Source organism: Herpailurus yagouaroundi, unplaced genomic scaffold (assembly GCF_014898765.1).
Source record: "Herpailurus yagouaroundi ecotype Mexico unplaced genomic scaffold, PumYag 197, whole genome shotgun sequence".
In the NCBI taxonomy this organism is placed as follows: Eukaryota; Metazoa; Chordata; class Mammalia; order Carnivora; family Felidae; genus Herpailurus; species Herpailurus yagouaroundi.
The window spans coordinates 24132326-24202812 of NW_024412428.1; the positions used below are offsets into that span (position 1 = coordinate 24132326).

The window sequence follows — 70487 nt, forward strand, 5'->3', positions numbered from 1 at the left end:
ACTGACTGATAAACACCGGAGAAATCTTGTGAAAGTAGTTTTCTGAGTAGAAATTCGAAGAAGACATTAATGATCTCATGTTCCCTCCACGTCCCCTCCCCCTTGAGCACTAAGCGTATAACCCCCAGGTTCACATAGCAAGTGCAGCCCTTTCTGCCCACAGGTCCTGTCCCCATGCTACTTGAATAAACTTACTAAGTTGCACCATGACACATCTCAAGGATTCCTTCTTGACTGTCGCTCTCAACGATCCCACCACACTAAGACGAGCAGTGAGCAGAAGGTCTCTCAGAAACCCATCCCCGAGAGCCAGGCAGAGCTCACAGCTGGGGTGGCAGGGAATGACGGGTGGCATAAGCCAGGAGTGTGGCTGGCTCAGGACAAACCTGTGCAATGCAAGAAAAACATTTTTTGCTGGAAGAAAATCAGTTGACACCTGACCTTTGAAAATAAAACAAAAGAGCTGGGCACGTTTCGGATTTATGGGAGGAGTTTACATTTAAATTCGTTTGAATATCGCTTGCATGCAGCTGTAAATGCAGATCTCCTCTCCAATTAGAATTCATTTGTCTACAACTCAGCGCGGCCAAGGGGAGTGGTGATACTTTGTAGGAGTTTAGTGTATTGGGGGGACAAATCATTTATTCATAAGCAGGGTTTTTACTTCTTTAGGATCCTCCGGGGATAGGTGAGTGAACAAGTAAATACAGGAATCAAGGTAATGCACCAAGTGTTTGTCTCAGAAGTGGTGAGAAAAACAAAGATTTAAAGTCCTTATTTGCTGTCATTTCTTACAAATCTGCCATGCCAGATATTTAAACCACCAAGGTGTTCTTTGGTGTCTAGATAAATAGAGCTTGTCCCGCCTTTTGCACTAAAAAAGTAAATTGTAGAGGTGCCTGGCTGGCTCAGTTGGTGAAACCTCTGACTTCCACTGAGGTCATGACCTCAAAGTTAGTGAGTTTGAGCCCTGCATCAGGCTCTTGACTTTCAGCCCAGAGCCCACTTCAGATCCTCTGTCTCCCTCTCTCTCTGCCCCTCCTCTGCTCTGTCTCTTTCTCTTTCAAAAATGAATAAACATTTTTTTAAAACAAAGGAAATTGTGTCCCCAGGAAGATAATATATGTGAGGCAGTACCTGAGATGCATTTCTTTCCTTTCAATAAAAGGGAGCCCTGTGATGGAATAATAATTTTATCATCTGAAGCATTGAGTGTTGGTTAAATAAATTATGGATCAGCCATGCAATGGGCTATGACACAGTCACTCAAAATCAGGTTTTTTTGGAAAGACATTTCATGAATTGTGGAAATGCTGATGCTATCTTATTTTTAAAATCTGGACTATGCTAGAGTGCCTGGGTGGCTCAGTCAGTTGGGCGTCCGACTTCAGCTCAGGTCACGATCTCACAGTTTGTGAGTTCAAGCCCTGCGTCGGGCTCTGTGCTGACAGCTCAGAGCCTGGAGCCCACTTCGAATTCTGTGTCTCCCTCTCTCTCTGCCCCTCCCCCACTCGCGTTCTGCTTCTCTCTCTCTCTCTCTCTCTCTCTCTCAAAAATAAATAAACATTAAAAAACATTAGGGATGCCTGGGTCGCTCAGTTGGTTAAGCATCCAATTCTTGATTTCAGCTCAGGTCATGATCTTACGGCTCCATGGGTTCAAGCCCCACATTGGGCTCTGTCCTGGCAGCATGGAGGGATTTTCTCTCTCCCGCCCTAGCTGCCCTTCCCCGACTCGTGCTGTCTCTGTGTCTCTCTAAATAAATAAATAAATAAATAAATAAATAAACTTAAAAAGATTTTTTTTAGTTAAAAAATGTTTGGATTATGCTGTATATACAGGTGGTTTTCTATTTTGTAATATATGTGTATGTACATATACATATATACCATATATGTACATATACATGCAAAAAGACAAAGGAAATACACCAAAATATTAAGAATTGTTGTCTATAAGTTATAGGATTATGTCTGATTTAGAAATGGAGTAATTTTTCCATTCCAACTAGCCTACAATAAATATATTTTACTTAAAATCAGAAAAAAAAAAACCCGCATTTTTAACATTTTCAAGAATTGTGAGTCCCAAAGTGTCCAATCTGTTTTCTGGAACATTCACAAATACGATTAAAATACATGTAGATAAGGCCAGGAAGATGAAGGTGTTCATCTTGCGAACTATTTACTTTGTTTCCTTGGCCACACGCTTCCCCAAATCTGCAGAACTGTCTCTGATAACTGCTGGAGAGGCGGCTCGGGATCCTTTCCTTCAGCGGGTCATCATCGCCCAGAGGGAAGTGGTGCCCGAGAGGAACCTGAAGATGCTTGCTTGTTTACAACGCTGTTCAACACCCTCTCCGACAGGTGGAAGGCCATGTGCTGGGGTTGCGGGGACTCTGCCCAGGAGGTCTGGAGGCCTCAGTTCTGGCGCCGGCTCTGACTTGCACACACCGTGTGGGTTTAGACAGGAAAGGCACAGACCTGATGACCCTACATTCTACTCTAGCTCTCCCTGGACCCACATGAAGGGATGAAGAACACTGGAAATGGAGACTACATGGAGAAATACATGGCACTATACGGGCAAATAGGAGACTTCCTTTCTTATGATTCAGGTATCTTTAAAAGATAATCAGTTGTATAAAGCAAAGCGAGGACGGCGCTAAAGATTCATATTTGTCTATTTAATTTTCATAGTTGCTCTATTTGAAGTAGGTACTCTTATCATGTGCACTTTATAGATGAACAGACTAAGGCTGGGAGCTGAAATATCTTGCCCAAGGTCAAATAAACACATCACTTATATTCTATTGCCTTATGCCATTGACACAGTATACAGTTCTCTTGCTAGAAGTATGTGGAAGGGAGGAAATAAATATATTGAGTAATTACTATATTTAGCCGCTTAAACAAATGCCTCTTTGTTCAGACAAAAAGATATTTATTGGGGCATATTACCATGTTACTCATAAGTCTAAATATGAAAGTCTACAAAAAAGAATGTCTGATTCACTGAAAGGGAAATGATCCAAGATCTGATAGAGAAGGATCAGTTAAGTTTTATGAGAATTTAGATGACAAGCAACTGGCTTTTTAGGGCAGTAACTGGAGAGGAGAGAACAACACTGTAAGAGAATCTTTGTGTTTCTTATTATGTCATTTATAACTTCCATTTGGATTAGGCAAGAAACGGATACAGGATAACTAGCATCTGTTTCTCTCCCCCACCAAGTATAATGTTATTCAAGGAAAAGAATTTGAAAGAATACTCATTTTAAATCTATTCAGTAAGTTTGATGGTAGAAATTTCTATGACTGGACTTGAGCCTTTCAGAAGACCTCAAGCAGTACACAGGTTCATGAAACAATGTATAGATTTTTCTCCTGATTCAATAGGGTCACTGGGGAGCCAGGAAAACCATGCATGCATATGTGTGTGTGTGTGTGTGTGTGTGTGTGTGTGTGTGTGTGTGTTGTGTAGGGTTAGTGAAACAAGAAACTAACAGAAGTTTGTTTAAAAAAACTAACATTTTGGGGTGCCCGGGTGGCTTAGTCGGTTAAGCATCCGACTTGGGCTCAGGTCATGATCTCAGGGTTCGTGAGTTAGAGCCTCGCATTGGGCTCCGTGCTGATAGCTCGGAGCCTGGAGCCTACTTCAGGTTCTGTGTCTCCCTCTCTCTTGCCCATCCCCCACTTATACTCGCGCTCTCTCTCTCTCTCAAAAATAAATATCCATTAAACAAAACTTAAAAAAAACTAACATTTATTAAGTTCTTATAATCTATAAGAAATGTACCACACATATTTTTAAACATTATCTGTAATGTAATGGTTTCTAAGGAATACAACTTTTGGCCATTCAGATGGCCGAATATTTCTTAGATATATTTGGTCTTCATCCACACTTCCTAAAAATGCTTCAGAGCCATACAGGTGAAATGGGTGTCTTGTTATTAACGAATGTGACTTTTGGACCCACGCAAGGTGGGGGAGGCTCTGGTTGCCAGGAGGATGAACCATGCGATTAAAGGTTTGGAACTTTTAGTCCCCTGGACCTCAGAGAAGGGAGTGCTGGAGGTTGAATCAGCCAATAGCCCATGACCTAGTCAATCATGATTATGTAATGGAGCCTCCATTAAAAACCCAAAAGGATAGCTTTTTGGTCTTTTTCAGAGAGTTTCTACACTTGGGAAATCAGAATGCTTCCTCAGGCCACCTAACCAGTCCCCAGACTCCATGAGGACAGAGGTCCTTTGTTCAGGACATCACCCTGTGCACCTGTTCATCTGGCTATTCATTTGTATCCTTATCACATCCTTCCACAAACTGGTAAATATGAGGCAGTGTTTCCCTGAGTTCCGTGAGTAGCTCTAGTAAAGAAATGGAACCTAAGGAATAAGACATGGGAACCTCTCAGCTGTAGCCAGTTGGTCAGAAGCACAGGTAGTGGCCTGGGGCTTGAGACTGGCATCTGGAGTGGGGGTGGGTGCTGAGGGCAGTCTTGTGGGACTGAGCCCTTAGCCTGTGGAAGGTGATGTCATCTCCGGGTACAGAGTGTCAGAATTGAGTTGGATTCTTGGACACCCTGCTGGTGTCTGAGAATTTCTTGGTGGTGTATGTAGGGAAACCTGCCCCATGTTGCAGCTGGGCCTAGGAACTCTAAAATATCATCCCATTTATCTTCATAAAATCCTATATAATAGGTGTTAGTATCCTTTTTTACAGATAGGGATAGTAAGTTTTAATGAAGTGATCAGCACTATTAATAAATAATGTTCTAAGCATTTATTACAGAGGTTGTACTATGTGTCATATTTCTGTGTTAATCTTCATAATCACTGTTTTGAAGTAGATACTCTTATCATGTAGCACGCTTCACAAAGAAGCAAACTGAGACTTAGAGACCCTAAATATCTTGCCCAATGTCAAATAAACACTCTTCATTGATACTATTGCTTTGTGTCCTTGATAGAGTCCAAAAATTAGTCCCCATTCATCCCTAGCATATCTGTGAGGGGTATATACCAACACCAAAGGCAAATGTTGGCAAGTTACATTTTCATTTGCGATAATCTGTAAAAGGCTGGCAAAAAGAAGTTCCCATGTCTTCAAATCTGCCTCTCAGTCTATCAGGGAGGGGGACCTACTTTTCCTTAGTTTCCATGATATGCTTGGGGCACTTGGAAGCTTAGATGTTGGGAGTCAGGAAGAGTCTGATTGAACATGAAGTGTTTGGGGCATGGTCCTTAAGGAATATGAGTGTACGGCCAAACCAGACGGTAGCTTTGCTGCACGAGAGAGCTATGATTATCACACCAATAGGTGACTTCTCCATGCCAACACTGGGTCTGGCATGTCCAACCCTACGTGCTACACGTTATTGGCATCCCATCCATTTTACAAAGAAGGGAACTAGGGCTCAAGAAGTATCTTGCCCAAGGCGTGCAGCTGGTAAGTGGCAAAGAGATGGGAAGGTTCCCATCTGGCTGGGATGTCTGGCTGGGATATCTGGCTGGGAATTCCCGCGCTAAACTCAGATCCGCCTTATTATCCTCTTTCCTGATAGAATAATAATCCAGAGTAAAATTGCACAAATGGTGGTCTCGGGTCTTATTTAAAGACTTGCCTGGAACTACCAACCTTTCACGTCAGTAGGCTATTCTTAAGTCTGACTGCACATTGCCTGCTGCAAAAGGTTTGAGAAAGACAAAATCATTGCTCCTGTGGCTGGGAGGTCACGTGACCCCAAATGACGCTGACAACTTCATCAGGAGCACTCTGCACTGACAGCCAGTTTTCTTTCTAGGCTGCTGTCCTTTTAGGAGGATTCTAAAAGCACGGCTGAGGCCTCTTTTTTGTTCTCTCTTTATAAATCATTAGTTGGAAAAGGGTCTGGTATTTTGCAGTTGTAACGCATCCACAAAATGAACACAAAATTTAGGGCTCTGTATGTGTGTGTGTGTGTGTGTGTATGTGTGTGTGTGTGAGTATTTGGGCCCATCTGAAGAGTCTCTCACAATACTTTGTAAATCTCTAATAAATACAAACTGTAGCTAATATAAAAGACTAGATTGTAGGTGTTATTGAATATATTATTTCAAATACCAATCTTATCTTTTATGGTTAGTACTTCCCATGTCCCGATTAAGTAATTTTTACTCACCTCCAGGTCACCAAGGCATTCTATGTGCTTTTTAAAGGTTAAGTGTTTTTACTTTTCCACCTTTCACATTAAGGTCTGTAATCCCTCTCGAATTAATTTTTGTGTATTGTGTGAAGTAAAGGTCAAGGTTCAGTTATATTCCATATGGGGTCAAATTGCCCAAGCACCGTTTATATTGAAAGGATCATCTTTCCCCCACTGAATTGCACTCGTTTCTTTGTTGCCAATCAAGTGGCCACGTATCTGAGTCTATTCAAACTCTCTCTTCTATTCTAGTGATCTCTTAGTCAACAAAAGCCTTGAGCATTAACGAGTGAATTATACTGTCTTTCTGAGGTTAGAAGGAAGAGAAGACCTACATTCAGCGCAGTTTAATACAGAAAATTATAAAGCCATATATTGGATGCTTCCTGTGTACTAGATATTATGCTCAGTACTTTACATTTATCATGTCATTTATACTATATAACTAATTAATGGTGTGTGCTATATTGACAAAACAAAGGCTTGACAAATCCCGTGTTTCTCTCTGCAATATCAGTCTAAAGGCATCTAATTGATTTTTCTGCAACCTTCCTTCACATCTCTAAATCATCCAAACCAAGGCATGATCATCATTTTTGGAGAATCTGATGTTCTTGGCTTGATGTCAATTTCAAGAAACGAGAAGTCAGTCCTGCTTAAGACATTAGGAAAAAGAAATTTCAAAGCCTATTTGTAACTAAGCACATGGAGAGCAGGACAAGACAGCGAGTTCCGAGCAGAAAGCGCAGAGAGTCTGAGTAACGTCCAGAACAAAGGAAGGGCTCAGAAAGAATGACTACGGACTTTGCTACAATGTTCTCTGTCCAGGCTATTAGGTCACCCCAGGAAAATACACAGCTATTTGAAAATGGAAAAGAGCTTTGTGTCCGCCCTCCAGCTGCTCCCTTGCCTTCTTGCAGGCTCTGAAAACAAATCAATGATAGATGCTCACAAGGCATTCTGTTTAGGCTTTTGCTACTCAAAATGTGCTCTCTGGCTCAGCAGTCCCGGCATCACCTAAGACCTTGCTGTAGCATCAGGGGCTCCACCGGAGAACTACTGGGTCAGAATCTACATTTTTTTCCCAAGACTAAGGGGATTCCCTTGCACATGAAAACTTAAGACGTAATAGATCACCAAGGAAGGAAAATGCAAACATCAGCAGGTTCCCACTGTCCCACCATCATGTCCCATTGTCCAGGAGCCTTCAGTAACTCCCCCTGCCCTTGGGCTAAAGCTCCAACACCTTAAGGTGGCCTTAGACTCTCCCCTCCAGCCTCCTCTCCTCACCCTCCCCTTCTTGTATTTCACCCAAGCCCAACTTAGAGCAGCAACAGGAATCAGCCAGGCTTTCTTTTTCTGCTTTGTGTTGCACCTGTTTCTGCTACTTAAAACAGGACTGTCTTAAAGCCGCTAATTAGAAACAATAAACATTTAAATTTTTTTTTCAACGTTTATTTATTTTTGGGACAGAGAGAGACAGAGGATGAACGGGGGAGGGGCAGAGAGAGAGGGAGACACAGAATTGGAAACAGGCTCCAGGCTCTGAGCCATCAGCCCAGAGCCTGACGCGGGGCTTGAACTCCCGGACCGCGAGATCGTGACCTGGCTGAAGTCGGACGCTTAACCGACTGCGCCACCCAGGCGCCCCTAGAAACAATAAACATTTAAAAAGAGGCCCCCTGGCCCATTGGAGCCCAGTGAATGTGCATGTGGCTAGGTCAGTGCATCAGCTCTGTACACAGCTGAACTCAAGAAGCAGAGCTCTCCCCAGGAGGGTTCTTCAGTCAGTAGCTTTCAGCCAATGGCATTTCTCAAGAGACCTCTTTGTTTACACTTGGATGGACTCTGACAGCAGCTCCCACACCAAAGAATGACAATAGGACTCTTGGGAGCCCTTCTTAGTTGACCAACTGCTGTAATGATTCGTTGAAATGCTCTACTTGTCTTTCCTTCTTCCAAAAGACCTAGTGTTTCGTGTTGTACATGATATGGGTGTCAGCTATGTTGACAAGAATGTCACAAGCTCTTTCACCAGCCAACCTGAAGAGCTTCCTCTTGTCACGGAGTAGAACTGAAGCTCCCTCCTGTATGAGGGAAGTCACTGCTGTCTGCTAAGACTGGCATTGATTTTTTAATTTTTCTCGGTAAGTGGACGAGAGAGCTGGGTATTATCATCACAAATTCTGCTACGTGCAGTCCATACAAGTTAATTACCAATGCCTTCCTAGCAGAGGCACTCGTTCACAACTAGCTAGAGAGAGAGATATGGTTATTCCTCAAGTTCCAGAGTATCAAAGGTAGACCAATCGTGGCTTGCGGACTCTACATTTTGTCAAAATTTCTTTATTCGACAGATACTTTTAAGAGCCTAGATTATGTTCAAAGCACTTTGATGATTAGAGGGAAAAAACTGAGATATTTCCAATGGAATCCAGGAAACCACTTGGCAAGGATACTTCATTGTAGCTCCAAAAACTGCATTTTTGGAGTTTGGATTTTGCAGTGCAACCAAAATCAGTCTCTTGAGGTCTGTAACTTAAAACAATACAAAATTTATTATCATACAATTCTGGAGGTCCGAAATTCTGAAATGGGTCTCACTGACTTAAAATCAAGGAGTCAGCAGGGCTGTGTGTTCCTTCCAGAGGCTCTGCAGAAGAATCTATTTCCTGGTCTGTTCCAGCTTCTAGAGGGTGCCTTCATTCTTTGGCTCACGGTCTGCTTTCATCTTCAAAGCCAGCAATGGCTGGCCAGATATTTGTCACATTGCATCACTCTGACTCTCCTGCCTCCCTCTTTTACTTATGAGGACCCTTGTGATTACACTGGGACATGTGAATGGTCTAGGATAATCTTCTCCTGTCAGAGTCAGTTGCTTGGCAACCTTAATTCTATCTGCAAACTACATTCTCCTTTGCCGTGTAACATGACATAATTACAGGTTCTGGGGATTAGGATGTGGGCGTCTTTGGGGGACGATTCCTCTCCCTATTACAGGATCTGATTTAATTTGGCCAAACTCACTGGAGATTAATAGGCAAGAAGGAATGATAATTTGTGACTATTTACTATGAAAAATATAACTTCAGGGTAATGGAGTCGGTGAGAACGCCCATGGTGGCTGGTCAGCACCTTCTTTCCCTGTAGGCAAATTGACAGGCACATCTACTTTTAAATAGAAGTTCGTAAGGACAGCACGAAATTAGAGCATCAAGTCAAGCTGAATGACTTAATGGCTAGTGAAATGAATCAAAAAAGAGAGAGAGAAGGGGCCCCTGGGTGGTTCAGTCGGTTAAGCCTCTGACTTGGGCTCAGGTCAGGATCTCACAGTGTGTGGGCCGGAGCCCCACATCGTAGGCTCTGTGCTGACAGCCTGCTTCACATTCGTGTCTTCCTCTCTCTCTGCCCCTCCCCTGATCACGCTCTGTCTCTGTCTCAAAAATAAATACACATTAAAAATTAAAAAAAAATTTTTTTCAACGTTTATTTATTTTGGGGACAGAGAGAGACAGAGCATGAATGGGGCAGGGGCAGAGAGAGAGGGAGACACAGAATCGGAAGCAGGCTCCAGGCTCTGAGCCATCAGCCCAGAGCCTGACGCGGGGCTCGAACTCACGGACCGCGAGATCGTGACCTGGCTGAAGTCGGACGCTTAACCGACTGCGCCACCCAGGTGCCAACATTAAAAATTTTTTTAAAAAGAGAGAGAGAGAGAGAGAGAGAGAGAGAGGGAGAAGGTGTTGGTTGGATCCATCTCTGCGACAGAGAGCTAGTCTCCCTCGGTATTCATTTTACTGGCATATTAAAAGATTGTAACTTAATGTGGCAAAATAATTTATTGAGAAAAGTATTTGTATTTTATTGTTCATGATAACTTATTAAGAAATGCACTTGTTTTATTATTAGTGCTTTGCAGAAAAATCCAAAGGAATTGAGACCACTTTTGTGTTAATCTCCCTGCCCCTAAGAGGATCAGTAGGGCTTGGAGTACCCCAGGGCAGAGTTAAGGCATTGTGCATTTAATTTAGTTGGATTGTGTGGTATGGTAAGCAGAAAGGCAGGAGTTGCCTGAGTGGGAAGTGGCTTCTTCAAAGAGAAGATTTTTTTTTTTTTAGTTTATTTATTTTGAGAGAGAGAGAAAGAAAGTGAGAGCTCGCGCGCGCGTGTGTGTGTGTGTGTGTGTGTGTGTGTGTGTGTGTGTTCCTATGCGCATGAGGGAGGGCTAGAGAGAGGGGGAGAGAATCCCACAGCGGGAGCCCGTCAGCGCAGAGTCCTATGCAGGGCTCTATCTCGCAATCTGTGAGAACATGACCTGAGCTGAAATCAAGGGTCCAATGCTTAACCAACTGAGCCACCCAGGCACCCCTGCCTTTTTGTTTTTTAATGGGAAGGGCAGAAAGGGTCTGTGAGAGAGGGATAGACTCTCTGAAGGGGCAGCATTTGAATGCTGAGTGACTGAATCCCTAAGAGCCTGGTGAAGGACCCTTGTACCCACACTTGGTATAGAGTGATGGCACTGCTCAAATTAGTAAATTTCAAAAATGAGGATCTCTCTAGTGACCATGATGGAAGAGACCAGAAATGTTACATAGGCACTTGAGCTCTTGAGAAACTTTAGGGAGGGAGCAAGTCTCGCTAACACATGGCACCTTTTTCCTGCTACCTTTTCAAGTGGGGATACCAAGTCAACTTAATTTGATGTAGAAACAATTTTAGAAAAATAAGGTTTTTCTTTTCTTTTCTCTTTTTTCTTTCTTTCTTTCTTTCTTTCTTTCTTTCTTTCTTTCTTTCTTTCTTTCCTTCCCTCTTTCTCTTTTCTTTTCTTTTCTTTTCTTTTCTTTTCTTTTCTTTTCTTTTCTCTTTCTTTCGTATCCAAGTTCCAGAGAAAGATTCCTACCAGCCACACAGGATTGAATCTAGGCATTTTAGCCTTTCCTTATCAAACAGCCCATGTGGAAATGACATAAGGAATTACCTATACTGGGCCAGAAGGCTACCAGAAAGACTAACAAAATGTCAGGCAAGAAATACTGAGGTACCAGGTCGTCTCTGGGAAGACGACGTGAAAAACGTAAAATGTGGTTGACGGCTTGAGGCACAAAGGTAGGAAACAGTGAAGTATGTCCTCACAGCAATTGGTGGGCCATTGAGAGCCTTAGCATAATTGAGACACGAGTGAGAGAAGAGACTGGAAATTGGGCTGAGATCATAGTAAAGAACACTTTAAATGTTGACTAAGAAACTAAATGTTGGACACTTCAAGTGTTTCCAAACATGGGATAATCTTAGCCTCATGTCTTTCCCTTTCAAGGGATGGCATTCAAATCACACCCCGCAAGCCACATGAACAGTTAGCAAATACATGGAACACAAGAAACATGTGAAGTACAGGGCCAGGTCTGGGGGGAGGGAGTTGTGGGAGAAGTAACTCAGAACTGAGTAAGGTCCCCTGGGTCGACAATCCAGAGGGCAAGACAGAATACAAACAGCTTACTGTTTCAGTTCAAACAGCAGATTACTGGGTACCCTTGCACTCATGTGGGACCCCACATTTTTACGTATACCACATTTCTTGTGAAAAGAGACCACAGAACAGGTGCAGCTTCTGGTTCTACTAGTCCCGCTAACTAAGGGCATCTTCAAAGAGGATGGGGAGAGGAGGAGGGGGGGCTAAGGACAAGGTTTACTGGTTTTCCGTCAGACCCAAGGCACGTGTCCTTCCTCTTGCCATTTCCACCCAAACAGGCTGACCCTGGGGATCAAGGTTTGCTCGTGACAAAATACTTTTGCTCGTGACGAAAGGGGAAACAGGCTCGAAATGGAGTCCTTTGCCCCCACAAGAGTAAACCAAGAGTTCCTTACAGTTTCAGCTACGCCTTGAACGCGCCCTCCAATCAGTCTGGAATGAACTGATGGCACTAGTGAGCTTAGACTGGGTGAGAAGCCCCGCCCCCTGCCTGTCCCTCAGAGGAGAGTGACCTTGCTGGAAATCATCCTTTCTTTTGTTTATGGCTTCCTTGTCCCACCCCCTTTCTGCCGTTAAAAACCTTCCCTTTTTGTACAGAGCTCCCTTCTGTGAGCCTGATTCACGAATCATTGAATAAAGTCAATCAGATCTTTAAATGTACTCAGTTAAATGTTGTGTTTTTTAAAACATATTTTAGCTTCCTCTGTCTCTGAAAGGTAGAACCTCTTTCAGGGTATGGCATTTCTGAACATGCCCTCACAGACCCCCAGCTACCTATCACCGGCAGAAGCAAGTAGTAAAGTGGCAGGATTACTCTTCCTTTTGAATGAGGAGCACGACAAACCCAAAGCTAGGCTCTGGCACCCTAAAGGAAAGCAAAATAGGGCAAGACTTATGAAAATTCAAAGAGTTTCCGGGGCCAGAAGGCATCTCTTATCTTAGCATGTTGCTTTCCCTTGGGCTTTTACTCCAAAGAAGTATTACATCCCGATGATACATCTTAAATATATTTATATATGTTTATAATATTACATATATATAATGTATATATCATATATAACATATACTATGGATTTTCAATATATATTTATATACATGTATATACATACATACACATATACCTTATTATGGTAAAATATACAGAACATAAAATTTACTACTTTAACCATTTGTATGTATCCAATTCAGTGCCATTAAGTACATTTGCAATAATGTGCAACCATCACCACTATCCATCTCCAGAACTTTCTTATCATCCCAAGCAGAAACTGTACCCACAAAATGATAATTTCCCATTTCCACTCCTCCCGTCTCTGGTAGCCTCTATTCTCTTTTCTGTCTCAATGAGTTTGCCTATTCTAGGTTCCTCACGTAAGTAGCATCATCATACAAATCTGTCCTTTGTGGATAATGGAGGTTTCAGACACACAGGAAGGAGGAAAAGAAACTGAGACAAGCCTAGTGCAGCCTGGTTCTTTTACCCCTTGTCACATGCTGACTTCCCTCACATGTAGCATCATCCCTTCTTCCCTGAAAGTCATGATGTCAGCAGACTCCTTTTCGTAGCTTACGAGGCAGTTCATTTCATTTCGTTCCTGTTTTGCACGGAGACTGGTTTCTCCTTTGCTGACTTCGTTAGCTGAGCTCAACAACAGGGTCGCGTCCCTGCTCATGGCACAAATCACGTCTTGTGAAGTCTGGCTGGGTTTGGAAGGGCAGCTGCCAGGCTTCTGCTCCCCTATGAGGCTGGTCCTGGCCACAATGGAGACTTGTGTGTGACCAATGGGTGCTGGGCAGGAGCCCAGTTAGATGAAGCCGTGAGTTGTTCCTGATATGCTCACTGCCCTGGGGCCCCAGGGCGTGGAGGGCACTGTGACCTGGAAGATGACCTTCCCCATGAAAAAGAAAACCAACCTCTGCTTTTCCTGAGTGGTTTTTGGCTTGTAATTATCAGTGACTTTCTCAGCATTGAACAATTGATTGGGCAGTCTTGGAAAGCCCAAACTCAGCATTTAGGACTTAGGAAATTCTACCTCCAGAACTCTAATCTCAGAGGGGACAGTCGATTTCCAGTATTCCTTATTTGAAACACCTGTTCTTGAGCTTTCTCTCTTAGTTGTAGAGAGAAGCTTGCAGAATGTGGCCTCCTTTATTTGTGATTGGATGTTGAATGTGGATGTTCAAGTTTATAGGATGCCCACATAACAGGGCATAGGCCAGCCTATTTACTTTTGATAAAGATGATTCCAAAGTGACTTCAAAGGGGACTGACCAAATCTTACCATCTTGGTCTAAAATCTCCTAGTGTCCCTACAAGAATGCTTTCTTTGCCTTGGATTTGTCCAGTCTACCACCTAGTACAGTTTGGTTTCTGTTGGTGGGTTTTTTTTTTTTTTTTCCTTTGAATAGTAGACTTACTGGTTTACTTTGCATGACATTTTTTCTGTCCACTTCCTCCTGATTCCTTTCCTCTTTTAATTATTGCTTGGAAATTCTCATGCTTCGCCCCTCGATTTCATTATTTTTCTGTGTAGCATGGTGAACACTGGACATAAGTTTTGGTTGTTAGAGACATCGGTCTTCAGAGCCTAACTGTGCTTTACTAACCGTGTGACCTTGGGCAAGTAACTTCACCTCTTTAAGACAACAGAGGAAGAATCTGTGGAAACAAATGACATTCCGGAATATTGATAGGATGGCTCAAAAATAATTTGTAAAAGTACCCGAGCCTACATATACAACATTTTTCTTTTTAGTATAATGTAAGCCCTTCCCAGTCTGTCTTCAGCCAATCCGAATTCCTGAAACAGGACCCCAAAAGTTCAGAGTCCTTTCCGGTCTAAGCGGTTCTAGGCTCCGAACAGGCTGTGCTCAGTGTTAAGTCGGGTGATGGACAGCTAGTGTTACCAGACTCTGACATAGGATCAGAGACTACCTGACGCCGCCCCTTATCCACTCCAGTCTAGGCTGTGCCAGGAAAAGCGTGTTCCAAAGAGACATCCAGCAAATAAAGCCCAACATACCCGTGAGCTGGTTCCACACCTGGAGGTGACCCAGGACAAAGCCAAAGAACCAAGGGGGGTGCGATGCCGTTGGCTTACCCTGCAGAAGGGAGTCTTTTAAGTAATCCTAGATCGGCTCACCCCGCTGCCTGTTGCTACCGGGGCAGGTAACTGCGAGATTCTTCCCCCAAGAGAGGTTAGGGCGCTGGCAGAGCGTGTTCAGCCTCCCTAGGGGCGAAGGGACACCGTGCACTCAGCCCTACCAACGGTCAGGGCTTCGGTGTCTGAGCGTGACAACATTCTGTTTTGGTTGGCAGCTTCTCGCCAGCGTCCAGCTAGATCTGGACGCAACCCGCGGCACCCCTCGCTTCCAGAGGACTAGGTGAGGAGTAGGTAGGACGGAGGCTGCCAGGGAAGTCGCCGTCGTGGGGCTCCGCGCGGAGCAGCCCGCTGAGGTCACGCTCGGGGGAAGCTTTAGGTCTCGGTCGGGCGCGTAGATCTCTGTGCGGACGAATCCCGAATACTCGGCAGGATCACGCGTTCTCTCAGGCAATTGCGCTGAACGCCAAATACCGCTGTCCGGGGGAGGGGGTGGGGTGCTGGGAATTCGCGTCCGCCAGGTCTGCGGACATCTCGGTATTTCAACCCCAGAAAGCGCGTTTGCAGCTCAGCCCGCCCCCCGCTCCCCCCAGCGAGGGAACGGCGTGATTTCGGGAGGGAACGCTGGGGGAGGGGAGCACGGCGGCCCCCGGCTGTCCCAGCCCGCGTCACCCGGCTCGGGGGTGGGCGGCCGAGGACACGGCCGCGGCGGTGGGGGCAGCGCGGGGGCCGCAGTTCCTTCCGGCTCGCGTCCTCCGCGTCTCCTCGCCGGCTGCAGGCCCGGCCGCGGCGCTTCGCTTCCTCGGGGACCTTCTCGAATTGCTGCGGTGGCCCGGGATTTCGATGGGGGTGGGGTGGCGGCGGCGTGGCAGCGTCAGGGCGCCGCTTCTCCCTCCTCGCTCCCTCTTTCCGCCGCGGTGGCGCGCGCCCGGAGCCCAGCGAGCCGGGAGCCGACGCGATGCGCGCACCTGGTGAGCGGGGATGAGCGGGGGTGAGCGGGCCGGGGGCGCGAGGGGCGCCGGAGGTGGGTAACGCCGGCGCGGTGTGGCTGCTGCAGCGGTGAGGGGGGGAGGGGCGAGGGGCTCCGGAGAGGCGTGCGCGAGCTCGGGGGCACGCCGGGGCAGGGGCCGGGCAGTGCCGAGGCCACTGGGCGAATGGAGGAGGGGGCTGCTCTGCAGGGGTGGCGGGTTTTTATGGAATCGACCTGGCGAAAGGGGGCGATCCCGTGCTCGGCTTGGATCCGGAAGGCTCAGGAACGGAACCTCGAAGACACTTCAGCGCCGGGCGACGGTCAGTGAGCCCAAAGCCTGCGCCCTGCGTGCCCCCAGGCACCGCGCTCCGGGCGCGCAGGCTTTTCTCGGTTCCCCAAAAGCGCGCGCACAGATGGCGAAGGCCCGCGGAGGACCCCCTCCGCACACACCCAGCCCTATGTATGGATGGCTGGTGGCCCAAACCCATAAACTTTCTGTTACTTAACCGAGCTGGGTTAGTGAGCGCACGGCCGGTTATGTGGTCCCCAGCGCCCACCGAGAAGTCCACCTGCTGACACTGCGGAGGGGAAAGCGGCGCTGCACCCCCACCCCGCTCCAGCCTGCCGGTGGCCGCGGTGAGGTTCGCCACCCTCCTGCCACATTGATACCGTCAGCCTGGAGAATGTGGAGAACCGCCGGAAGAGGGGTTATGTAGCCCGAATGGGAATCAAGACGATAAGGAAGGGGTAGATTCCGGAACCGTGCTTACTGTGTTATTGCAATGGCACTTGGAAGGATCTCTGAACTGGCGGTATGTTGGGAGAGCGCAAAGGACCGAGGGTCTGCAGCCTTGGGTTCCGGGGACTCTGTCCTGAAAGGCTGAGTAGCAGCAGTGAGGTCTGGGCAAGTCAAGAAACCTTGTTTGTGTGAGAAGCAGCAGGGTGATCCCTGCCCTACCTCACTGGACGGTAACTGGAGGAAGAGTAGGGTTTTGAAAAGCAGAAGTGTGGTTTCTATAAATTAAGGTATCACCACATTGCTGCGCACACCTCCCTCCTGGCCGCCAGCAGAACCTCGTTTGGAGCAGAGGTAAGGCAGCACCTTCAGGGTAGTGCGGGCACTTTCCCGCTTACCTGCCCACGATGTCCGGGTGTGGCTGTTCCTCAGTGTTTCGTTCTGGGCCCTCTTGCGAGCAGTACTGCCTGACGCTGCGCATCAGTGTGACCTCAGGGTTCAGGAACTGTGCCTTCCTCATCTTCTTTAGGGCCGGAGGGAGATGCTAGGCAAGTTGATGAAAACCGGTCGTGGCCTCTGGGGGTTAGATTTGATTTGAGATGCTCGTCATGACTCTGAAAACATCCTTAGCCTTCTGAAGTTGGAGGTCGTGTTTTCTGACGCAGGGAAGACTGCCAGCACCAAGGATAAACGTGCAAGAAAAAGCGTTTTAACTGGAATGATCTTTAGAGGAGGATAAGCAAAGAGGTCAAGAAAGACTGCGTTGCTCGCGAACACATTTTCCCCACCTGTCTGAGGGCACACAAAGAATAGCTTTGTCAAATTAGAATAGTTTCCCTTGTTACTAAATTTAGATTCGTATTTCTCATATGGAAAGGAAAGAGTCACATGGTTGGTTGCATTACTGTTAAAATTGAAGCAGTTCTTCTTAAATAAGCTTGTCAAGCCTTCCAGAGATTATAAACATGAGCAATAGTAATGCCTGTGTGTCATATTGTATCCTTTCTAAAGAGATAAGTAAGGTGTGCAAGTCAATATTACCAAGACCTCTGATTGTTTTTCCGTTGTCATTTTTTTTTTTTACCATTTACTTATTTTTGAGAGACAGAGCTGTAGCAGGGAAGGGGCAGAGACAGGAGACACCGAATCTGAAGCAGGCTCCAGGCTCTGAGCTGTCAGCACAGAGCCCGACGTGGGGCTCGAACCCATGAACTGTGAAATCGTGATGTGAGCCAAAGTCGGAGGCTTAACTGACTGAGCCACCCAGGCGTCCCGAGTTTTCATTGTAATTAAAAAGACTTGAAAGATGACTCATTTGCAAAGTTGGGAAATAAAACTAGGTCTCCTTAATTGTGCTGTCATACATTGAAGTCTAAGTCTGTAAAATTGCACTTACGGTGATGATAAAGCCAACTTTTATGGAATAGTGTCTGTCGGACTGAGATATGCATGTTACAATTCGTTAAGTCCTCACAACAATCTGTAAAAAAAACTGAAGCACAGAGAGGTTAAGTGCCTTGCCCAAGGTCACACAGCTGGTAAGTGAGGAATTTCTCAGATTGGCATAAAAATTATATTTGATTGGGACTCTTTTTTTCCCCCCCTTAATTTTTTGTGCTGTTGTATCTTACACATACAGAAGCATGAGGGTGAGATTGGGGGGCTCTGGAGCAAGGTTCCAGGCTCCCAGTGCTGAGCTTGCTGCTCAGTTGCTGTGTGTGGTCTTCACTTCCTTTTCCTAGGCCTCAGTGTTCTCATCCACAAGATAGTAATAATAATCCTATATTGAATGATGCTTTATTTCTCACGTGTGAACTGTGAAAGGGAAATACTGCCGCAGGTAAAAGGAAGTCTCAGAGGCAGGTGTTTTTGTTGTCGTTAACAGTAGGCTGGAAAATGACAAAGGAGAAGCAGCTGAAATGATCTACACACTTAAATATGATCTGCTCAACAACTAATGTTTGAAAATTCCTTAAAAAAATATTTTGGTTTAGGGGCGCCTCGGCGGCTCAGCCGGTCAAGCATCCAACTTCAGCTCAGGTCATGATCTCATGTCTCATAGGTTCAAGCCCCACATCTGGCTCTGTGTTGACAGCTCAGAGCCTGGAGACTGCTTCAGATTCTGTGTCTCCCTCTCTCTGCCCCTCCCCAACTCGGTTTCTCTCTCTCTCTCTCAAAAATAAATAAACACTAAAAGAAAAATTAAAAAAATATTTTAGTTCTGTTCTTGGATCCTTAGTTTTACATTTACTGAAAGAGATAAATGTAAATTGGACCTCAAAGTTTTGGGGGCAGGTCACCTTGAAAAGCACCCATGGCCAACAGGTGCTCTGCTCTAGTTGATTTCAGGTGATGAAGACTGAAGGGCGGTGTGGGATTCTTTTTAATCCTTAGGCTCTTCTACATTCTCTTATTTCAACAATCTATAGTGGGTCAGGAAACAAGTGTCCTGGGAACATATGTAAAGTAACTCCCTATTCTCTCTTTCTTTCTTTGGAAGCTGTTTTTAGAAGACAGCTCTTGGGACGGCTGTTTTACATACGGTAGGTCGGGAGACTTGAGCTTTTATTTATGCACATTTTAAGAGTGTTTTAAACAGTCAAATCACTTGAACTGTCCTATGACCTACATAAAACCTGTTCTTTGTTTTGTGTTGTTTTTCCTGCTGGCTCACTCTTCGTTTAAACTCGGTCTCTGTGGAGATTTGGGCCAAGGTCACTGACATTGCCAGCAGCTACTTCGTGCTTGATAAACTTGGATATTCTCCAGAAACGTTTGAATCTCTGAGATTTAAAGGTCTTTCCTTCATCCCTGTGCTGTTGCGGGTAAGAATGTGAACTTGGGAGCAAGACTGCTTGGGTGTGCAATGCTCCCCTTTATTGGCTGTGCGTCGGGTCTGCATCTGTAAAATGAAAACAGTGTTGTTCTATCTACCTCATAGGTTGTTAGAAGGATCAAGTGTGTGTGTGTGTGTGTGTGTATAGAAAATCTAGAACAGTTCCAGGCACCTACTAAACTGCATGCAAGTGTTAGTTATGAGCCGATGACGATGGCTAAGATAATAGGTGAGTACTCTGGAGGAAAAAAAAAAATAGAGCAGTAAATGAGGATAGGGTGCACCTTAGGGATGCAGTTTTAAAAAGGGTGATGAGGAAAGTCTCATTCCAAAGGTACTTTTGAATAAAGATGGCAGTGCCGAAGACTATAGAGGAGTGTAGGGGAGGGGTGCAGAATGGTATAGAGGTGTAGGGATGTAGAGGTAATAGATAAGGAGGTCAGAGAGGTAACTCAGGGACACACGGACAGATATTGCAAGTGTTGAAGGGTTTATTTTTGTTTGTTCGTTGGGACCAGCAGAACCTCCCTCACGGTGCTGGTTTAAAGAGAAGGGTGGGTGTCTGACCTCTGGGTGTAGGGTCTGGGAACCGGTGCCCAGTTACTGGTTGCCATCACATTGATGATGTTGTCTTTACCAGTCCTTGGTTTCGTTTTTTTTTTTTTTTCTCTTTTCTTTTTCTAGATAGTTCTGCTGTGGCATTTTCACTTCTTCCTCTCTCTTCTCTATACCTACTTTAGGCACACATATTCAGTATGCCTCTTATTTGCTCTCTGTTTCCCCTTTCAGCTTTCAGTACCTTAATTTGCAGCCTGACTTAGAGCGAGTGCTCCTTCCATCCCTCTGCCCATGCACACCAGCATTCTCCAGGCTTCCTAGACCTTGTTTGAAGAGAGATGGGTACTTCCTCCCATCTCATTTTTTTTTTTTTTTGGACAGCATTATTTAGATTGAGATAGAATTCACATAACCTGCAATTCACCCATTTACAGTGTACAAGTTAGTGGCTTTAATATATTCACAGATATGTGTCCTCACCATCATGGTTGATTTGAGAACATTTAGAACCTCAAAAAGATACCCTGTACCCGTTAGCTCTCACTGTTTATGTTCTCATTCCCCCCCCCCCCCCCCCCCCCCCCAAAAAAAACCCACTCATCTATGTTTTGTCTGTATGGATTCGCCTGTTCTGGACATTTCATAAAAATGCATCTGTAAATATGAAATATCTTTTGTGCCTGGTGATTTCACTTAGTATAATGTTTTCAGGGCTCACCCATGTCGCGGTGTGTGTTAGCACTTCGTATTGTGGCTAGATAATACCGCATCGCATGCAGCCCCACACTTGGTTTACCCGTTCATCAGTTGATGGACATTTGGGTTGTTTGCCCCTTTTGGCTTCTGTGACTATTTCTGCCGTTGACATTTGTGCGCAAGTTCTTGCGTGAGCACATGCTTTCGTTCTCTTCGGTATATCCTCAGGAGTGGAATTGCTAGGCCAAATGGTAACTGTATGCTTGACCATTTGAGGAACTGCCGGACGGTTTTCCAGTATGGCTCCCCATTTTATTTGGCCCAAACATGGGAACTTTGCCATTGTTCCAATGCAGGTCCCTACGCTTACTTCGGGTAAAGTTTTGAATTTAATGTTTTTTGTCAGTCTTATTCAGTTATGTGATGTTCGTGTGTAAGTAATTTTTTGTTATTGTTTTTTTAAATATTTTTTAATGGTTTGTTTATTTTTGAGACAGAGGGAGAGACAGAGTATGAGCAAGGAAGGGGCAGAGAGAGAGGGAGACACAGAATCTGAAGCAGGCTCCAGGCTCTGAGCTGTCAGCACAGAGCCTGATGCAGGGCTCAAACCCACGACCCTTGGGATCATGACCAGAGCTGACGTCAGACGTTTAGCCAACTGAGCCACCCAGGTGCCCCTGTTTGTTACTGTTTTTTATATAAAAGGTTTTAAGTAAAACATTACTTGAGTGGTAGTATGTACCTTTAGGTTACAAGATGATTTATTGGAAAGCAAGAACAAAATGTTATGTTCATGAATTTTTACATTACATATTAGTATCCCTGTGCCTCTATAAGGTTTATAAATAAATGTTGGAGCTGTTTGTACAATGACTTTTGTTTTTTACACAAATAGGCGTAATCATAACATTCTGGGCACAACTGTTCTAAAGACATGGAATCAAATATAGTGGTGTGGTTCTTAATCCTTTGTTTTGTGACAGATTTAATAGGAACGTTCTTAAATTTACATTGCTAACGAAATTGAAAATATCCCAACTTCAGCCCCAGTGATATACATAAATAGTAGTGGAAGGAGCCTTGGATCAGGTGTCAGACTTTTGTTTTTTTGTTCTCCTGGTAAATTACTGATGGTGAGGCCTTGGGCAAGCCCCCTAACGTTCTTTACGTCCGTTCCCAAATTGGCATAATACCACCTGAAACGCTCCGTGAGAGTGGTCACTGTGACCTACGCGGTGACCACAGGAAGTTAGTCATTTGTGTGTCTTAGGCAACCTTGCAGTTTTCTCAGGCACATGGTTCGTGTTCCTTGGTCTTTGCCTTCGTGGGGTCTTCCCCGGCGGACCTTACCCCGCGCATTTGTCATAATTGCTTTCTGTCCTTCCTCCGTGTTCTCCTGACGGCGGACCTTCCAAGTTAAGGGTCACTGCCAAAGTTCAGGCGGGCAGGGAGGAGTCCATGTGATGCCACCAGCCTCATTGCCATATGCCATTGCAATAGAGCACTGCTTCCTTCCTGGTGCTGTTAGTGTTCGAACACAGAGTTCAGCATGTGCTGTGGTGAGGGCGCAGCTGTGTGAAAACGGCAGTTGACTCTGATTGCGGACCGCGTTGTGGAAGCTCTGGAGTCGCGTTACTGGGCCTCGAAAACAGTCCCCCTTCTGTTTGATAAGTGATGGTTTGAGTTTCTCAACATCCTTGGGGGTGGGGATTTGTCCAAACGCAGAGCATGAAGGGAAGTAGATACGGAAAGATGGGGAGAGGACCGGGGAGCTTTGTGAACGAGACACCGTCCATGCTCTTTGCTCACCTGCATTTCGTTATTACTGAACATGCTCAGTAAGCCGCCTTAAAGTGGGCATAAGCGAATTTTACCCTTTACCCCAACTCGTTTGTGATTTCTGTTCTCTAGCTTCCTTTATCCTAAGGAAACAGTTGAACAGAAATTTTAGGTCGTGATCTCCAGCTTCTTCTAAAGGTTGACATCTGTTCTCGATTTTCTTTCCCAGGCGACAGAAATAACCAGCAGAACCATTCTTAGGTACTGTTGGTTTGTTCATTCGTTCATTGTATTCACACTCAATGCGTGTTTGGTTGAACACCTATTATGTGCCCCTGTTCTAGATTCTGGGAACAAAGCGGTGTCCAGAGTACAATTTTTTTTTTTAAAACAGTTACCCTCAGAGATTTTCCATTCTAGTGGGTGTTCGTGTTTGAGGCTAAATACAATGGGGATTAATGCCAAGGAGTAAGGAGAAAACCAGAGGTGGGAAGCGGGGCGGGGGGTGGGGAGAGAGGAATTACTGACTGGGGCAGTTGCCATGACATAGGGTGACCATGGAGGCCTCACTGAGGAGGTAACCTTTAAGATCAGTCTTCAGTGCTCCTAATCATGTATACAGTTGGTAGTGCTGGGGCAGAGAAAATCCTAAATCCGAAATCTGACATGCTTGTGTCTATTCATGGAGTCACTCTAAGATTGTTAGGGGTATTGGGAGCGAAAACTGCTCATCTGCATCAAAATTCTGGCTGCTTATGGTCTGAAAGATGTTTATGAGGTCACTGTAGAGGTCACGGTGGCTCATGCCCAACCGAGTCGTCCATCCCTTTGGCAAAAGCTGCATCTCTGCAGTGAGTATTGTGGCTCTGAGCTTGTCCTCATTATGCAGTCGTTCGTGATGGAACCACTGACTTTGATGGGCAGAGACCCATCTAGAATGACTTGCCAGGGGGAGTCCAGGAATCTCTCTTTTGTCTAGGACCTTTGCTGCCGCATATATGTTAACTAGTGGTAATCTGGCCTGTGCTCACCCTCAACAGGAAAATCACAGTAGAAATGATGGTAAGCTTCGTAATCTTCCTTTACAACATTTTGGGAAGGGGGCCTGGGTGGCTCAGTCGGCTAAGCGTCTGACTTCGGCTCAGGTCATGATCTCTCAGTTCGTGAGTTCGAGCCCCATGTCGGGCTCTATGCTGACCGCTCGGAGCCTGGAGCCTGCTTTGGATCCTGTGTGTGTGTCTCTCTCTGTACCTTCCCTGCTCTCATTCTGCCTCTCTCTCTCTCTCTCTCTCTCTCTCTCTCTTAAAAAAAATAAACATTAAAAAATTTTTTTAAGTGTTTTTGGAAATAGATTTTAGCTTTGTACCTAAGCCTTGCTAATTCAAAGGACGTCATTTATCACAACGGGTCGCATTTGGGGAAGATGTCAACCACTGCTTAAACCCATACTACCTGCCGGCCGTCGGCACTGAAATGTATGAATGTATAGGTTCAGTCACTGTCTTCCCTCTGCCGGAATGTAAGCTATTGGAAGAAGCATGGACTTCTTTTGCTCCAGTGCCTCCAAAACAAAAACAGTGCCAGTCATGTAGTAGCTGCTCAATAAATATTTAATTGATTACCAGACGACAAGCAAGGTGACAGTGAGCCAAAACACCCTATGATGGTATTTCATGAATTATCTGTTGCCCCAAAGATCAGGCAATGGCGATGTGGACCCCCAGGGCTAGGGCCAGTGCTTTGTTTCTAACCATGGCTCTCTCCTGTGTCAGTCTCCCTCTCAGAGAGGCTCATGCTCCCGGGTGACCGTCCAACCTGGCTTGTCATCCTCTCTCTGCCGTGTCTTTAGACATGGCTTTGAATCTCTATGGGCCTATCCCAGCTCTAAAATGTGCTCGTTTTATAACCTGGAAAAGCCAACACCTGCTGGTTGTTTGTGTGAAACAAGAACACCTTTCTAGAAGGAAGTGGAGCAAGCACCGCTTCTGGAAATCACTTTTGAAAAGGAAGTCTGTTTTTGCTCAGTGCCGCTAAGTCAATTCCGTATCTGGGAGGCTCATAAAGAACATCATTCTTTGTGAACCGTTGTCTTTAATCTGTTTGTAAAATACACAGGGATCCCTGCCACTTGTCATTGGTTTGAGGCTGTACATTTTTTTATGTGATTTCACATCTATAATCATCTTCCCCCCCACAAGAACAGCTATGACATGTAAAGAATTGATCATAGAATATGACTCATACAGCTTCATTCTCTTGGAAACAATGACGTTATCATGAGCTATGGACTCAGAACTAAAAGTTTAGCGAAAGAAAACTAATAAAAAGCAACATGAACAAAATTGCTCATCGCTATATATTTTATAACTGCCAAAAACTAAAAATACGTTCCCGTCCATAGTCTGGCGAAGTAAATTATGATCCTTTTATACTATAGAAAGTGGTAAGATAGTTGAGTGATATACACCCTCAAGAACTTGTTGAGAGAAAAAGAAGTTTCATTATAGATTTTGTCCAGTGTGAGCTCATGTGTACGTATAAAAGAGAAAAGAAAACACATCTTCTGATCTGCCATATGTGTGTTAATTCATAGGGAAAAGTCTGGAAGGGATGAAGTGGTTACCGATGTCATTTCTGGGACTGAGGTAGGATTGGCAGGTTTGGCACAATGTGAGTGCTTCATCCACTCTAGGCTTCTGTGTTTTTGCCGTTTCATAAAAACACAGTCATGGTTCCCATTTGTAATTGTGATACTCGGAATTATTGGAGGGGAAAAGACGTGTGACAAAGAGAAATTGGGGCACCAGGTGAGATTTGAGGTCTGGAGAGGGAAGACGAAGCACTTCAGATGAATTCTGACAATTGCCACCACCTCCCATGGTATTTTGTGAGCAGTGATTTGGAGCTCACACAGTATTGTGCAGTATTATATGTATACCATATACACACACGCACACATACGTATATATATGCATGTATATATACATTATTTCAAAAGGTTTGACCTAGGATGGAGGGCCCCCACATCAAGAAAACCCAAGGAATTTAGTACAGTTTTCACATGTACCTTCTTTTGGTCTATTTGTAGATGTTGAGAAAAATGTCATATCTTCAGGAAACATGGATTCACTTCTATCCTTGTACAAACAATTCTGTCACAGTAACAGAGCAGTTGTATCTGCCACGGAAGTCTTCTCTCTAGCTCACGATGTTATTTCCACCGTTGAATTTGCTCTTTCAGCCCATAAGTTTATTGAGGTCCCGCGTGCAACCATCGGACCTGGCAGAGAACAGACAAGGCCCCATGTTCTTGTGGAGCTTATCGGCAGGGGGGGACTGTGGGGGGGGGGGGAGTGACAGGAGTGGAAAAAAAAATGAGGAAGTGAGACTACTAGGATGAAAATTAAGCAAGGTGATGTGATAGAGAGTAACTGGGGAACTACTTTCAGAGAGGTGGTTAAGAAAGACTTCTTTGAGGAAGTAATTGATAAACCAAAGCATGCAGCAGGGCAGGAAGGAGCCAGATGTATGATCAGTTGGGGGAAGAACGTTCTAGGCAGAGGGACTAGAACAGCAGCAGTAGGGTGGGCGAGAGCTTGTAGCACTAAGAGTTTAGTGAGTGGTTGGGACTTAGGGAGGGTGGACAGAGATAAGTGAGAGAGGTCTGCAGGATGGGATCATGTCATGCCTTAAGGACAAGGTAAGGATTTTGGATTTTATTTTCAGAGTTGATGGGAAGCTGGTGGGGGCGGGGTGGATGGTGATTAGGGGAATGACATCTGATTTACGCCTATTTTTTAAAATATTTATTTTATTTTTGGGAGCGCAGAAGCCAGGGAGGGGCGGAGAGAGGGGGACAGAGGATCCAAAGCAACCTCGGCATTGACAGGCTTACAGCAGCGAGCTCCGTGTGGGGCTCGAACTCATAAACTACGAGATCATAACCTGAGCTGAAGCTACCGACCGAGCCACCCAGGTGCCCCGTGACTTACACTTAAAAAGATCTCTCTCTGCGTACCTCTTGATTGTAAGTTGGCCAGAGTTGAAGCAGCAAAACCCACTGGAAAGATGGGAGGAGGCCCGGGTGGGAGAAGATGGTGACTTAGATTAGGGCAGTAGCTATAGAGCTGAACTTGCTAATGGATTAAAGATGGAGAGCTAGGGGCGCCTGGGTGGCGCAGTCGGTTAAGCGTCCGACTTCAGCCAGGTCACGATCTCGCGCTCCGTGAGTTCGAGCCCCGCGTCAGGCTCTGGGCTGATGGCTCGGAGCCTGGAGCCTGTTTCAGATTCTGTGTCTCCCTCTCTCTGACCCTCTCCCGTTCATGCTCTGTCTCTCTCTGTCCCAAAAATAAATAAACGTTGAAAAAAAAAAAAAAAACTTTATCAAAAAAAAAAAAAAAGATGGAGAGCTAAGGAAAGATAGGATCAGAGAGGACCTCCAGAGTTGGGGCTTTAGCACCTGGGAGGTGTGGTTCCTGAGATGGGAAAACTAGGGAGGAGCAGACTTGGGCGAAATCAGGGTCTGTTTTGGATGTGTCAGGTTGTGGTGCCCCCTGGATGAATGTCAAATAGGCAGTAAAATATCGTAGCCCATAGTTTGGCGGGGCGGGGGGGGGGGGGGGCCAGGAGTAGGGATCCAGGTGCAGGCCATCTGGATACATAACGGTGGTATTTAAAGCCCTGGAACTGGGGTGCCGGGGTGGCTCAGTCAGTTAAGCATCTGATTTTGGCTCAGGTCATGATCTCATGGTTTGTGAGTTCAAGTCCTGCATCTGGTGAGCATGAGCCCTGCTTCTCTCTCTCTCCCTTTCTCTCTCCCTCTCTCTCGGGCCCGCTCTCACTTATACCCTGTCTCTCTGTCTCTCTGTCTCTCTCTCTCAATAAATAATAACTAAAGCAAGCCAGCCTTGCAACTGACTCCCAAGCCTCAGCTCACCACCTTGTAGCCCTGTTCTCCACTCTCCCCTTACGCTAAGCTCACCGAAGCAGACCACTTTCATTTCTTCCTCTTGCTGACCTTGCTTGTGCTTCCAGGGCTGCTTGGAGCCTCCCAGTGTGAAGGACAGTGGGAGCAGTAGAAAGTCGCGGGCTGGGCCAGTGACTACGGGGACCGGGGTGCTTCTCTCTTATCATAAACTAAGTCCCATAAAGCAAAGTTTTTAGTGCTGTGAGTTGCCCTCAGTTTCACATGCCGCTTGTCTGCCTTGTTGAAATACAAGCACAGACTAAACAAAAATAAGGAACCGTGAAAATGTGTCTTTACTTCCAATGGTATTCCCATTTCGGGTTTGACATTGAATTTCGTTGGAAGAACGCACGGCTGTCTTTCACTTTTATCTGTCGTATCAGCAGTTTGCTTATATGACTGTGTCCTTGTATAAAAGCAGTCCTCGTTTATGCCCTGAAAACCCTTTCCTATCCTGATGTCACGCCTCGTGTGTTTGCGGCCAGTTTTATTGCTGATTTGTTTGTTTATTTCTTGTCAATCCAAGTGGAATTTACTGTATGGTACAGAGTGAAGTACAAACTTATTTTTTGTTTCTTCTCCTCAAAAGATTTTGGAGTTTACAACTAGGACTGAGTTCTTATTTACCTCGAATGATTTTTGCTCGTTGCAGGTAAGCTCTCTGGACCTCAGCTGGCCTCATGGTGAGTTCAAGGCCCTAATCCAGTAGTCCAACGGAGTTCACGCCACCCTGAGCCTGGAAAGATGGTGTCACAGTCTATGGGCCGGCAGGATTCTCCTGTGCACCCTTGGGAAGGGGTCAGCAGTGACCCTGGTGACGTTGAGGATTCGCCCAATCTCCTGGACACTGACCAGCCTCCTTGCAAATCAGACGTCAGGTTCATGAGGCACAGAGCTGCCTGGATTAACCCCCAGTGTGCGCAGCAGCAGCTACAGGATTTGCCCCCTCAGGTGCCGACAGCGGGGAACGGTGGGAACCACTTTGGAAGGGATACCGCCTGTTCCCTGGGCCCTTCACCGTCGTCCCTTGGGGACTCCATGGTGGAGACATCACTGTCCAAGGATACTGCAGACTCTGCCTGGGGCTCAGGTGACAAGAACAGCGACGTCTCTTTTACCTCCAAGGGAGAGCAGGCAGTGCTCCCAGGAAAGTCTCCTCAGATGTCTGTGTTCACAAGCTCCAAGGCTGCCTCCTCGTGTCCGGAAGCTGACAGCGCTTTTTTGAAGCCTTCCCATCTGACAGCTTCCGCTGATGAAGGTAATTTCAGTCGGGACTTGCCTCATTCTTGTCTGTTCACACGCAGGCTTTGCCTTGGCCTAAAGCCTGTCTTACCATCTTTCTCATGAGGACAAAAGTCCTGGCTTTCCACTCTGATTGGAGGCCAGTGCATTAGCTCATTTAATATTCTTCAGCCCAGCTACCTGGATGCCTGGATGGTCACAAAGGGTAAAAACAAATATTTCCACTCTCCTTCCATAGCAAGATGTCATCTTTGCTCAGCTCAAGTGGTAATCCATGCCAGCTGCCATCTTTGAATGGTGTGTGCCTTTGGGAGCGTCCAGCTCATGAAGTTGCTGGCAAGGGAGAGTATTAGAAGTGCTCTCAATCCAGTGTGGTGGGAGAATGTGTTTCCAGACAGACTGGGCTCCATTTCACACTAGTGCTTTCGTAGGAGATGAACTCACCTCACCTACACTTACCTGGACAGGGTGTGACTAGAAACTAGTCAGGTTTAAAAACACTAATCGCAATTTCCCCAAAGACTATACAAAACCTTTTTTTTTTTTTTTTTAACTACAACAAGGGCTTCCATTGCTATGAAGTAATGCACATATTCCTAAAATAAGATAATGCATGCAAATGCCACTCAAGAGTCAGTAACTTCTCTTATTGTTGTTACAATTTGTGGCATTCTGTTTTTTTTTTAATGTTTATTTTTGAGAGAGAGAGAGAGAGAGAGAGAGAGAGAGAGAGAATGAGTGGGGGAGGGGCAGAGAGAGAGAGACACAGAATCTGAAGCAGGCTCCAGGCTCTGACCTGTCAGCACAGAGACCGACGTGGGCCTCCAACTCATGGACTTTGAGATCATAACCTGTGTCAAAGTGGGATGCTTAACCAACTGAGCCACCCAGGCCCCCCAATGGCAATCTAAAATTTTAAAAATATATTCGTCGTGTTGTATTTGTGTTAATTTATATTCTTGTTAGAGCCCTAGTTCAAAGAGTCAATGAAGTTTCTTTCTTTCCTAGCAGTCTGAACACTGCTGGCCTGCCTGTGTGTGTGTCTGTATGTAGCCATTTATTTATTTCTCACTAGCAAGAACCACCCCTCCACCTTTCCTAAAATACGGGGTTTCTTTGTTGTACTGGAAACACTTTTGAAAAGCTGAAGATGATGACAGTCTTTTAACATATTATTCATCGCTTAAGAACAGCAGATTTTGGACGGTCTTTAAAATAGGGTCATTTTGAAAGAAGAACCAGATTTGAGCAAAATGACACGTTCTACCGGAATTGGTTCCGCAATTTAAAGTTATCCTGGAGTTTGTCTTTCTCCCATAAAGAAAACAGGCACCCTGGCCCCTTTGTCCACAGACAATAGCCCTCAGCAATTTCTCTAAGTACCTTTAAAAACCATCTTCACCTTGGTAGGGGGATTCATCCCATGGGAGTAAAAAAAAAAAAAAGGAAGTCCTGAGAGATCTGGTCTTTCTTTGCTGTGGGACAGCATTGCAGAGAACAGGCATTTACTACTAAGACACAAGAGTTTTCCTATGACTGCTGCATCACGAATGATAGCAGCACACTTTTCCTTTTCTAGATAATGTGGTAGAGAAAGGCCCTCCCCAACCCCAGCCTATAAGAATTTCTTGAGGCTGGAAGAAACAATCCCACAGTTCCTTTTTTCTTTGCGTAGGATTTGCACATTTATAGAGCACATTCACATGCCTTATCTGCTTTAATCTCCTAAGAGGTAATTATCCAGTTTAAGGCATGAGGACATTTCAAGGCAGAGGCACAGCCAGCTGGTAGAGACAGAACTGGAACTGGAATCCGCACTGTTTGATTCTTCTCTGTCCTTTTTCTTCTATACTCGGGGTCGTAACACTATGTCCCGCAGGCCAGATCCAGCTGGCCTCCTGGTTTTACAAATAAAGTTTTGATGATGTTGCTGATGGCTGCTTCCTCACTCCAGTAGCAAAACGACATAGTGCAACAGGTGGCCCTCAGATCCTGCGATATTCACTCCCTGGTCCTTTGCAGACAATGCTCACCCACCCCAGGTGGATCCTGAAGCTAAGAGATTCAGCGTCCTTCGTGGACCAGTCCCTTTCTTGGAGAAGAGACAGGGGATTGGGTGATTGCGGGCATCTCTGTCTGTCCCCCCGAGAGCTGTCTGATCATCAAGACGTCTATAATATTTTGTTCTAATTTAGCAGGTTGGGATAACCGAGCTCTTGAGGCTCTCACAGAAAGACTTTGCCTTAAATGCTCCAGAAAGAAATCACATGACAGGAATCATTTTGTTCTGATGGTGTTCCTGCCGGTAATGGAGTGGCTTCAGGGTGCAGAATGGATGAATCAGCGGAATATACCCTCTGTGGTTTCTTCTTGTTATTGGCCTGGAGGAAGACCATTTTAGAGAAGCAATGCTGGCCTTTCCAAACAGATTATCTCTCTAAACAAAACGTTTGGGGTCAGTTGCAGCGCATGGGAGAAGTGATCGTATAATTCTTAGGACCCTGCTTCTAGACTGTTCCTTGTGGCCCTTCTCCATCTCTTTTAGGTAGTTTCCATGATCCCCTCCTCTTTCTACCCTCTCCTCCTCACTGGTCTCCTCCATTCCAGTGGTTCTCCCGTCCCTCCTCTGAGGATCCCTCCCGGTTTGCTCCAATGGGCTCCTGTAGAAACGATCACCATAAAGGCAATGTCTGCAAAGCCTACCACCGGGAGGATCTGTCTTCTTCTGGCCCCCTAATGTATTCTAGAATTCCGTTAATGTTTTTTTTTTTAATTTTTTTTAATGTTTATTTATTTTTGAGAGACAGAGAGACAGAGTGTGAGCGGGGGAGAGGCAGAGAGAGAGGAAGACACAGAATCGGAAACAGGCTCCAGGCTCTGAGCCATCAGCCCAGAGCCTGACGCGGGGCTCGAACTCACGGACCGCGAGATCGTGACCTGGCTGAAGTCGGACGCTTAACCGACTGCGCCACCCAGGCGCCCCCCGTTAATGTTTAAAAAAACAGGTTTTAAAGGCCACTGCCTAGAATTGTTTTGTTTTCCTTGAACGTCTTTTTCTCCATTTTTAATAACTTGCTGCCTTGGCAGGTGCTGTTCCAGTCGGGAGAAGAACCACTTCTTTGAATTCCTTCTCCCCAGAAGCATTCTTGCTCCCTGTCGATGTAGAAAAGGTGAACACATTTTTTTTTTCTTTAAAACACACACACACACACACACACACACACACACACACACACACACACACTCACAGAGTGTAAATCCCTTAGATAGTGTTGTTCTGATTTAAATCTGGAAACTTCACTTGATGAAGGGTGGCAAATAGGTTTCGTTTCAGCCTTTGGCTAGCACAGGCCACCAGGCGCTAAGGAGGGCTCTGAGGCAGCCCCTGTGCCCAGCTGGGAAGTTTTCCATGATTGATGCATGGGTCTACCATTGGGCCATGCACCGTGTGGGGTGTATATCACAGTAAATTCAACTTAGCTTGATTTGGGTCTCAGTGGGCTAAATTTGATGTGTCTGGAAGATATGGGCTGTACCTTATGTGATAACTCAGTTAAATGAACATCTTAATTTTTTTTAATGTTTATTCATTTTTAAGAGAGAGAGAGAGAGAGAGACAGGGTGTGAGCTAGGGAGGGGCAAAGAGAGAGAGACACAGACTCCGAAGCAGGCTCCAGGCTCTGAGCTGTCAGCACAGAGCCCGACACGGGGCCTGAACTGAAGGACCGTGAGATCATGACCTGAGCCCAAGTCGGACGCTCAACCGATTGAGCCACCCAGGTGCCCCTTGAATGAACATTTATATTCCTATACGTTAACTCTGCTTAAATACGGCGTCTTGATTTTCAATTTAATACACCCTCAATAAAGAACAGTTGGTTATGCTTGCAGTTTAACTGATAATTATTTTTCTGCAGGAAAATGCCCACTTTTACGTAGCGGATATGATGATAGCAGCCATGGAGGAAATAAAGTGTACCATCCTCGGTCAACAGCACACACAGAACTGGAGCGTAGAAGAAGCCAGTGCGTCGCTCGGGAATGATCAGGCGGACCCCGAAATGGCCTTTTATACGAGCATAAAGCAGGAATCTGGGTCTTCCGATTCTTCTGACAGTGGCTATGAAGGCAAGTGGGGCAAATCAGAGAGACTTTGCGCTGTGTTCTCGACGTACATCTCTTTTCCTGTCACACCCCGAAGTATGTCTTCAAGTCTTTTGTCTAAAACGTCCTGAATAACCATCATCCTCACCATCTCTGCCGTTTGGGCTCGGCATCCATTATCCTGCTCCCCTCTGTCGTTACATCGATGCGTTGTTCTGATTTGGACTCCATCCTACTTTGTGTTTGGCAGTGGCTGCTGGCTTCCCGCTTTCCCTGGTTTCTGCCACGTGGCCTTCCGCCAGCTCTTCTCACCCATTGCTTCTTTTTTCCAAGTAGACCTCTTTTCATTCATTCCACAAACCAGGACTCTGAGGTCCTGGATGCCGGGAATCAACAGGCAACAAGATACATTATTACTTCCCGCAAGGAACATCCCTGCGGGAGCTGGATAGACACCGGAGGACTGTTGTGTGGGGTCAGCCTGGTAGCGGAGGCAGGGGCGCCATGCAGCGGGCCCCAGAGCAGGAGGAGTGGCCCTTGCTGTGGCAACCAGGGAATCCTTCCTGGAGAGGAGGGTACCTCAGCTGAGAACTGAAGTTAGGGCGTGTCATTTTCCTACCACTTCCTAAATGGGAGTCCTGCTTCAGTCCTAGATTCTTTCTCTATATTCACGTCCTGGGAGATGTTGTCTACTGCGCTATCTTTCCATGATTCTCCCCTGATATCTCCCAAATCTGGGTTTCCCCTCCCGTCCCTCTCGGACAAGGTTTGTTCCAATCTGCGGGGACCTGTTTAGCTGGTTGGCAGGTAACTAAACTAACTTAACGTGTCTACACTAGTTATCTACTCCTCACAACTCCCTTCCTTTAAAAAAAAAAAAAAAAGATGCCCTTCGTCTTGATTTCCTTGACTTGAGCGTCTTAATCAGGAGCCTTACCGTAATGAGGGGAGAACTCACTCCAGGCAATACCGTGTAGCACAATGCCTGGCACAAAACCTATGTACCATCAACGGCTGTTGAATGCACTACCTGGCTCAAATTGAGGATACAGAGCATCCTCAGTGAACCCAGTGGTGGGAACCACAGAATGACCAGTGTGGAGGATCTGGCCTTTCTGGGGCCCCGTGGTCTCTTATCACGTTGTGCAATTTGTTCTCCTTTCCTGCAGCCTGACTTCTCCTCCTCGTGCAGTATCTGGTTTCTGCTCTGCAGCTCTGTGGTCTTCCTGACTGCCGGCTGGGACCTCACAGCTCAACCTGGTCTTGCAAGGACCCCAGGTCCACGTTCGCAGGGAAGGGCGCGTGCGGGGGCGGGCTCTGATTGGGCGCCCCCAACTGGTCAGCCGGCCGTGGCCAGGGGAGCGAGGGAATGTGATTTGGACCATCATCCCCACTGAGGCCACTCCTGGGGAGAAAAGAAACGATTCCTGTGTCAGTAACTCTTGTACTTTATCTTTGACTCTTTCTTCTTCTTTGTGCCTGTGTCCCTGCCCTGCTTCTAGTGAACAGATCAGCAATGACTTTTCGGTAATCGTGACATCCCCTCCAGTCGTTCCCTATTCCTGCCTTTGACCTGGACCACCTCAGCCACTGCTGGCCAGTCATTCGATGAGAAGTGCCGTTAGGTGCTCAGGGCACATTTGCTGCCTTTGATTGTCTCTTTACTCACAGCCTCTTTCCTTTCCTCGAATCCTGCACACATCTGGCTTCCTAGGACGACTTGTGCTCCTCTAAGATGGCCTGCTGACCTTGTGTCACATTTTATCCTGGACTTTTTAGCCTCGTGGGATGCAGCTTCTCCGTGCCTTTCCAGCAGGCATCTCCCGCCATTTCCCACGGGCTTCAGTAATCCTGGCCTGTCAAAGTTGACAGTGGACATGTCTCCCAAGCTCTTGCCTTCCTCCCTTAGCTTGGTCTAGGCTCCCCTGGAATGCTGGTTCCCCAGGAACTTCCCGTTAGTCCTTTTATCCCTCCCCTCCTTTGAAAGCAGTCTCCTGCCGCCAGCACTGTGACAGGCTCCCAGATTTGCATCACGGGGCAGGGGCACCATTCATACAGAGTTAAGCATAAATTGTGCTCCAGAACTTTCTACAATTGTCCACGTGCGTGCCTCAGTCCCTCCCGGAGTTGCACGGTGTGGAGCCCCGCCTTCTTGTGTTTTCTTAGAGTTATGTGTGTCTGTGTCTCAGCTCCTTATGAGGTTTTAATCTCATTGTTGGGTAAGTATTTGTCTTATTTGAATTTGCCTTCAGCTTGGCGCCTTCCTCAAAATCGGTATTTTATAAATATTTGTTGAATGGTTGAGTGGAAGCTCGTGTCTAGCTCAGTTTTTTTTAATGTGAATGTAAATATGTGAAATGAAACCGTAAAACGTTTCTACCACCCCGATAAAAATACGCATCCTTTATTAAGTGTCTCTCCTGTGACATTTATGGTGAGAGATGCTACTCCGTTGAGGTAGGTCAGTATTCTTCAAGTTAACAGGTGGGTCTTGAGAGCATTTAAACACAAACCAAAGAATAGAAAGTATCCGCGTTCCCCTCACCTAGAGTGAGCAATGCTTCCTGGAACTTTTATTATTATTATTTTGTATCAGTGGTATAGATTTTTGTGTTTGTACCAAGTGTGAATGTATGTTACTGTGGATCATGGTCAAAAGGGTGCCAGGAAGCACGGAGAGCTAGGGGAAGTTGCCCCTATTTTGCCCAGAAGGAAATCAAAGCCGAGAAGTTGATTATCCATAGTCACATAGCTAGGATTGGACAGTGTGGTTTTAAACCCTGGCCAGTTCACTGCAAAGCCCACGCACATAACCTCTGTGTAACCTGAGGGCTAGAATTTTTCCCTAAGCAATAGAAACCCAAACATTTCTCTGTGTATTTCTCTCACATTTATTCAAGTGAGTACAGTTTTGTAGTGATTATATACTCCTATTAATGTAATTGTATTCATAATATGATTGCATGAACAGTATTTCATATACAGCTTTCCATGTTGTTATAGTTTTCATATTTTTCCAGGATGCTATTTCTTGAGTCAATAACATAATTTGTGAAATCAGTGCACTAATATTTGTCATTTAGGTAGCCTTCAATATTTTAATATCTTAAATGGACTGCAAATAGCGCCTTTATGATCAAAGTCTGCATTTTTCACCTAAAAAAATTTTTTAATGTTTATTTTTGAGAGAGAGAGGGAAAGATAGAGCTCGAGCGGGGGAGGGGCAGAGAGAGAGGGAGACACAGAATCCGAAGCAGGCTCCAGGCTCCCAATTTGTCAGCGCAGAGCCTGACATGGGGCTCGAACTCAGAAACCATGAGATCATGACCTGAGCCAAAGTCGGATGCTTAACCGACTGAGCCACCCAGGTGCCCCCCATTTTTTTTTTTTTTTTTTTTTTGCTTTTCAATGACACTCTAAGGATAATATCCCACACTAGCATTTGGGAAAGAAAAGCATGGACATATTTGTAGTAGTTTCCTATAGTTGCTTTAACAAAATACCACAAAAAGCACGGGGAGCTTAAAACAACGGAAGATGTATCATCTCACGGTTTTGGAGGCCAGAAGTCAGCAATGAAGTTGTTGAAAGGCTTGGTTCCTTGTGGAGGTTCCTTGTGGAGAACCCGTTCCTTGCCTCTTCCAGCCTCCGGTGGTTACTGGTGCTCCTAGCCTGTCTTTGGTTTATGTATGAGACACATCACTCCAGTCTCTGCCTCCACTGGGCCTTCTCCTGGTTTAGCAATGTCTGGATGCAAATTTCCCTCATTATGTTAATACCAGTCACATTGGATTTAGAGCTCACCCTAATCCGGTAGGACCTCCCCTTAACTTGATCACATCCGCAAAGACCCTGATTCCAAATAAGGTCACATTCACTGGGTGGATATGTATTTTGGGGGGACACTCTTCTACCCAGCACAACATTTACGTCGCTTATGCTCTTTGCATCACCCTGAAGCTGATTTTTGCCCTCTTTCATTTTTTTTAAAAATTGTGTATTATGGAAAATTTCAAACACACATAAAAGTAGGCAGCTTACTCTTAGGGACCCCCTCATCATATATACTCATCAGTCTGCTTTCCTGAGTCACAGTGAATGCAAGAACAACACAAAAATAGCTCTCTGCATTTTTTAATTCTTTTTTTTAATGTTTATTCATTTTTGAGAGAGAGAGAGAGAGAGAGCACAAGCAGGGGAGGAGCAGAGGCAGAGAGGGAGACATAGAATCCAAAGCAGGCTCCAGGCTCCGAGCTGTCAGCACAGATCCCGACGCGGGGCTCGAACTCATGAACTGCAAGGTCATGACCTGAGGTGAAGTCAGATGCTTCACCAGCTGAGCCACCCAGGCACCCCTGCATTTTTTAATTCTTAAAGCTGGATTTTTAAACTCTTTTAAAGTAAACTCTCGGCCCATTTTGTTCCCCAGTTTCTAGTTCATTGAATATGACAGGTTGTGCAGTTTTTTCTTTTCTCCTTGTTGGTGAAACTCCCTTCATTTCTTTTTCTAGGCTGTGCTGTGTTACAGGGCAGCCCCGTGGCTGGGACCCCCACTTACTGCGATGTGCTCAAAGAAGCCTGTAAATGTGACTTCGATGACTTTGTTGTCGTAGGTAAGATTTGGAAACTCACCAGCTAAGACTCGGTACTTCCCCTCCCCTGCACACACATATTGACATGCATCACAGGTGACATTGCATGGTAGTGGCTTTCAGAGAGACTTCTCTCAAGATCAGACTGTGTCCCTGATTTAAAAAAATAATAAGATGTCCTTCTTATTTTGGATGTCTTGATAACCAGTCTGTCATCTGACTTGTAGAATTGAACGCAAAAGCAGATACTCATTATGGTCTGGTATCTGGCCCCTCCATCATATTCTCATGGAGTCCCAGGTGAGTATATTTTGAAATCCCATCTCTGGTCCTTAGCTGTAGTCTCATGATAGAAACCCAGAGAACCTGAAGTATTAAGATGCTGAATACCGAGTTCTTTCTGAGATGCAGGCATTTATTTTTGTGTTCTTATAAAATTGGGTATGAATGAGCCAAACAGACCGAAAGACTTTAATACCCTTTCTTTTATTTGCTTGCAGAAGTTGGTGAGTTTAACAATATCACAGAAACCTGTGGATGCCCCTGCAACTCCTCTAAGAGGTATCTGTCTTCCGTGTCCCCCTGCACCTAGACCCCTGGGCCATTACCTCTGAGGCAGTATGAACACCAAGCCTCTGACATCTTGGACCAAGTTCAGCCAGTTCCAATGATAGGGATTAGTAATTAGCAATGAAACAATCACCGCTAAAGTTTCTATAGAGCTTTCTATAGTTTTTATTTAATAGCGTTTAAAAGACTTTGGTATACAGTCTCATTGAATCAGGCTGGGCAGAGTTTTTACCCCATTTTATAGATGGGACACTGAGGCTCAGACCCAGTGTGCCTCAGGACATAATGCTGTTAAATAGCGGAGGTAGGACTTGAACTCAGGTCTTCGGACTCCAAATCCAGTGCTCTTTAACCACGTTTCCTTGTCTTGGTACCCTCAATAAATAAAAGCTGCTCTGTTGAGCATGGAGGAACTGCATTGAATAAGACATCCAACGGGTATAGATGCCTGGTCTCCTGCGTGACACATCTTCTGAGTTTTTGGAGTGGGAAGGATAGTTGAAAATACAAAGACGCTTAACATACTGCTCATGAGTATAGTTTTCCCCTTTTTGCATCTTGTACCTTTCAGTGTCACTTATGAGCCAAACTTCAATTCTGCTGAGCGAATAGCCAAAGAGTTGTACCGAGTATTCCGGAAGTGCTGGGTGTTGTCAGAAGTTAATCATCAGCTGGCAGGTTCTCCGAATGCAGCTGGCTCGATCGTAAGTACCAAAATTAGTTGGCCTTGAATTGGAAGTTCCTTAATTCTCATTTTGGCTGCCGTTCACTTCAGACATTTATGCGTTTCCTTGTATGGTGGCCGGGTGTTGCCGGGACACTTGAAACAAAGGATGAATCTGACATTTATTGAGTGTTTATTATGCACCGGGGGATTCAGCATTTCACATTTTTCATCCTTCTAAGTATCCTATTAGGTAGATGCTGCTATTATGTTTATTTTATTTTATTTTATTTTTTTTTAATGTTCTATTTATTTTTGAGGCAGAGAGAGACAGCATAAGCAGGGAAGGGGCAGAGAGTGAGGGAGACACAGAATCTGAAGCAGGCTCCCGGCTCTGAGCTGTCAGCACAGAGCCTGACATGGGGCTCGAACCCACGGACCGTGAGATCATGATCTGAGCCGAAGTCGGACGCTCAACCGACTGAGCCACCCAGGCGCCCCTGTTATGTTTATTTTTTTTTTTTTATTTTTAAAAAAAATTTTTTTTTCAACGTTTATTTATCTTTGGGACAGAGAGAGACAGAGCATGAACGGGGGAGGGGCAGAGAGAGAGGGAGACACAGAATCGGAAACAGGCTCCAGGCTCTGAGCCATCAGCCCAGAGCCTGACACGGGGCTCGAACTCACGGACCGCGAGATCGTGACCCGGCTGAAGTCGGGCGCTCAACCGACTGCGCCACCCAGGCGCCCCTGTTATGTTTATTTTAAAGTGTTCGTTCCAGCCGCTCAACAGGGCTGGTCATTGGAAGAGCAGGAGTCATGCCAGCCTGGTCCCCTGTGGAACACATTGCCCTCTGACAGCATGCGGTGCACCGGGAAGAGAACTCTGGCAAAGCTAAAATAGGGGGAGGAAAAAAAGCACTCTGGGCACGCAGAGGAAGAGGCAGTGTTTACTTGTATCAGGGGGCTTGGGAAGGCCAGTTGGAAAGCTCAGAACTTGAGAAGGGTGGCAGGTAGAAACGCATGGAAAGGCATTCTTGGTATAGCGCAGCTGGAGCAAAGGTGACGGGAGTGCATGGTGTGTTAGTTGAGCAGGGTGGCTTGGTGTGGTTGGATAGCTTGTGTTTGTGTGTATCTGTGTGTGTGCTGGGACGGGGATGTCGATCCTCCTGGAAAATTAGTTTTGAAGGATGCGATCAAATTTGGGGGGAACATAGAATGCTAAGTTAACCAGTTTGCATTTTATTTCTTATTTTTTAAATAATTTTTTAAAAATTTATCGATTTATTTTGAGAGAGAGTGTGTGCATGTGCGCGTGCAAGCCAGGGAGGGACAGACAGAGAGGGAGACACAGAATCCAAAGCGGGCTCCAGGCTCTGAGCTGGAGAGCCTGGAGAGTCCAGCGCGGGGCTCGAACTCACGAACTGTGAGATCATGATCTGAGCCGAAGTCTGACGCTTAACCGACTGATACACCCAGGCGCCCCAACAGGTTTGAATTTTAAATGCTAGTAAGAAACTTGAGTGGTTCAGAGGGGAGCCACTGGACATTTTTAAGCAGGGAAATGGTCTTAAAAGAGCTGTTTCTGGGGAAGTCTGACAACAGCTGGGGGTTCTGGTTGGAATTGGTCTCAGCCTCTTGACTAAGAGGGGTAAGGCTTCTGCTGTGCATAAAAGCATTCCAGGTCGCAATGACCTACTTCCAGTAATTTGAAGTCTGGAAACAGATGAACTACTGAAAACACGAGGAAAAGTGATCTCAGCTGGGTGGTGTTTCAAGCATGTCTGCAGATGGCTTTAGATACAGGGAGGGCTCCTTTCGTTCAGTTGAAAGCAGTTTCAATTTTTCGTGGCAAATTTTCATGCTGGAAACACACGCGAACGTTCTTTCTATTTCAGTTCCTAGAATGTGCTTGTTCAAGTTGCTCTGAAAGTCTCTTCTGTGTTGTGCAGGTTGTGAATGAAGAGCGTGTCCGAAAAGACTTTGAATCCAGCGTGGATGTAGTTCAGGAAATTAAACTTAAGTCGAGGATCAGAGGGGCTGAAGACTGGACGCCCCCTAGATTTCAAATCATATTCAGTGTTCACCCACCACTCAAGTAAGTCCAGGTTGCTGCTTGGGCCTCCAATCCAGGTAGCACAAGCCAAGATGGCTCCCACTCGTGGAGCCATGGCTTCCTCTTCGTGGAAGTCGAGGAAGGGGAAAAAAATAACACACCAGGGGACAAAGGAAGTTTTGTTTTAGGAATAGGAAAAGTTGGGCATATTTTTCTGAATTAGCTTCTTAGCACCCTGTTTATCATGGGTTTTGGGGGGCTTGGGGGTAAGTTTGACAAGTTGAGAGTTTAACTATGTCCTTAGTTATGTACATTATATAGCAATTAAAAATCAAGTAGGTTTAAAGGGGATATTCTTTAAGTAGCTAATATTGAACCTTAAAAACCATATACAACAAATGTATTTATTTATTTATTTATTTATAAAGTTTATTTATTTTATTTTAAGCGAGAGAGAGAGAGTGTGTGAGCAGGAGAGGGACAGAGAGAGAGGTGGGGAGAGAGAATCCCAAGCAGGCTCCACGCTGTCAGCATGGAGCTCGATGCAGGGCTGGAACCCACAGACCTGTGGGATCATGACCTGAGCTGAAGCCAAGAGTCGGACGCTTAACCAACTGAGGCGTCCAGGCACCCTGACAGGGGGACATTTTTTAACCAGTTACAGTCTTTCCATTCCTCTTGGCTTGTATTTAATGTGGCACCCAAACTACAGTGTAAAGAAGGGATGGTGAAGGTGATTGCCCGTGTCCCATGGAAGTGCCTTCTAGGCTCTCTGTTACGTTTTCTTTTAAGAGAATGCCAGGAAGGTCTCTGGGGCGGCTTGGGCAGAAGAGCTCCTTCTCCAGGACTTGGAAGGGGTCACTTTCCTTAGCAAGGGGTGACTCCTTTCTAGCATTTCCCTATGTCCTCTCTAAGGGACATGGGTAGGGTTCTGTACATTTTTACCTCGATCTTTTTTGCCGACCCCAAACTGTAATAAAATTTTATAACTTTCTTCATATTTCCAAATCACACGTGAAGTTGTGAAATCAATAGTTCAATAGAAAACCCTCCAGTAGACTGTCTCTCACCACAAACGTCCAATACTTCTGTCTTCTATTACCTCTTACTCATCTGAATTTCTTTGGATCCATTTGTCAATTTCCCAAGTGCATTACTTCTTGGTGTTTCGTCTCCCTGAACTTTCTCCAATGCATTATGTGTCTTAAGTTCTGTCTGATAAGGAACCTGTGCCCTCACAGCGAGAAGTCTCTAAAGATCCCATTGCGGAAGAGTTATTCATGAGACTGACTTCTGCTTTGGTGGTAGCTGGGGCTTTTAGAAGACCCACCAATCTCAACTCTAGAATAAAAAACTCTATCAAATAATCCTATTTTTTCTCCAGATGAAAAGTGACAAAATTAAGGCTCCAAGCCAACTACCATGATGTCAATTTCTTTTCTAATCAGTTGAGAAATGCTCCGTCGGCCATTTCTGAAATGTAACCGTCATCATTTTCTGTACTCAGGAGGGATCTCGTGGTAGCAGCCCAGAATTTTTTATGTGCTGGCTGTGGAACTCCAATAGAACCTAGTAAGTATGGACAATGCATTACCTGCTTAGTGTTCGGTCACGGGGCAAAGGGGAGCAAAGTTGGAGAGCGCATTGTTTTTATGAGAGATGCCTTTGATGAGGAGTTGTTCTAGGAACTTCATAATTCTTATCTAACTCAAGAGAGTTGCCGTCTCTTCTGCCAAGAAGCCATCGTAACTTACAAGGCTATAAGTGGGCCTTATAAGGCTATTGGTGGGCTTGTCACCTCTCGGCCTCATCCCCTAGGGCCCTCAGCTCCAGCAACATGGCCTCCCGGCTTTTCCTTCAAGGAGGCAGGCTCACTGCTGACTTACGGATTTTCATCTGTGGGTTTTTCCCCTTAGAATGACATCCGCGTGGCTGGTTCCCTTACTTCCCTCACATCTTCATTCAAAAATTAATGAGGTTTTCTCTGGCTGCCCTTTTGAAACTGTCTGCCTTGCCACACTCCTGGCCACCAACATCCGTGTGTACTCTACATTACCCTGCCTTTTGATTTTTATTCCAGTACTTATCTTGCTAAAATATTCTTTCAGATTTTACTGGTTTTTCTTATCATTGTCTGTGTCCCTGTCTAGATTCTAAGTTCCCTGAGGACAGACGTGTTGTCTGTTTCATTCACTGCTTTATCCCCTGCTCCTACAAGAGCACCTGGTGCATGGTTGTTCCTTAAAAGAAACTTGTTGAATGATTGAACGGCCTATCAAGGAGCTAGCCAAACTCCTCTGAGAGGGTTTGAGGAGGTGGCCTGAGGGGATCATTCCTGGGTGAGCCAAAGCCTAGAAGATCAGGCTTCTTCCAGGCAGAAATGCAAATTGCCCACTCCAGACTAGGAATCTCTTGTTCTGCTTCCGAGGGTAGCCATAGGCCTGACCTGTGGAAGGCAGGGAAGAGAAGCTTTGCTGGAAAGGGTCCCTTGGCCTTTGATGGAAAGTGTTGGAAAGAAAAAGACTTTGGGGACCTCCCCCTCAAGAAATAAAAATAGAAAACAGAAATCTGTCTGGGATTCTGGGCCCGCTATTCTTCACAGTTATAACTAGTTTTCTTTAAGTGACTCAGCCTCCCGGCTAGTTTAGTAGGGACCATGTCTATTTGGTTAACCACTATATCCTGGTGCCTCGGTATCTGCATGATTGAGAGCATAAGTCAGAAACTATGAACATGTGACTGTGATTCTACCAACTTTCTAAGTATTTTCTAAGCTTGTTCAACTGTGGAGATGTATGCCTGCCCTGGTGACATGATCGTGGTCCTTCACCCATGGAGCCCGCTTACAGGAAGGCGTAGACATCAGCAACGTTTGCAACAAAATAGAAAGTCAAGAGTGTCGTGGGATTTACAGCACAGGAACTGAATCTGGGCTCGTGGGGCTGGGAGTGAGAAGTTCTGCAGGGAAGTGATGGGCCCCAGAAGCGTGTGTGTGTGTGTGTGTGTGTGTGTGTTGGGAAGGGTTAGGGGTCACCATGAGCAAAGGGCCTGCAGCGATGGCAGAGAAGTCCTGTGTGACTGGAGAGTAATGAGGACAGGAGAACACGTGCTGAAGAGGTACCCAGGGCACAGAGAGTAGATACATTATCAGCCAATGTAGGCAATTTTGGACTTTTCCTACGAGCTTCCTATATAGTTCTTAGGATATATTTTGACTCTTTATTTTAAGATATATTTAGACTTACAGAAGAGTTGCAAAAATGGTACAGGGGCATTACATATTTCCTTCACCCAGCTTTTCCTAATGTTAACATCTTATAAAAATGAGAATATGATCATTAAAGCTAAGAACTTAGCATTGGTACACTTCTATGAACTCAACCACAGACTTCATTCAGATTTCACCAATGACCTAGAATTGCACATGGCATTTAGTTGTCAGGTCTCCTTCGTCTCCTCCAATCTCACACACCCTGAACCATTTGAAAAGTGAACGGACAACATGACGTTTTACCCTTTAATGCTTCAGCATGTTTTAAAAGTAAGGATGATGAACAGCACACCAAGGAAACTTAATAACAACTCTCTAATATTCTCTCATACCAATCCATATTCACCTGCTATTCTCAAGATGTCATTATAGCTAATTTTTCCATCCAGACTCTAACCATGTTTAATACATTGTGTTTAGCTATCATTTCTCTTTAGCCACTTTATTCTAGAACTGCACTATCCAACATGGTAGTCACTAGCTCATGTGGCTATTTAAAATTTAATTTAAATTAATTAAATGGTTTTTTTTTGGAAGTTTATTTATTTTGAGAGAGAGACAGGGAGAGAGAGAGAGAGAGAGAGAGAGAGAGAGAGAGAGAGAGAGAGAGAAAATCCCAAGCAGGCTCCACACTGTCAGCACGGAGCCCAGTGTGGAGCTCGAACTCACAAACCACAAGATCAAGAACTGAGCTGAAATCAAGAGTCAGTCGCTCAACTGATTAATTAAAGTTAAAAATCCAGGGACACCTGGGTGGCTCAGTCGGTTAAGCATCCGATTTTGGTTCAGGCCATGATGTTGCCGTTCATGGGTTCGAGTCCCACGTCAGGCTCTGTGCTGACAGCTCAGAGCCTGGAGCCTGCTTCAGATTCTGTGTCTCCCTCCCTCTCTCTCTCTGCCCCTCCCCAGGCTCGTGCCCTGTCTCTTTTTCTCTCTCAAAAATAAACATCAAAAAGAAAATAAAAATCAATAAGTAAATATATTTTAAAAATTTATAAATGAGTGAATAAAGTTAAAAATCCAGTTCCTCAAGCACGCTAGCTACATTGCAAGTGCTCAGTAGTGTCATGGGGCTAGTAACTAGTCTGTTGGAGGGCACGGGCTTAGAACATTTCCATCCTCACAGAAAATTCTGTGGGACAACACTATTCTGGAATTTTTCTTTCTTATTTATTTTTCTGTGACCTTGCCTTTTCCTCAGCTGAGAGCAGATCTGGTTTAGAGCAGGATTTCTCAACCTCAGGACCACTGACTTTGTCATCCAGGGCTGTCCTGTGCATTGTAGGGCATCCAGTAGCATCACTAGAGGTCGCCAGTGGCTCCGTGAAACTGTCCCCAGATAGCTCCCAATGTTCTTAGGGAGAAAAAAATTACTCCTGGCCCAGAACCACTGGTTTAGGATACGTTGTTTTGCTCTGTTTGAATGAACGGACTGAAGAAACCAAGAGAGGTAGACGTACTTGATTCTGTAAGGATAGAGTAGTGCTTAGTATATATTCAATGAAATTTGATGAGTGAGCGACTAGGTATTGAAATGTTGGGAAAGTAGATGTTAGGGGAAGATGAATTACATAAGGAACATGTACTGTCTCCTTCTGCCCCCCTCCTCTTCCCATTTTGCTAAGTTTGATCAGAAATGGTGAGTGGAAGGGTCAGAGTATACCTCATTTTGCCCATTTTATATAAAATGTATCAAGGCCCCATCACAAGCGAAGTAATACTCATTATCTGCCAAATCAGAAATATTAATCCAGGGCAGGAAGTAGACACAATGCAAAAGACTTCTCCAGATTTCAAATTTGAGAAGTCAGACATAAACATGAGCTCTTAAGGTCTTAATGATAATTCGTCAACCCCAGAGGGACGTCTGTACACACGTATTTATAGTTGAACCTGAGTATTTGTGATTCCATATTTGCAAAATCATCTACTCGATGAAATTTATTTGTGACCACAAAATCATGACTCATGGTGTTTTCATAGTCAAGCACGGATATGCACAAAACACCAAAACTTTGAGTCGCCCGAAATTTGAGTTGCGCCGAAGCACACGTTTGCAGCCGAAGCTGAAGAAGGTGATGCTCTGCCTTCTTTTTTATCTCTCGTACTGTAAACAAGGTCTTCTTGTGGTTTATTTAGCAACCCCCGCCCATTTCTTTTTTTACACTTTTGCCTTTTTTTGTCGGTGATTTCGCTGTTTAAAACACCCCCCACGTGTAGTGCTAAACTGCTGTGTAGTGTTACTAAGCCCAAGAAGGTTGTGATTTGCTTTATGGAAAATGTACATGCATCAGATAAGCTTCATTCAGGCATGAGTTATAGTGCTGTTGGCCCTGAATTCAACGATATAAATAAAAAAAAATATGTATATTTTTTAAGTTTAAGAGAGACAGAGAGCACAGGTGCGCAGGAGTGAGAAAGGGGCAAAGAGAGAGGGGGAGAGAATCCCAAGCAGGCTTCACGCTGTCAGCACAGAGCCTGATGCGGGGGCTCGATTTCATGAACCGTGAGATCATGACTTTAGCTGAAATCAGGAGTCAGACGCTTAGTCGACTGAGCCACCCAGGTGCCCTAACAAAATACATTAAATAAGGTATCATTAATCAGAAAACACACAAAAAACAAGATTATATATTGATCAGTTGGCAAAAATATTGTTACTAGAGGCTCACAGGAATCTAGCCCTGTATTTTACTCCGGGACTCCCTTCAGTACTCACTAATTCGGTATTCAAGGCAACTTTGTAGAACATAAACTATTGTAAATAATAAGAATCATTAAGAATCACACTGGGTGTGACCTGGGTCGGAGGAATAATTTGGGCAGGCGCGAAGGCATTATTCGCTCTTCGCCCTTGCCCTCATCCAATGCAGCAGAGAAGAGTGGGATATAATGGCCAAAAGCTAGAGCGTCAGGCCAGATGTGAGGGGGAATCCCACTCGCCTGCTTACTGTTTGTGTGTCTCTGGCATGTGACTTAACTTCACCGGCTGTGCTCTCATCAGCGAAATAGGGAAAGTAATAGTCCCTGCCTCTTAAAGTTTTGAGCAGAGAACGACACAGTGTATGTAAGACATTTAACCAGCGTAAGACACGGAGTAAGCGTTCGATAAACATTTGCTCCTGCCGTCACTCGGGCCTTATTTATTTTTCGTTCTTTCTTTATTTTTTGGACATACACGTGCAGAAGCAAATAGGAATAACCATGTACCTAACTCGCGGAAAGCACATGGTGTATAAAGTATCCTTCAGGCAACGTTTCATGAAGACATGAGTGGCCTTGTTTGTTTTTGAAGCTGGTATTTAAGGAAGCTGGATGTAGAATCTGCAGTGTGCCAGGTTCTGTGGTGGCTGCTTTTCCATCCACAGTTTCACTTAATCTTCACAAGATGTATCATCTAATATGTCTATGATGCCTTACGGTATTTAAATGACAAAGAAACCCATGAGTTAAATGGCGCATGTACATTTCAGCCTTGCTCATCTTAGACTCGATATCGAGGGAGGGAGGCACAGGAGACTTTAACTGAATTGTTGCCTTCTTTAACTGGGTGGTAGGCACCCAAGTATGTATTGCATTTGTCTCTGTGCTTTTTGCTTGTCAGTGTATTTTGCTAGCTATATTTCTGAAAGCCACGTGTGTTCATTTTACCAAATTCAAAAAATGTGAAGAACAAAAACCCTTCTCCCCCACCGCCCCCAGAAGTAGTCACTATCGGCTTTTTGGTGGGGATCCTCTTGGACGGTGCCTGTGTATTTTTCAAAACAAAATCAAGATCACATTATACATATTTGTAACTGGGCGCTCACTGCCCATGGGCTAAAATGTATTTTGTAGGCTCTCTGGCATTTCACTGTGGAGTGCATCATACTTCCTTAACTAGTTGCTTCTTAATGTGTATTTAGATTGCTACCCCCTCCACTATAAATGTGCTGTAGTGAACACTTTTCTGTGTCTCCACGTGTGCATGTTAGCATTTCTGTCTGGTGTCACAGAAGTAGGATTCCTGCCGCATGTTGAAGAATTAAAGTGTATCATGGAACTTTCCTCCTAAACAGTAGCCTCCTGTCAGCCCTGTGAGTGCCCGCCCCGGCACCTCACTGCTCTGGATGCTCTAAATTTGTGACAGTCTGATGCAAAACCAAGCAGTTCGCTCTGCTAACACACATGTCTTTGTTACCGAGGTCGTTTCTCAATGTTGTTACTGGCTATTTGCATTCCGTGTTTCCCTGTATCGCCTATTCCCATCCTTTGTGCATTTTTGTGTTTTTTTTTTTCTCACTGATTTATCCAGGAAGCTTTTTTGGGTGTCACTCCCTAACTGTGTACATATTGTGCTTTACAATTTAGAAAGCACTTTTCATTATGTGAGATATCCTGGCATCTGGTTCTGAGTTGGCTTCTTATGGCCTCAGGACAGCTAGCTTGAAAGGATTCCGGCCAGCCCTCAGTCCGCCTGCCAGAGGGAGACAGAGTCTGGACTCCCACCAGATTTCCGCACTCCGAATCCCATGTTCTTTTGGCTCCATTGCAGTTTACAATGCCCATCTTCCAAATTCAGGAGTGTTCGGGGAGGTTTCTGTTTTTCTGACAACTGTTTCCACAAAGCAAAGCTCATGAGCGGCCGTAATGCGTGGCCTCCAGTCCCCACGGCCTTCAGTCCCCACCGGATCTTTCCCAGGCGCTGTGAGGTGGAGTATGGTGCTCGCGGCACAAACCCAGCAGTCTTGAACGTGGGGTGGGAAGGGGAAGTAGGGGTGGAGGAGGGTACGTTGCCAGCCCAGGCGAGCTGCGCTCACGTCCCGTGTGCTCACCCTCCCGTGTGCCCTGCAGAGTTTGTGAAGCGGCTGCGGTACTGCGAATACCTGGGGAAGTACTTCTGTGACTGCTGTCACTCCTACGCGGAGACCTGCATCCCTGCCCGGATCCTCACCTTGTGGGACTTCAGGAAGTACTACGTCAGCAATTTCTCCAAACGGCTGCTGGACGGCCTATGGCACCAGCCGGTTTTCAATTTGCTGAGCGTTGGCCACAGCCTGTATGCCAAGGCCAAGGAACTAGACAGAGTGAGGGTGAGCGGCTGCCTCTGCGGGGGAGGCCGGGCCAGAGGCTCGGAGGGCCCTGCGATGGCAGATGCCACCGTCTCAGGGCACCCAGACAGACCTTCCAAGGGGCGGGTTTACCACCAGCGGATGGAGCGTCAGCTTCAGGGCCTTTTCCAAGACCCCGTACCACATTTTATATTTATGCATAGTTCTGCACGTACACGTAGCTCTTAAAATTTGTTTATTATTTTCAAAATAAAATTGTTTATATTTCAGGTATACAGCATGATAATTTGATATACAAATACAAGTGAAATAATTACCGCTCAAGCTAATTAACCTATCTATCTCCTTGCAGCCACCTTTTGTGTGTGAGTGTGTACGGTGGGAGCACCTGAAATTTACTCTCTCAGGAAGTTTCCAGTATTCAATACACTTAAGATTAACTCTAGTCATCATACCATCTATTAGATCTCTAGACTTACTCATCCGACAGAACCCCAACTTCGTTCCCTTTGACCGATGTCTTCCCATTTGCCCCACCTCCCCACCCCCCACCCCGCCCCGGTAGCTTCTGTTCAACAACTCTCTGCTTCTGTGTATTTGACCTTTTAAGATTCCGCATAGAAGTGAGGCCCAGGCAGCTTTTTCCTTTCTGTGTCTGCCTTATTTCACTTAGCCTAATCCCCCCCAGGTTCACCCATGTTGTCACAAATGGCAGGATCTCCATCTTTTGTGCATAGTTTTGTGTTCTCCTCAAAGAGGGCCCCCAACGGTTATGTAAGCTTCAGGCCCCACAATAGTTGGGTCCATCCTGGGCCCTCTGCGGATCTCTGGACTCAGCCACGAACCCCTGCTATATTGACTGTTTACTTCAGAGACTTATTTTATAGAGTTGTAGCCTTTCAAAGTGAGAAATAACAGTTAGACTTAACTTCTACATTTTCTGTGTCATTTATCACATTAACCTTTCCCCCCCGTTTGGTGTCTTCCTTTAGGAAACCCGGGAGCAACTTTTTCATATCAAGAAGCTGTTGAGGACCTGCAGGTTTGCTGAAAGGTACTAGTGTTTGGCTGGGACAGGCCAGGCCTGGGTCCAGGAGGGCTGGGCGCCCCCACATACCTGCCAGTCCCCTGTGTGCCAACTGGTCCCAGCTCCCCCAGTCCACAGGGCCCCTTAGCACAGCACCTACTTCGGTCTCCCCTTGGTGATGCAGACCGTATTGTTAAAGTCACTAAACCTTCTGGCTCACTAGCAGTGAATGTAACGTGTGAGAAGAATTGGCCAGTACAGGGATGAAATAACTCTAGTTTTCAATTGTGATAAAATACACGTAACCAAATACACCATCTTAACCATTTTAAGGGCACAATTCCGTGCCCTTAAGTACATGCACATTCTTCTGCAACCGTCACCGCCATCCGTGCACAGAACTTTTTGTATCTTGCGAAACTGAAATTCTACATCCATTGAGCAGTAACTCTCTCTTCCCCCCCCCCACCCCGCCCCTGTAGCGCCTGGCAACCACCATCCTACTTACTGTCTCTATGAAGTTGATAACCACGGGTACCTCATAATAGTACAGTCATACAGTATCTTTCCTTGTGTGACTGGCTTATCGCACCCAGCAGAAGTGCTACCCTTGAAGTAGCACCTGTGTTGCAGCATGTGTCAGGACTCCCTTCCTTTTTAAGGGCTGAAAAAGATTCCATTGTATGTATCTGCCACATTTTGTTTACGCATTCATCACCAGAAACGTTGCTTCCATCCACCTTCTAGCTGATGTGAATAGTGTTGCTATGAGCATGGGTGTTATCAACGGCCTTTTAAAAACCCCCAATAGAGGGGCGCCTGGGTGGCGCAGTTGGTTAAGCGTCCGACTTCAGCCAGGTCACGATCTCGCGGTCCGTGAGTTCGAGCCCCGCGTCGGGCTCTGGGCTGATGGCTCAGAGCCTGGAGCCTGTTTCCGATTCTGTGTCTCCCTCTCTCTCTGCCCCTCCCCCGTTCACGCTCTGTCTCTCTCTGTCCCAAAAATAAATAAACGTTGAAAAAAAAAAAAATTTAAAAACCCCCAATAGAGGAGCATGTCGAACCGTCATTGGTTGTATAGTATTCTATACTAGGACGTGGTGTTGATTTAAGTATTATTCTCTTATTCATAGATTTTTTTATCTAATAGATTTTAATATCTTAATGTTAAAATAGATTTTTAATATCCTTATAGATATTAAACCCAGTAGATTTTAATACCTAATGGATATTTAGATAGGTTCTTAATGTCTTGTGTTATTAAAAAACTAGGTTTTAGCTGAATCTCTGTGCACGTCCATAAATATGTCCTTAGGATTAATTTCTAGAGCTGGAATTTCTGGAAGCCATGGCCATAGAGGTATGGGCATGAATTCATTGACAGAGATAGAATTTTTTAAGTGGAAAAAGAGGTTGTTGTTCAAGGGGTTAAGATGGTTTGTTATAGTAGGTGGGATCATAGTCTCTAAAATACTGTTTTGTTTTAAAGCTTCGTTCAGTTTCTGATCTTTATTTAATGATAACGTATTGCTTTTGAATTAAATTTCTTGGGGAGGAGCATGTCTCCGGTAGTCATTGGGCCTAACCTGTACCTACCTCATGGCCTTGGTGTGACAGGTTAATTACTTCTCAGGCTCTCAGTTTTCTTGTCTGTAACATATTGTTATATGTAACAATACTCACAATTATTACTGTCTACAAAAATTTCTTGAAATTTTCTTTTCTCTGCTTCAGATAAGGTCTCATGCTAAGACCAGGGAAAAAGCACAAACAGATCTTGTGTGTTAAACACATACGCAGGGTGCCCTGAGGATGCAGAAAAGGTGTCTGAAGGGGTGGGGTGGGGAAGAGGACCACGAGGCTTCCTAAGCCTGAGCTTGAAGAGCGAGTGGGACTGAAGAAGAAAGGTCAGGGATCCCCCGGGAAGAGGAAGCCGTGGGGGCCAGCACCCCCGGCTGCATGGAGAATTCAACACAGCCTGGCGTTACTGGAATGTCAAATCCAGGGTAGGCAGCGGCTGGCCTGGGAATGCAGTGCATGGTGATGCCACCGACTGATTTAGGAAATTCAGAAGAAGATGAGTAGGAGTCGGAGAAAGTTACGTTCAGTTCTGAGTGTCCTCGGGACACACAGGAGGCTGTGATCGGCTCACAGTTGGATGCTCGAGCCTTAGGCTGTGTGCTGGACTCGTGGATGAGGGGAGTCCCACACCTGCCTGTGAGCGGTGATTCTCCTGCTGGCTGGGACAAGGGTCCACCTGCTGATGGTTGAAATTGAGCTGAAATGAACAAGGTAGCGCTTGTTATCTCAGTACACGTTTTTACATCTCGAAAAATAGATTTGCAGTTGTCTTTCGCTCAGCGAAACCCTGCCCATGGGCAGGCTGCGAGAGGCGTGTTTTTCTGCTGGTTCAGCTTTCTGAAATGCGCTTTTGTAGAATTTTAAGTTCCTGGCTTCCAAACAGACTTGCAAAATGTAAGGTGGTGAGTAAGGCTAACATGCTCTTGGGCTTTTTTTTTTTTTTTTAATTGAGCTCAAAAAAATGAAGTGTGAATGCCAGAAACAACTGCCTGCCCACCCCCCCTTGTGTCCCCACCGCTGTGTGGGTGGGTGTCTGAATTACTCTTTGTTTCCTCTCTGGCAGCACGTTAAAGGAGTTTGAGCAGGTGCCGAGGCACTTGACTAATGAGCTCCACCTGTTCTCCCTGGATGATCTGGTCAGGGTCAAGAAAAAGCTGCTGGTGCCCTTGCTCAAGGACATTCTAAAAGCTTCCCTCGCACATGTGGCCGGCTGTGAGGTAAGGGTTCACCTGGAACTGGTGTGTCCCCAAGCTGTCCCTTCTACATCAGGGCCTGTGGCAGGTGTTCTACACGTCACCCCCTTTAACCCCACAAATCCTGTGGAAAGTGCTGGGAGCGCCCTTCCCAGATGAGAGATGAGGTTCAGAGCGATTCGGTGACAGCCCTGGCAGGTGGCAGGGCTGGGATGCAGTCCTGAGCCAAGTGCCTTCCTAGGGAACCAAGCCCTGCTTGGGGCCTTCCTTGACTCCCGTCTGCCCTGACGTGCCAAGTACAGCCATGTGGACTCGGGATCCAGTGCCACAAGAGCTCTGTGTCCACATGAATTCAAGAATTGTAGTGCAGCCCTCAGAAACAAAAGCAGATCATTTAAAAGCACACATGTAAAATCATGACCTTTCCCGGTGCCTCAAACTACCTCGATGCGACATTTCTCCGTGCAACACACACGTGCGCATGTTCCGTTCGAATCCATTTACTATAGCGTGAGATAGCCTCCTGTTCCTTCTAGAGGCTGCAATTACAGACACTTAAAAACTGAGTATAAAATTCTGCAAAAGTAGGAACGTGGCTTCTCCATCAAAAGAAACGTTGCCAATGAGGATGGTAACTCTCCGGCTCCTTCTCTTACAGCTGTGTCAAGGGAAGGGCTTCATTTGTGAATTTTGCCAGAGTGCCGCGGTCATCTTCCCATTTCAGACCGAAACGTGTAGAAGATGTTCAGGTATCTTCATAGCTTCATAACGTAAGCTTACTAACAGCTTAATAACCGAAACAAAATTAACTTAAGGGCAAGTTAATAATTTAAGCCCAGTGTTGTTTGAAGTATATGGTGCTGGTGTGTGCTTGTATGTTGGATGGGAGCTAATGGAATTTGGGGTGCATGGGGAGGAGTGTGTGGGTGGGGCAGGGATGAAGGGTGAGGCCTTCCTGTACAGCGTTTGGAGAGAAGAGTGGTTCCCCTTTGGCCCGTGCCCCACTTCTTTGACACCAGGGCAAGCACTCCACAGCCACTGCCCCAGTTATGGGATTGGATCACAATCATGCCTAAGGCTGAGGTGCTGTCTCTGGCTTCTTTTGCGCTGCACTGGCAGATTGTGGAGTTGTTGTGGAGACCGTGTAGCCCAAAAGACCTAATGCATTTGCTATCTGGCTCTTCACAGAAGAGATTTTTAGACCTCCGTTTTACTGTATGTGTTAACCCTCCAGGAAGTCCCGTGATCTCTAACCCGTTTCATGGGAGCAATCTGGCAATGCATTCTGCCTTTACCCTTGGTAAGAGCTGCTCCTCCTCTTTGACCCCCTCCAGCGCTGTCTCCACTAACCTGTTAGGCAGAATCATTAGGCTGTATCGCAGGAGAGGCTCCCCAGCAGACAAACTCCTCCCAGCCACAGGTTTGCAAGCAGAAGGCTCACTGGGGCGTGTCAGGCTCAGCACCCGTGGGAGTGTGAAGTCCACAGGGCTTGGCAGAGGGACAAGTTGAGCTGAATATGGTGGCCTTGAAGGCTTAGCACATCTCAGGGCACTCTGGAGCAGGGTGGCCTTCACTGTTGTCACATAGTCGGTCAGGGACCAGCCAAGCCTTTAAACCCAGGGTTGACCAGTCACCCACCGGATGCGAGCCAGTGTCCGCATGCAGAGATGACCTTGAGGGAGGCAGCTCTCTCCAGTTAGGGCCATTTCCAGTGAGGGCCACCTCCTCAGCTGTCAGCAGCTGAGGGAACAGTCCTTGGGCAGATCTGGGGGCACTATAGCATCAGGCTCTCTCAGCCTCAGGTCCATGACTTAGTGGGGACTTCATAATCGCTTGGTTTCAACCTGCCTCATTTCTTGTCGGATGACTCTGGTTTCTGGGTTCAGACCACCTCTCTCCCCAGGATGGGGATGACCATCTGTACATATGTGAGTGAGCAAGACAGCCCCTTTGCTGATAGCTGTCCCCTCTGCTCATAGGGTGTAGAGCCTGCTTTCACAAGCGGTGTTTCCAGTCGTCTGGGTGCCCCCGGTGTGCGAGGATCACAGCTAGGAGAAGACTTTTGGAAAGTTTACCCTCTGCGGCATCATGATGCCCCAAGCATTGTGAAAAAGACTCTTCAATATGCCTCGTAACACCAATTTGTGTCTATTATTGATAATGTTGTTTTAGATTTTGAGTATTGTATATTAAGAAGGGCCGATATTACATATATTTAATGTTTTCAAAAGAATGCAGATTGTTTGTTATTAAGCATTAACTTGTTACTGGTGGTTTTGTTTACACACGTTCAATGTTTTTGCTGCTACTGTTTTTTTTAAAGAGTTTTTTGGATACTTCCTAAATTGTATTTGAGTGGTTGTGTATACCTAATATAGGATCCTATTTTTTTTTTATGAATTATCACTGACAAGACAGATGACTCCGTTCCTCTTCCTGTAAAGCTTGTATTGTGAAATGGATTGGTACTTCCAATGAACAAAAGTGCGACCCACAATCTATTTGCTCGGAAGTTTTTTCCGCCTTAAATGCCATTTTGTAATTGTATCAGTGTTACAGACTTGGCTCGCTCCAGGGTTCGTATGGAGAGTGTACGTTGTTTCTGCAGTTAAATCTATTTCGAGATGAGCTTGAGTTGCGTAGCCATGCCCGGAGGCCCTGCTTGATGCAGTCACCTCTACGTGGCGCTCTCAGAAGTGCACACCTTTGTTATCTCTCTTCCCCACACCAAGTCACGGGAGGCATGGATGAGTAGAACTTCACACCTGCCCTTTAGGATGTAGTCTCATACATATAACACTGAACATAAAGTGTTTGCAGAAAATACTGTAATAACATTAAAACACTAGTAATTACTAGTAAAATACTAGTAATAACATTAAAATCACAGACATCACCTTAAGAGGTTAAAGGAATCACTCTGCTTTCTTGAGACATGGGAGTCTGTTTTTTTTGTTTTACCTGCTACATTCTTTCTCCTACTTGAGAAGGACCCTGGGCCTGGATTCCTTCCTGGAACATCTTCAGCCTGGAGCACAAGTGTCCTATCCCCTGGGGTTCATGTGCCCTAACTAAACGTATTCAGATGAACTTCTCAAACAGTACAGGCAGGCAGTAGAGTGGTACTGGTCCTCCCCTAATCCCATCCAGTGCGTGCGTGCGTGCATGCGTGCGTGCGTGCGTGTGTGTGGTATTCAGTGGAATAATATCAAGAACATGAAAGAAATGAGTGTCTCCCACCAGTCTGGTATCTTCTCCTTCTGTCACTTGTTTTCCCATCCTAGATGCATCCAGAGCTGTGCGCCCACTCATTATTTAAGCTAGGTCTCTTTTAAATAGAAACTTAGGTCCATGGGATGAGATAAACAAGGTCAAATTTAAAGCAGTGTTTTATTCCTGCCCATAGTTTATATTGCCTCTTGGGAGTCAAGGATCCCCATGGTATGTTAATATCACCTGTCTGTGAGATTCATGTCAGTATCTTCATTTCACAAGTAAGAAAACAGGCTGAGCGAAGAGGAACAACCCACAGGTAGTGCACGGGACAGCTGGAGTTGGCTCTCGAGTCTGCCTGCCTCCAGAGCCCGTGATCCGAGCCCCTACCTATGTGGTATCTTTTGGAGACGATACAAGCGAAAGAAACCAATTTCTAACTGGTAAGTGCGGTCCAAGCCTCAGTTCGTGGCACGGGGCTGAGTGCCTTCTCAGTCTCTTGCGTTGATTTGAGGAAGTTTCTGTGGCTTATGCATTGCTTGAAGGGCTCTGTGTTCGGGCTGCTGTGTTTGTAAGGCGCTGGTATGTGTATGTGTGGGAGACACATCTTTGATGTTGAGGAAGAGGGCACGGCAGCTGCCAGGAAGTGATGCTTTTGACTTTTTATTTTGAGGCATATCGAGGCAATATAAATAACCATTCTATGGGCTTGGCTGAGATGTGGTTCCTCCCCACGTGGTATTAGACGGGTTTTCCCCGCAAGGTGCCTGTTAGAACAAAGAAGCCACCTCCACGCATGGGCAGCAGTCTGCAGGAAAGCGATCCACTGTGAAATATGTTGCTTTTTAATAGGATTTACTCATTGTCCTAGTTTTTCCACGTAACTCTTCCCTGGCCGCCAGAAGGAAGATGAGGACTTGGTCTTTCTCATCAGGCTATCATCCGCCGTGACGCCTCGAGTGGCAGTGCTGGGATCCCAGTGATTACTTTGGCCTTTACGCCGTTGCTCGAAGAATTCCAGTAACGTGTCACTTACAGTCGTGGCTCTCAGCTGCAGGCAGGGAGTTATACCAGAGGATGTGGAGCGAGGAGGGATGAGTCATCTCAAAGATGTACTAGTGGGTTGGCTTGGGTGAGAATTATTGGATTGATTCCCAGGTCTGCCGCTTTGTATTCATGTGGCTCTGGGAGAGATACTTTGACGATCTGTGCCTCTGTTTGTAAAATGGGGGATGATAAATCTATACAGTTGCTAGGAGGATTAGAAATGAAAATGAAGCACCCAGCAGAGGGCCTGGTACAAGCAATTATTAAGTGGTAATAATTAGATCTAGACAGATTAAATACTGAGTTATACCACCTATTTTCTGTGTACCTTTGTGGAAGTTACTCTGTATCTCAGTTTAGTCTGAGGATTAGAGCAATACCCACCCCCCCCCCCCCCCCCCCCCCCGCAAAAAGCCACGTTGAAGTTCTCAGTCCAGGTACCTATGATGTGACCTTCTTTGGAAATGGGTGTTTGACGATGTAGTTAAGATGAGGTCCTCCTGGGTTAGGGGACCCTAATCTAATGATGGGTGTTCTTACGAGAAAAGGGAAGTTTGGACAGAGATAGACACACAGAAATCACAGGGAGAACGTCACGTGAAGGAGACATGGGGCCACGTGTCTGTAAGTCTGTAAGGCCCTCCCTCGCGGCCTCACGAAGGAACCAGCCCTACCCACACCTTGACTCTGAACGTCTAGCATCCAGAACCGTGAGAAAATGAACGCCCATTGTTTTAACCCACTTGGTTTGTGGTCATTTGTCGGCGCAGCCCTAGGAAGCCGACGCACCAACGTTTGGCGTTGTTAGGAGGGCTAGATGGTGATTAAGTGGCACGCTTCCTGGTGCCAGAGAGGCGTCATCCAGTCTGGACCTCTGACCTTCAGGCATCAAGACACAGAGAATGGACTCTGAAAGATAACGATGGCATGGAAACCATACCATCTGTAGGTCGGTGGACGTCTGGACAGACAGAGATCCCCAAACAGAGCGATGACGACCGAGCACTGCCTCCACCTTTCCTACTTCTGCTCTAGAGCTTTGGAGAGAACGGCCACCCTTAGGTGCCACGAGTTTGGAAGGTGCTAGTCTGAATCATGGTGGGGTGGGTGAGGGAAGTGGCTGATACCTAAGGTTAAAAAGCAAATTAATCCGTCTTGATTTTCAGATTTAACATACGTTGGAATATACCTTCAGACAAATCTTGAGTGAGGCTTTGATTACGAGCCCCTCCTCTCCCCCTTGTCTTCCCGGGGCTAGAGGCGGATTGGGGCTCATTGCTGGCCACACTCATGGGCGTCTGTGTCTAACGGGACACGTTCTAGTGGCCCTGCCCCATCCCAGTCCCCTGTGGGGGACCTCAGAGGGTGAGAGGGACTTGTGACATAAAAGGTCGTTGTGGTGTCCTAGGGAATAACTTTGGCTGTGGCCAAAACAGGTCACTTTTGTAGCCCTTTGCTGAAGATGCTAAGAGTGTCCGTCTAGAACAGGGCTCCAACTTCAGCTCAAGTCTGAGGCATCTCTGGGGTAACCATCAGGCAGAGGAGAAGATCCATGTCGCTGTGGAGAAAGATCCATTGCAAAGGCTGCGAAGGAGATAAGCAGAGTATTTGTCAAAGTATGAACTGTAGCTACAGGCTGAGTGCACGCTGAAGAGGAAGTTGGCAGCACGGTCCGCAGCCCTGGGGGTGGGGAACACAGCGCAGACTCAGCGGTCAAGGTGCCCACAGTCGCCCCTAGGGAGGCCAGCAGGGGCAGGGCGACAGGTAAATCGCAGTCAGAGAGCAGGTGTAGTCAAAACACTGCAGGAGTGGCAGGATCCACTTGGGACACCACGAGCGCTCGTAGAGACTGATCCGGAAGGCTCAGGCAGACTCCACAGTGAACGGGAGGGTGGGAAGAGGCCCCAGGAGAGGAAGAGCAGCCCAGAGACTTCTCTGAGGAAGGGCGAGTACACGAACACAAAACTGAGGGATTTACCTAAGGATGAAGCCAGAAAGGCTAGCAGGACCCAGAACGTGGAGCCTGGAGAACGTGAGACCAGTGGGCATGATGGGCTTTGGATTCTACAGGAGGCAGGGAAGCTTTGAAAGAATTTTTGAAACATTCATTCATTTGGGGGAGGCAGAGCACGAGTGGAGAAGGGGCAGAGAGAGAGGGAGACACAGAATCTGAAGAAGGCTCCAGGCTCTGAGCTGTCAGCACAGAGCCCGACGCGGGGCTCGAACTCACGGACCGCGAGATCGTGACCGGAGCTGAAGTCAGACGCTGACCCAACAGAGTGACCTAGGCACCCCCCCTTTTTTAAAAAAAAGTTTATGTATTTATTTTGAGAGACAGCATGTGTGTGCAAGTGGGGGGGGGCGCAGAGAGAGAGAGGGAGAGGGAGAGAGAGGGAGAGAGAGAGAATCCCAAGCAGGCTTCACACTGTCAGCACAGAGCGTAATGTGGGGCTTGAACTCATGAACCATGAGATCACGACCTGAGCTGAGGTCAGATGCTTAATCGACTGAGCCCCTTGGGCGCCCCTGAAGGATTTTGAGAGAGAGAGGCTCACCACTGAACCTCCACATAGGAAGATAATGCTGGGTCCGGGTTGAGGATGGATGGGAGCCCAGGAATTGTCCACTGACCAGCTGTCGTGATGACGTTCCGAACAAGGGCTTCCATGGAAGAAATGGGAAAGGGAAGATGCTTGAAGACGTGCGGAAGAACTGGGGTGAGGAGAACAAGGAATTCATCTCAGGCATAAAATTCAAAGGAACCCGAAAACTCAAGACTCGAGAAAGATCATCAATAGTTTAGAAACTTAATGTGAAAAAATTCACGATGAACGAAATTCAACATTTCAGATAAAGATGGGATCCTGCCCTGCCCTGGCCCAAATGGGCCTCACACATCTCCCGTGAACCCCAGCCATGGGAAGAACACAGGAGGCACTGAGGCCGCGGGCAATGTGTTGGAAACTGAGGAGTCTGGGCGGGAGGTACGAGAGGAAGGCCTCTGCTAACATTTGCAGAGCCTGTGCCAGAAAGCAAACCTCAGGCCCACATACCAGATCGCTAACTACGTAAAAATTACACAAGATTCATTTTATCCTCCTACTGTGATGAATATGCCTTCATCAGGACCCAGGAAGGCAGGGTTGGATTCAAACTTGAGACTCCATGGGGCGCCTTGGGTGGCACAGTCCGTTGAGAGTTTGACTCTTGGTTTCAGCTCAGGTCATGATCTCACAGTTGGCGAGTTCGAGCCCTGCATCAGGCTCTGAGTTGTCAGTGCAGAGCCTGCTTGGGATTCTCTCTCTCTCCCTCTCTCTCTGCCACTCCCCTGCTCATACTCTATAAATAAAACAAACAAACAAGCCTGAGACTCTTGGTGCTCTGGAGCATGATGGCTCAGAGCTAGCTGCGACCTGCCCTTTTTCTCATCCTGTCTCTGGCTTCATCCCGCAAGCTGCTGCTCTGAGCTCCTGGTGGGGACAGCATAGTTCAACTTCAGGAGACTGGCCCAAGGGAAAGGTCCTGACTGTCCTCTGTAAGTGGTCTGGGGCCACAAGGCAGGAAATTCTGGGGTGCCCAGAGCACCATCTGAAAGGAGGGGCGGGCCTTGGAAGGACATGTCCCCTGGGTCTTTGTTCCATCACCTGTGGGGAGGGACAGAGCCAGAGGAAGGCCACAGCGGGGCCTCAGGCTCCCAGATCTAAGGGCCCAGTGACCCCAGGCAGGGGGGTGCGGGAAGGGCAGCAGCATGGAGGCAGGAACACAGCAAGACGAGGGTGAGGGGCAGCCCCGGCACGAGAGGTGAAGTGCAGAGGAAGGTACAGAATTTGTCTAAGCTCTATGGTCAATCTCTGGGATTTTTAGTCCTCTTGACGAGGAGAGCTGCCCCTAGTCGAGAGGAAGTGTAAGAGGCGGTTTTTCTGTTTTGTGCTGAGGTTTTCCAATTGTGTGCGCATTCTACCCACCGCAGCCTCACTCATGAAAGCACTGTTTTAGTTTCCAGTGAAGTGGAAGGGAAACCCCCGTTCCCCTTTTCACACCAGTTGGGGAATTGTTTATTCAGAGATAGAGATCCTTCAATGTTCGTTTTAAGGAAGCGTGCTCCTAAAGGATGTTGACAAATGAAACAGTGTTAATTCTCGACCTCATCCCTTTTTGGAGACAACCGAGAAGGTTCGTGACCGAGGCTTTCCGTGCGTGGTGTTTGCTGATGTGAAACCAGCTGAGACCTGGTGCAGGACTGAAGGCCCAGCTCCTCCCCGACATGTCTGCAAGGTTCTTTCAGTAAGAAGAGGAACCTGGGGTGTGGAGGTGCTGCGTGGAAGCATTAGATCAGCAGACCTGGTGTCCAGAGTCAGGGGCCCGTGCACTGTCTTTCCACTCACAGAGCTGTCCCATCACCTCCCCAGGCAAAGGTAGAGAAGCTTCTAATTGCCCGCTTGGGACACGTCCCCTTCTGCCACCTCCCTTCCCCTCTGACATTGATCTCATCCTCTGTCCCATCCACTTGAGCACACTTCAACCTTAAAAAACAAACGAATGAAGACCTTCCATAGGTCATTTATTGAGCAAGTACTATTGCCAGACACATAAAGATGCCTTTGGCGAAGGGCTTCACTATAGATCGGAACCCTTTCCCCTGTCCTCTGCTTACTATGGATTCCACAAGTGTCCAACAAGAGCACACTGCCTTCCCACTGAAGGCGGAAGGCGCTGCAGGACAGCTTCTTTGTCACCATCCAACAGGAAATGGCTTATTAGTAGCTGGTAGACAATCTTTATTACATCAAGTTAACAGATAATGGTCTCCATCCACCATGGGGCTGCAAGAAAACAAGAAGGAAGGTGGGTCTACGGCTTGTGGCGTATCCACCAACATCTGGCTTTCCTCTTCACGGGCATGCAGTTAAACTACGTGTCACCTGGGTGAGCCAATGTGGATTGAAGTACAAGTGGAGGCGACGTACAGTACTTCCAGTCTAGCCCTAAACGTCCTCCTTGGCTTTTCCCTCCCACGTTCCTCTCTGGCTGTCTGGAAGCAAAGGACTGCATGACGGAAGAGCCACACAATGGAAAAAGCCTAGCCCCCTGAGTGGTTGTTTGAAGGAGATCTACTCATAATCGTGGCATCTGCATTAGACTTGGCATGATTGAAACTGAACTTTTATTTTATTCAGTTACTGAGATTTGGTGATGCTTGTTACGGCAGCATAACCCAGTCTTCCCTGACTAATACAAGAAGCCCCGATGCCTGTTGCCAAGTGGATCAGCAGGTGGGGGACAGTTTCATCACACAGATGGCAAAAGCTAGTCTACTGCCTCTAAGTCACCCACTAGCCTCTAGTATCCCTTATATCAAAAAATAAATGGATAAACAGAAGGGAAAAATTTTTTGACCTCACATTCATCTCCATTTTCACTTCCATGTTCTTTTTCACAGCCCCATTTTTGAAAGAAGAGTCTTTAATTTTTTTCTTTATTTCCACATCTCCTGTTTTCTCCTCTACTTCATCAATAGAGTTTCTATTTCAACAATTCCACCCAAACTGTCAAGGTCACTAGTAATATCCTTGTTACCGAATTCAATAATCATCTCGTTGTTTTCATCTTAGTCTGTCCCTCAGGAGCATCCCTGTGTATATTTTTTTACAACTTTATTTTAACAATATGTAAAAATGGAAAATCACTAGACTAGAATTAAATTCACCACATTTATTTAATGGTGAATATCTCTGTAGAGTGAGATTAGAAAAAATTTCTTTTGTAAACTTTACCATATAGAATATGTATCATTTGGCAAATCACGTCTAGGGGCGCCTAAGTCAGTTAAGCATCTGACTTCGGCTCAGGTCATGATCTCATGGCTCGTGAGTTTGAGCCCCGCATCGGGCTCTGTGCTGACAGCTCGGAGCCTGGAGCCTGCTTCGGATTGTGTGTCTCTCTCTGCCCCTCCTCTACTTGTGCCCCTCTCTCTCTCTCTCTCAAAAATAAACATTAAAAAAAATCACATCTGCCCTACAACCATGTTTCTGCCCCCCACCACCCCCTAAGAATTTCCTTTACATCGGACAACTTGTCTTTGGAACGTGAGGATGATTGGCCCATGGGCATGATGAGAATGCAAAGCGGAGGATTAAGGTGGGAAACCTACATCTGAAGGCTGGCTCAGATGCTTTCAAGTTGTGCGACATTGACCAGGGCCTTTCACTTCTCTGAGTCTTTTCTTCTCTATCTAGAAAGTGAGGTAGCACATCCACCTTGTGGGGTTGGTTTGGGCATCAAGAGAATGTAAGTGAAAGCTGCTAAACGTAAAGCTCTATGGAGACGTAACTTAGAACACTACTCTCTTCTGACGCCAAAGCTTGTAAGAAACTGACACTTGTGGCTTCTACTCTCAAAGCCCATGGAAATGACTGTTGGCTTTCTGTGAGCTAACGTGACACTTTGACTACGCCCCGGCCAGCCTTCCGGGGTACACACCACCTTCTTGACCAGTCATTCTATCCAGGGGGCCACTCTTGGTGGCCATGGTCAACACAGAGAGTCACTTCCCAGCCAACCTTCCTTCACTGTCAAAGCCGGGACTGGCCAACGTTCAAAGTGTTGGATATCTGTTTTTTGAACACCTGGCTCCCGGTAAGAGGGTGCCTACAAATATGTCACTTTTCTCCACCTAGACTTCAAGTCAGCAAGTCACTGAGAAGATATGTTGTTATGGAAAAGGTCATTAAGTAGCCTCGGAGGCAAACGTAAGGTCAGTGTGCATACCTCGTCCTGGGAAACAGGTGTGTTTTAGTACCTGACAGAAGTGGATTAGTAATCACATCCCAGACTCTAAATGTGGACACTCTCATCATATACAGTTTAGTCTCCAACAAATTTTCACTCAGAGCACCCTCTTCCCGGGACCCAGATGTACAAAAAATAAATACTTCTCCTGCCGTGGGAATATAATTCAAGTTTTGTTGCTTGCTGGACCTGTGCACCTTTCATCAATCTCCCCTGTAGAGGTTGTGGTGAAGTATGATCGAGACCCTGTATGTGAAAGCATTTGAAGCCTGTGAAGTGCCACTCAAATGTCATCTTCTCTCAAGACACCCCACACGTGTTCAGGGGCGTTCAGAAGGAAGGTGATTTACAATTGACAAAGTGCCATATTTCTGTGGCTTTTATGCCCGAGTCCCCTCTCTGACTTTTAGCCAGAGAAGAGAAAGCAGAGGAAATCTGGTTTTAGCTGTTACCCAGGGAGTGGGTAACTGGAAAGAGGAACGTGTGTATGGGCGTGTGGGGGAGACACAAGCCAAACTCACTCGCTTCTAACTATTCTCTCGGCCTTCCCGGCTGAACGAACCCACGCTGACCAGTAATGTGTTCTCTCCCTTGTCCTGCGCCAACTTCAGCGCTGGAGGCACGCGAGGACTTCAAACCGTGATTCTTTACGCTCATGGCTTTGTTTCTGTCAACAGCATTGGAGCCTGTGCTGTCTGGTAAAAAGAAGGAAATTAATATTTATCACATGTCTGTTATGTAGTAGAGACTGAGGTTTTATATTTTAAAATGAGTGGCCAGAAATGGCATTGATTCTCAGTTTTCAGCAACGCGGAGGAGACAGACTGCAAAGATTTGGGGCCACAGTATCCTTCTGGCAGAAAGAACGCCAAATACGAAAGACGCAAGGTGCAAAGGAGGCTTCTATGTGCCAAAACCAGATGGAAGGTCATGGCTGGAGGAACTCAGGGAGGGAGCCGAGAGCAGGCAGGAGCTTGATCATGTAGGGCTGCCCAAGCCTTGGTGAGACTCTGCATTTTACTCTGCGTGCCACAGGAATCCGCTGGGGGGTTATGCGAAGGGGAGTCTGTGCTCTGCGTTGAAAGTTATCACCTGGGGGCGCCTGGGTGGCGCAGTCGGTTAAGCGTCCGACTTCAGCCAGGTCACGATCTCGCGGTCCGGGAGTTCGAGCCCCGCGTCGGGCTCTGGGCTGATGGCTCGGAGCCTGGAGCCTGTTTCCGATTCTGTGTCTCCCTCTCTCTCTGCCCCTCCCCCGTTCATGCTCTGTCTCTCTCTGTCCCAAAAATAAATAAACGTTGAAAAAAAAATTAAAAAAAAAAAAAAAAGAAAGAAAGTTATCACCTGGAGAAGGACGTGTGTAGGGGAGGAGACCGTGGCTGGTGATCAGCTGGAGGTGGTTCCAGATCCAGGTGAGAGATGATGGTGCCCGGAATGGCCATGGTGGCAGTGGAGTCGGAGAAGAGCTGATGATCTGTCGTTCAGCCATCAACAGCGTGATTAAGAGCTCGGAATGTACTTCTGCTCTGATGTGCGGTGAACCAAAATTATGTCTTTGGCCATGATCACCATGAGGCGCCGACACAGCACACGGGGAGATGGGCTGAGATCGAAATCTCCCCCCTCTCTCTCCTTGATTTCTACAACTGTTCGCATCGTTTAGGAAAGAGGGGGAAAGTCATCCATTTCTACAGCAGGTGGCAGCATCGCTTTGAGTTCCACATATCCCAGGCCTGAAGCGAAGATGCATGCCCGTCGGGGCTACCAAGACCCAGTGTTTCCAGCTCACCCGGGCGTCCCCACTGGAAGAGAAGCAGCTAATCAGTCTTTATTGTTGTCCAGGGAATCACCCGTTAGGAAGGTGGTTCATCAGATTCTGTTTCTTTTTTTTTTTTTTAATTTTTTTTTCTCAACGTTTTTATTTATTTTTGGGACAGAGAGAGACAGAGCATGAACGGGGGAGGGGCAGAGAGAGAGGGAGACACAGAATCGGAAACAGGCTCCAAGCTCCGAGCCATCAGCCCAGAGCCTGACGCGGGACTCGAACTCCCGGACCGCGAGATCGTGACCTGGCTGAAGTCGGATGCTTAACCGACTGTGCCACCCAGGCGCCCCATCAGATTCTGTTTCAAATGTGTCATTTTCCCATAAGGGCAACACATCGCCCTTTTAAAAGGAAGAGTTGCGGGGCACCTGGGTGGCTCAGTTGGTTGAGCGTCCGACTTCGGTTCAAGTCATGATCTCCCAGTCCGTGAGTTCAAGCCCCGCATTGGGCTCTGTGCTGACAGCTCAGAGCCTGGAGCCTGTTTCAGATTCTGTGTCTCCCTCTCTCTCTGACCCTCCCCTGTTCATGCTCTGTCTCTCTCTGTCTCAAAAATAAATAAAAACGTTAAAAAAAATAAAATAAAAAATAAAAGGAAGAGTTGCTTTTTTCCGTCTTTGTAGTCATTACAAAGCGCGTACGGTGCCCTGGGCTGTTTCCTGACAAGTCCACAGTGTCTTTAGCAGTTTAACGGTGGGGATCCCAGAGCTGTGTTTTCAGGCCTGGTGGGGCGGGGAGGGGGCGGGAGGAGGGGGCTGGGGGGAGGGGTTAGGGCAGGTGCTGGGTAGCACAGAGTTTGAGAGCCTCTGGATGCAGACCACTTGGGTTTCAAAGCTGGCTCGTATACTTAACTAGTTCTGTGATGCTGTGTGAGTTACTTAACTCCTTCCTGCGTCTCGGCGTCCTCATCTGTAAATGGGCACAATGACAGTGCCTGCCCTGTGAGGTGGTTGTTATAAGTGTAGAACATACAGAGCGGTGCCAGCCCCGGGGCAAGCACAGGAGGGGCGACAGCTAACGATGCCGACACACCTTGTGCCCTCCTTGGGTGAGTTATAAGTGTAGAGCATACAGAGCGGTGCCAGCCCCGGGGCAAGCACAGGAGGGGCGACAGCTAACGATGCCGACACACCTTGTGCCCTCCTTGGGTGAGAACGGCTCTGCGGGGCACCAGGCACTCCCTGCCCCAGACCAGAAACGACTGGCCACAGACTATCTCCTTAGTCTTCCAAGGTTAGCATCTAGGTGGTTGAAACCCAAAGTCGCAGGGACTGAGAAAGGCTTAAGGTGTGTCCCTGCTTCTAGAATGATCTATATGCAAGCCCATATAGAGGTAGGGTAGGTCCTAAATTTGTACCTAGTCCTACGTCTTCTGCTTGTGGGTCCCCACTCCAGGATTTGGCCTCTGCTTGAACACTCTAGAAAGCATAGCGTTTGCTAAGATTCCATCTGACTCCCCCGTCATTTACACCCCCGATGCTAACTGCACATTCGCATCAGCCTCAGTAAATGGAAATGTGGCCCCCATTCCAAAGGTTCTTCAGGGAAAAGAGATACAAGATGTCAACTTTGACCCCCAATGCTACCGTCGTTGGGAAATCCTTAAGGCAAGGGGACTGTTGGCAAATTCGTTAGGGAAAAGGGACTCTTTCTGAACTTAGCCTCCCCTTGCTTTTGGTGAGAAAACAGAAATTCATGACAGTAGGACCGCAGGGTCAGCCATGAGCTGGTCTCTCTTCACAAGTGTCTAAGGGTCCTGGGTCCAGGGGCTGCATCAATAGCAGGAAGAAACACAGCTAGAGAATTGGAAGGTCTGTGAGGCAGCAGCAGTGACCAAGGTAGGGTTTCACTGAGCCGAGCGAGGCTCGCCTCCGGATCCCACCCCCGGCCCACGTTGTCAGAGTCACGCGAAAGATGCTAGGATAGGGTTGCAGCCCAAAGGCTGGGGCTTATTTGGAAACATAGTTCGTCCCTGCATCACTCAGGTTACATAACTGTTGTAACCAAGTCACCTCACCTCTCTGGGTCTTCATTTCCTTGCCTGCAAGGTGAGCGTAAAGGAACTAACACAGCGTTTCCAGAAGTGAGTTGCCTGCCACGTTAATCCTTAGAGCTGCTCCATGAAGAAACAAATTCTGTGGTCTAAACCATGTTCCAATAGGCACATTTTTGCCCCTCAGTGACATTTGGTGACGTCTGGAGCCGTTTCCGGTTGTCACAATGTTGGGGGGGAAGGGTTGGGGGGCTACAGGCATCTAGCAGGCAGAGGCCGGGGTGCTGCTAAATAAACACCTGCAATGCACAGGAGAGTTCCCACAGCAAAGAACCGCCTGGCCCAAAGTGGTACAAGGTGGAGGAACTAAGGAGAAACGAGTGATTTGGGGGATATATGCGGCATGTTCTATCACTTTCTTTCTCAGTATTCTATCTCATTCTTTCTTTCACATTGGCATAACGAAGGCAGGGAGATGTATCTCTGTACGTTCCCTTCAACCCAGTGTTTGTCATACTTGTTTGATCTTGAAACAGTCTGTCTCCCCACCCCCTCCACGATTACACCCACCACCTTATTATCCTCATGCAAAACCGCCTCCAGATAGGGGGCCATTTGGGGCGGAATGCTGGCTAGATGATGCCTAAAGTTGTTTTCCATTTTAAAAGACATTTAAAGATATTTCCCTCCGATGAGGCAGCATAATGTTGGGTCCTGAATAAAGCTTGGAATCCCCCTGCTTGAGTTCAGTGCTGGGGTCTGGGAGCTCTGTGACTTTGGACAGGTGACTTCTTTTCTTTTTACAGTAAATATAATTTATTGTCAAATTGGTTTCCATACAACACCCAGTGCTCATCCCAACAGGTGCCCTCCTAAGTGACTTCTGAAGTGGTAAAAATAGCACTACTCACTCCCTAAGGGGCCATAAGGGTGGTGGGAGGTAATACTCTTGCAGTTTTCAGGTCAATATCGCAGTCAGTCAGATGTCAATCATTGTTATTTAAGTGTTTTGTTGTTACTTTGATTTTGTGATTTCCCGAAGACCCAGTTTCCTGGCCGTGTTCGGTATCAGATCTGCCCACAAGAGGGCACTGGCGACACAGCCTCGACTGAGAATGTTTTCCAATCTCCCTGGAAGGCCGGGCAGCTTTGTGGGATCCCCGGTCTGATTTCTCAGGAGCTGCCGAACCACAGATTGTAGAGCTGGAAGAGACCCTGCCAATGATATAATCCAACCATCAGATTTTGCAAGTTTAAGGCACAGGAGGTTAAAGGTGGGGCTGGCGAGCGTGACTTCTGAAAGCAACTTAGCAGCAGGAAAAACAATTGCAAGTATGTTCCCCGTGGAGTTGGATGGTAGGACAGAAACTCCTCCCATTGTTCTGGGAGGAAGAAAGACATCAAATGGGTTAATGGCAATGCCAGGCTGTGAGGGAAGTTAGCCGCTGGTAAGTCCGTAGGCGGAGAAGACACCACGTCCCCGTGGAGCACCTGAAGGAAATACATACAGGGCTGCTGGTGCAGAACCTTTTTTTTTTTTTTTTTGAAGCAATTTGTTTGGGTCTCTAGTTTTTTGCAACGAAATTGCTTAATGAAGATAAAGAGAAAGTTTTGAGGGCACTATCAGACTGGAGACCTCCTGTTTTGCAGAGTAGAATCTCATTGTAAGGGAGCCTGCAGGGGTGAGGAGGTGTTTGGAGGGAACAGAGCAGAAGATGCTTCTCCTTCTCCTCCTCCTCCTCCCCCTCCTTCTCCTCCCCCTCCCCCTCCCCCTCTCCTTTTCCTCTTTCTCTTTCTTCCCTCTCTCTTCCTCCTTCTTAGCTCTAACAGTAAAACCCTTCTTATTTGGCAAGTTTCAGAATTACAGAAAGTTGCAAAGATAGTACAGAGAATTCCCATCCTCCTTTGCCTAGATTCCCCAGACGTTGGCATTTTACCAACACTTCTCCCCGTGTGTGTAGATGCGTGTTTCTGAGACATCTGTGAGTAATTGCCGAAATGATGCCTTTTTACCTCCAAACATTTCAGTGGGGACTTTCAGAAAAATACAAGGACATCCTCTTGCATAATCAGAGGTCAGTGATGAAAATCAGAAAATGAGTACCGAGGCGCGCCTGGGTGGCTCAGTCGGTTAAGCTTCCAACTTCAGCTCAGGTCATGATCTCGCAGTTCATGAGTTCGAGCCCCACGTCGGGCTCTGTGCTGACAGCTCAGAGCCTGGAGCCTGCTTCGGATTCTGTGTGCCTCTTTCTCTCTGTCTGCCTTCCCCCCACTCGCAATCTCTCTCTCTCAAAATAAACAAACATCGAAAAATTTTAAAAGAAAATGAATATTGATGTAATGGTGTTGTCTTATCAAAAATCTCTGAGCCTTATTCCAAATTTGCCACTGGTATTCTAATCTAGACTCGTACATGGCATTCATTTGTCCTGTCCCTTAATTTCCTTTCATTTGGATCAGTTCCTCAGTTCTTTGTCTTTTCTGACCTTGACAGTCCACTCATTTTGCAGAATGTTCCCCGATCTGGGCTTGTCTTCTCACGATTGCCGGGATGTTATGTGTTCTGTGCAGGAATATCACAGAAGTGAGGAGGTGTCCTTCTCAGGCAGGGAGACACGTCGTGTACTCTCCTTTCTCTGCTGCAGGGAACATGCAGCCTGGCCCTCTGCTGGAGCGTGAGGAGCTTCCAGACAGTGCCCCGCCCTTTGAGAAAAGCTGGGCTTCCTGGAAGAATGGGCCCTTGAAATGAGGTTTTTTTTTTAATTTTTTTTCCAACGTTTATTTTTGGGACAGAGAGAGACAGAGCATGAATGTGGGAGAGGCAGAGAGAGAGGGAGACACAGAATCGGAAACAGGCTCCAGGCTCTGAGCCATCAGCCCAGAGCCTGACGCGGGGCTCGAACTCACCGACCGCGAGATCGTGACCTGGCTGAAGTCGGACGCTTAATTAACCGACTGTGCCACCCAGGTGCCCCTG

General features: G+C 46.4%; 2 protein-coding genes across 13 annotated transcripts; one reads left to right on the forward strand and one right to left on the reverse strand.

The window, feature by feature from the left end:
* Nucleotides 1-13990: 13990 nt before the first annotated feature.
* On the reverse strand, nt 13991-27983 carry LOC121012655 (serine/arginine repetitive matrix protein 1-like). The gene is made up of 3 exons (XM_040447945.1): nt 27929-27983; nt 16865-16939; nt 13991-15728 (listed from the first exon to the last, which is right to left on the reverse strand). The coding sequence occupies exons 1-3, from the start codon at nt 27981-27983 to the stop codon at nt 15136-15138; spliced, it is 723 nt and encodes a 240-aa protein (XP_040303879.1). The 3' UTR covers nt 13991-15135.
* On the forward strand, nt 15618-55551 carry RUBCNL (rubicon like autophagy enhancer). Of its 12 annotated transcripts, XM_040448455.1 has the most exons (15): nt 15618-15731; nt 27954-28559; nt 31631-31713; nt 32461-32671; nt 37159-37260; nt 37740-37800; nt 38381-38513; nt 40426-40571; nt 42037-42101; nt 48634-48872; nt 49844-49905; nt 52520-52673; nt 53308-53398; nt 53884-53949; nt 54629-55551. In XM_040448455.1, exons 2-15 carry the CDS (start codon nt 28046-28048, stop codon nt 54739-54741), a joined length of 2040 nt encoding a protein of 679 aa, XP_040304389.1. In that variant the 5' UTR covers nt 15618-15731; nt 27954-28045; the 3' UTR covers nt 54742-55551. The 12 variants fall into 12 exon arrangements, with proteins under 12 accessions (XP_040304389.1, XP_040304390.1, XP_040304391.1 ...); XM_040448456.1 differs by lacking the exon at nt 53884-53949; XM_040448457.1 differs by lacking the exon at nt 53884-53949 and having other exon boundaries at nt 53308-53419; nt 54629-54734.
* Nucleotides 55552-70487: the final 14936 nt, after the last annotated feature.

Bases quoted from the DNA above. Each gene is read 5' to 3' on its own strand.
- LOC121012655 (XM_040447945.1), bottom strand. From the start codon at position 27,983: ATGAGGCCAGCTGAGGTCCAGAGAGCTTACCTGCAACGAGCAAAAATC. The intron at 16,940-27,928 runs GTAAATAAGAAC...ACTGATGCGCAG, and splicing joins ACGAGCAAAAATCATTCGAG to CGTCAGGCAGTACTGCTCGC. The intron at 15,729-16,864 runs GTAAGCGGGAAA...CCCGCTCACCAG, and splicing joins CACCCGGACATCGTGGGCAG to GTGCGCGCATCGCGTCGGCT.
- RUBCNL (XM_040448446.1), top strand. From the start codon at position 28,046: ATGGTGTCACAGTCTATGGGCCGGCAGGATTCTCCTGTGCACCCTTGG. The intron at 37,801-38,380 runs GTATCTGTCTTC...TGTACCTTTCAG, and splicing joins CCCTGCAACTCCTCTAAGAG to TGTCACTTATGAGCCAAACT. The intron at 49,906-52,519 runs GTACTAGTGTTT...CCTCTCTGGCAG, and splicing joins ACCTGCAGGTTTGCTGAAAG to CACGTTAAAGGAGTTTGAGC.